General features: G+C 34.3%; 3 protein-coding genes across 6 annotated transcripts; 2 read left to right on the forward strand and 1 right to left on the reverse strand.

Annotated features, from left to right (window-relative positions):
• Positions 1–8,372: 8,372 nt before the first annotated feature.
• LOC136220328 (pentatricopeptide repeat-containing protein At2g46050, mitochondrial) lies at positions 8,373–11,885 on the forward strand. Of its 2 annotated transcripts, none has more exons than XM_066008138.1 (4): positions 8,373–10,443; positions 10,589–10,677; positions 10,785–11,170; positions 11,572–11,885. In XM_066008138.1, the coding sequence occupies exon 1, from the start codon at positions 8,413–8,415 to the stop codon at positions 10,339–10,341; it is 1,929 nt and encodes a 642-aa protein (XP_065864210.1). In that variant the 5' UTR covers positions 8,373–8,412; the 3' UTR covers positions 10,342–10,443; positions 10,589–10,677; positions 10,785–11,170; positions 11,572–11,885. The 2 variants fall into 2 exon arrangements, with proteins under 2 accessions (XP_065864210.1, XP_065864211.1); XM_066008139.1 differs by having other exon boundaries at positions 10,815–11,170.
• A 24,538-nt stretch (positions 11,886–36,423) lies between these two features.
• Positions 36,424–43,484, forward strand: LOC136217015 (calmodulin-binding receptor-like cytoplasmic kinase 2). The gene is made up of 6 exons (XM_066003582.1): positions 36,424–36,741; positions 37,970–38,211; positions 38,701–38,869; positions 38,958–39,047; positions 40,847–41,148; positions 42,841–43,484. Exons 1-6 carry the CDS (start codon positions 36,495–36,497, stop codon positions 43,096–43,098), a joined length of 1,308 nt encoding a protein of 435 aa, XP_065859654.1. The 5' UTR covers positions 36,424–36,494; the 3' UTR covers positions 43,099–43,484.
• Positions 43,485–44,794: 1,310 nt separating this feature from the next.
• On the reverse strand, positions 44,795–57,634 carry LOC136217016 (uncharacterized). 3 transcript variants are annotated; one of them, XM_066003584.1, is made up of 15 exons: positions 57,266–57,388; positions 56,890–56,941; positions 56,371–56,429; positions 55,939–56,047; positions 55,513–55,613; positions 55,263–55,331; positions 54,145–54,747; positions 51,923–52,452; positions 51,661–51,725; positions 51,076–51,155; positions 47,452–47,556; positions 46,832–46,971; positions 46,606–46,731; positions 45,501–45,653; positions 44,795–45,408 (listed from the first exon to the last, which is right to left on the reverse strand). In XM_066003584.1, the coding sequence occupies exons 3-15, from the start codon at positions 56,401–56,403 to the stop codon at positions 45,267–45,269; spliced, it is 2,256 nt and encodes a 751-aa protein (XP_065859656.1). In that variant the 5' UTR covers positions 56,404–56,429; positions 56,890–56,941; positions 57,266–57,388; the 3' UTR covers positions 44,795–45,266. The 3 variants fall into 3 exon arrangements, with proteins under 3 accessions (XP_065859656.1, XP_065859655.1, XP_065859657.1); XM_066003583.1 differs by lacking the exon at positions 56,890–56,941 and having other exon boundaries at positions 57,266–57,634; XM_066003585.1 differs by lacking the exon at positions 56,890–56,941 and having other exon boundaries at positions 56,357–56,429; positions 57,266–57,330.
• Positions 57,635–72,089: the final 14,455 nt, after the last annotated feature.

A 72,089-nucleotide genomic window follows, 5' to 3' on the forward strand; every position in this document is an offset into this window, starting at 1 on the left:
CCTGAAATCTTATTGTATTCTGCAGCATCTAACGCACAGTGAAGCATATTTATAGCTGAAACATTATTTTGTAATTTTCTGAGGTCATCCTCTGTCCACTCAGCCTCACTTTTAACAATTTTCTCATTGTTAACAGTTTTGTATGGTACATGTGGACCTTGAACAATTGCAAGCCATGCACTCATGTTTGTGGCTTGTATAAAGTTCTTCATCCTATTCTTCCAGAATGTATAGTTTGACCCAAATAATAGGGGAGGTCTGGTGATTGATAATCCCTCTGGGAGTATCTGTGTTGTTTGGTTTCCTGGAAGAAACCGAGTGCTATTCTCACCCATTTTAAGGGATCAGCTCAAGATTGTTAGATCTTTGAGTAGAGAGCTTAGGCTCTGATACCACTTGTTGGTCCCTAGTAATTAGTCCCAAGGGGGGGTTAGGAACTAATATAACTTTTTCGCGTTTTAATTAAGCTGACTTGAAGTTATTTTGAGAGTTTGCTAACTCAGCTTTTGGTCAGCTTGGTGAGATGTGTTTTAAGACATCTTTAGTCAGGTGTTGACTAAAGTTATTTTCTTGTAAGTTAGGAATTGACACTCTTGGAGGTCAGCTTCTAACTCAGCACAACTTATTTACTCAAGGTCAGCTTTGGCAATTTATATGGTAAGTAGATAAAGCAAACAACACATGCAATATGAGAGAGTTTAGAGATTACTCAGTATCACTTATCCTAGTTCGGCCTCTCTGCCTACGTCCAGTCCCCAGAGTCCTCCGGGCTTTTTGAATCCAATACTGAGCTCTTTAACGGTAGAGCACAAACCAATTACAAGGCAGTTGAATATGCAAGAGTACCTTCCTCTATTCGTCTACTCAACTCCTACTAAGTGCTACAACCTAGCACTTAGATTTCTCTACCACTGAATGCTTACAATCAAGCACTCAGCTTAACACTCTCAATATTCCTATTGATCACAGACTTGTTCTTTTTCAACTAAAGAACACTTTAGATGATTACAAAACAATCAATCTAGCATTTACACAGAGAATAGAAAAGTTGGTGTAAGATCTTTTTGTATTTGAGTGCTTTCAAGATTTTCTCTCTTTGTATTTTTCTCTTGATGCTTCGGTGTTTATCCAAGGTTCTTCATTTTCCTTTTATAGAAGGAAAACTGCAGATTTGGATCATTTGAATTGTTGTTACCGTTAACACCAAAACGGCTCTTTTGGGGGACAAATTCTGGTCAGCTTCAGTCTGTTCTGCCATTCCCTTCCTCTGTTTTCTTCAGGCGTCAGGTTTTGTCTTATTGCACCAGACTTGTCTTTTTGCGCCAGTTGTCTTTTACCAATAATCCAATGTCCCATGTTTCTTGGAATTAGTCTTTTGTGTGTCTTCGAGGTTCCAATTATTGGTGCAGAGGATTGGCAGACTTTGTCTTGTAGTGAACGGATCCTTCATGCTGTCCTGACTGTCACCCAGCTTTATTCGTTATCTTCGGATGTTCAACTTCTAAGCTGAGTTCCTACTTGGTCAGCTCCGTTCTGTTTAAACGCTTCTGAAGAAGTCTCCAAATTTAGTTAGCTTCATTTTGCTTCTGAGTTCTACTTCACTCAGCTTCATTTCTGTCATGCTGAGTTCCGTTCTACTCAGCTTTGCTTGTGCTGACTTTTGTCCTGTTTTTACTTTATATATATTTTTGCACTCAATATTGAACAAACACATTAGTACAATTAAATCAAAGAATTTAAATTTAATTGCCTCTTAATCATGGATGATTTTGTCAAATCAAAATCTTGTGGAAAGGTGTTTCAACACATTTGTCTTTTTCCGGAGAAGTGAAAGCTTCTTTAGCATTTCTAGGTTCCGCGTCATCATTTGGAGTTACTAAAAGAGTTGTGCCTTCGATACCAAATCGTCGACTATCAACTCTTTGCCTTTTAGTACGGCGCGGTTCTGAGTTTTGATAAACTTCTCTCATGTATTCATTATAACCCGGAATCCTATCTCTTAGACTTTGTCCCAAATTCTCACAAGAATCAGGAATCAAACTCCCACTTAAATAAGGATCTATCACATTCGAAACGTTTTGAGGTTCAGAACTTTGACCTTGTTCTTGTTCCTAGTAGTGATCAGTATCATTACCTTGATCCTCAAAATTCCTCCCACTCGAATGGAGAGGTCCTTTTGAATCTAGTTCCTCAAATAGAGTGAGATCAGTGTCAACTTCTCCTAGCTTAGGAAACTCATTTTCTAAGAAGACGACGTCTCGTGATTCAAATTCTGTCACTCGGCCTTCACTATTTTCTCCCATTAGGACATATCCCTTTGATACATCAAGGTATCTTATAAAGACACACTTTCTACCTCTTGGGCCTAATTTCCCAAATTTGCTAGAGGTATCATGGGCAAAAACAGTACAACCCCAAGGTCTGAGCATACTCAAATCGGGTTTTCTACCAGTCCACAGCTCATAAGGAGTGGAAGTGACAGACTTGGAGGGCACTCGGTTTAGAACATATGTAGCTATTAGCAAAGCATCTCCCCAATAGGAAATAGGCAAGTTTGCTTCAACCATCATAAATCGAACCATATCAAGGAGAGTTCTATTTCTCCTCTCAGCAACACCATTTTGCTGCGGAGTGTATAGGATAGACAACTGATGCTCTATCCCTTTCTCATCATATAAAGCTTTGAATTCATCTGAAAGATATTGTCGACCTCAATCAGTTCTCAAAACTTTGATCTTCTTATCTAGTTGATTTTCAACAAAGTTCATAAACTTTCTGAAACAACTCAAAGCTTCAGACTTGTGAGACATGAAGTAGATATGACCATACCTTGTATAGTCATCTATGAAGGTGATGAAGTAGTAGGCCCCATGCCTAGCCCTCACATTCATTGGGCCACAGACATCAGAATAAATTAATTGCAAAGGAAATTCTGCCCTAGTACCCTTCCCGAATGATTTTCTATGCATTTTTCCTTTAAGACATGGTTTGCATGGAGGTAATTCAACTTTTCTTAAACTACCTAGCAAGCCCTCTTTGGCTAAACGATTCATGTGATCTTGGCCAATGTGATTTAACCTAGCATGCCATAAACTAACATCTTTATCCACAGAAGAAGAAGTAGTAACAGAAAAAATTATTGGATTCATATAATTCAATATCCAAAATAGTCAAACCATTCAGTACATATCCTGAACCATAAAATTCATTATCCAAACTTAAATGCAAACTGTTATTAGCAAAAAGAAAGGCAAATCCAATTCTTAACAAAGAGTTCACAGAAATAAGGTTTCTCTGAATATTCGGAGCATAGAGAACATCTTGTAGGAGGAGAGTTTGACCACCACGTAGACTCAATCTACATGTGCCAATCCATTCGACTGCAACTCTCGAGTTGTCTCCCACATAGATCCATCTTGAACCGACTAGAATTCATCGGAACTCGACAAAGGTCTCTCTTTCCTTCGTCACATGGTCCGTTGCACCTGAATCAACAACCCACAAAGGATCATGTTCAGCTATAAGAACAGTGCTAGATACATTTATTTCACTCACACATGAGTTAGTGTAGTGTACCTTAGGAACTTTGCAATCATTTGCATAGTGTACTTTTTCTTGGCAGTTGAAACATTTCACACGTGAAAGCTTCGGTTTCTTTCTGTTCTTTGTTCTCTTTCCCTTTCTATTTTCTGTATTCACATGCTCTTTGGCTTGCTCTTTGCCCTGGCCATAGAAGCGCTTACGCTTTTGCCTTGGAGGATTGGAACACCTCCCACTTGAGTGGGCTCCCACATAATGGGCTTCAACATTGATCTTAATCGATGCCAGACGATCCTCCTCTAGCTCAAGATGGCGACAAACAACATCGAAGGTTTGAATTGCTTCGGTGTGGGTTAGGTGCACCTTCATGTGCTCCCAACTGTTTGGCAAAGAACGGATAACAGCTTGCACTTTCTGCTTATTGGTCAACTGATGACCTGCTTCATTTAGCTCACTGATCATGTTGGACATTTCTCTTAAATGCTTTTTCATTGTATGATCAGGCCTCTTCTTGTAAGTGTCAAACTTAATTGTCAATGAGCGGAGCCTAGTTAGAGACACACCTCCGAATTTCTCCTTCAAGGCATCCCATAGGCCATTGGCTGACTCAATCTTACAGAATTGCCTAGTGAACTCATCATCCATGGCACTCAGCATGATGATGCGGGCAGTGGAATCCTTTTTCTTCCATGCCGTATAATCTCGGCGAAGCTGAGCAGTTGCACCATCCTCAGGTTCGGCCATAACCGTATCCAAGTGAGCAAGCACATCTTGCTATTCAAGCACATACTTTATTTTTATTGACCAAACCTCATAGTTATCCCCATTTAATCTCAGGTCTTTGTTGAGTTCAGCAACTATAGACTTTCTAGCTGCTGCCATTGATGACTGATCTACAATGGTATTGCACGACTTAGTAAGAAGTTATTAAAGGTTCAATACACACATTAATTCTCTAGACAACTTATATCTAATCAATCAAATTTTCATTCTAAATTTCGATTCGAAAATGAGACCGAAGAAGCTCAAATTACCCTTTACACTTTAGTATTAGATCCAACTAATTAGATATATTAATGCTTAGAAAATTTTGTTACTCACAAGTAACGATTTTACAACTTATTACAAAAATATGGTTGTTATAAGGAATTAAGATGACTTTTGATTTATTATTTCGATCTTAATGTTGACTAATCTTAACTACTAAGGTCGAAGATAATCATTAAATCAATAATAACTAATCACTGATTTAATAAATCGAAATTAAATGCTCACATAAAATTATTCAAGCTCATCAATTCCAATCCAACATACCAAAAATTATCCAATCAAAATCGAATAATAATTAAATTAGGATCCCAATGGTTATCCAAACATATTTGAATAATCACACCATAAATAAAAAATTATCCAAACATATTTGAATTTTTTTTTTATTAAAAATCAATTAGAAAACAAAAATTTCAATAGAAATCCTAACAAAAATTATAACACTGGAATAATAAACCCCAAAGAAAAAATTTGTTCCAAAAATTAAATCCACAACCACACCAAAAACAAAAATGGTTCATTTAACCAACATAAAAATCTTCCATCTCTTCCATGTAGGGAATTTCTCCTACACGGAACGGGCGAGGGAAGGAACGAATCACAGATCTCCTTAAATCTGATTTAAAATCATTTATAACACATAAACAATTTTATAAAATACTTTTAGAGAGTTTATAAAACATTTACAACACATTTAAAATATTTAATACACCCTAATTAAAAGAGATTGTATAAACTTCCCATCCAAAAATTTTGAAAAAATACCCAAAAAATCAAAAAAATTCAGAAACGCGTTTCTGTAAAAAATGGAAAAAAATTGGTTACGGGAAGAGGCCCCACGCGCCCACACGCGTGTAGAGGGCCTCTCCCACGTGGCGCGCGCTGGTTGGTCCAGCTGGCGCCAGCGCGGCATCGGCTGGCCAACCAGCGCCTGCCGCGTGGCGGGCTGGGGGAGACACGCGTTTTCTCCCCCTCAGGTGGCGCGTGAAGGCCACGCACCGCCTTCCCGGCCGATTCCGGCGACGAAAAATATATGGAACCTAGGGTTTTTGGGGTCTCTGGACTCGATGGTGTGGTCGGTTTTTCGATTTGACGAGCGGAACGGAAAATCAGAAGGTAACAGAAACCTAAAACGGGTTTAATTGAGTAAAAAACGTTTAAATCGAACCCAAATTCAATTTAATCACGCAATCAATCAATTCCAGTGTATAATCATAAAAAAAATAACAATGAATTATTTTTAATCTTTCAAAAAAGATTCAAACGCAAACGGATTCACGGTAAAGACGGAATACTAGATCCAATGGCTTTGATACCAATGTTGGGAAAAACATATATTCACAACATATATATTTATCCAAATAAGTAAACGGGTTTACGGGTTATCTCTTGTAGCGCAGATCCCGTTCTTGATTTGCAGCGGAAGGATTTCGGATCAATCACCCGATCTAGTATCACCGGTCAAGCCTTCAACCACGCCAATAAAATTGGGAGAGGAAGACAATTGGTTCACGAACTAAAGCGACGACGAATCCCAAAAATAGAGAGAGGGGCGGCGGCTTAGGGAAAAAGAGGAGAGAAAAAATTCTCTGTAGATCATGTATCTCAAAACCTAATTTCTGGCTCTCTTCTAATTCTCTTAGAATTATGATAGATTAATGTTTCTATTTATACTGAATAAATAGATCACCTAACCCTAATTCTTATTGAGTTTGAGTCGTTCCATTTCGGGCGGGCCTAATTGGATCCATATCCAATTAATTCCAACACCTTAATTGTGATTTTTATCATAATAAAAAAAACTTAACACAAATTGTATTTCAACAATTTTAATGGAAAAATTATATTATATCTTCTGCATAACACCTCATTTATGTATCGAATTAATAATTTAATGTTTATTTTCATTTTAAGTGTGGAATTTTCATTCTCATTTTTGTTTTCATCGCTATCTAGGTGCAAAATTTTCATTCTAATCACTATCTTATGTATAAAATGGAAAAATATTCTCATCCGGTATCTTTAATTTACTAAATAAGACCAAAATATTTTCTTCATTTTTATTCATTTACTAAACTAGATCAAAATATTTTCTTCATTTTTTTATATTTTCTCTTATTGATTAACATGTTATTTTTAGTTTATTTATTTTTTTAAAGTAAATAAACACAAAAAAATTAATATATATATAATTTTTTTTATTAGAAAAAATATTAAACACTTATTTAATTTAAGTGCTTTTGATAATAATTATTTTGCCACCGCTTAAATTAGTAAATTAAGTTAAAAAAACACTTATTTTGGTAAGTCAAAATATTTAACTTAATATTTTAAATTAAACATTATTGACTAATATTTTTTATAATAATTATATCACTCAATATTTTTGGTACTTATAATATTCAACACTTAAAATTCGGGTTAAGGTGCAAAAATGTCCCTAACGTTTTGGGGCAAGAGCAATGTTACCCCTAACGTCTAAAATGATGCAATTTTACCCCTAATGTTGGAAGCCAAGAGCAACCCTAACGTTGATAAATTGGGTCAATTTGAGAAATAATTCATCAAACTGTCTTCTCGGTCATTAATCTTATCATCTACACTTTACACATGCGTTATTTTATCAGTAACAAATAACAAACATATGTTAGGATGTGAAAAAAATAAGAAAAAAAGATTAAAAATATACTGTCTTTTGTACGAATTAGACAAAAAAATCAAAAAATTCACTGAATTTATATATATTAATCTCTAATTTTATTATTAAATTACAAAAAAAAAACATAATATCATTTTTTTAGAATAAATTGATATGCAATTGGTGCAAAATAAAGAAAAAAAAGACTGTATTTTATAATAGTGTCCGAAATTGATCCAATTTATCAACGTTAGGAGTAAAATTGCTCTTGGCTACAAACATTAGGGGTAAAATTGCACCATTTTAGACGTTAGGAGAAAAATTGCTCATGACCCAAAACGTTAGGGGTATTTTTGCACCTTAACCCTTTAAAATTCAGTACTTATTTTTTCAGTACTAATTTTCAGTTTTATCAAACAACATCTAACTTTAAAAAATTTAAATCCCTTCTTCGAAAAAAAAGAAAAGAAAAAGTTAAATCCCAATGAATATATATATATATATATTTTTTTGGGTAATTAATTTATTAGTCCTTATATTTTGACAAAACACATTGTTTAGTCCTTGTATTTTCAAAAACACATGATAAGGTCCCTAACCTTTTTCTCAGTGAACTGTTTAGTCTTTCCGTCTGTTTGTTAGATTTTTTACCGTTTATGACTTCGGAAATGACTAAATTACCCTTTATTATTTACCTTCAAACTTTAGAAGAGGAAATCCAATTTAGAAGAAGAAGCTATTTGTATGGAGAACAAGAAAAAGAACATACCCAATGTTTACGAATTTGAACGATTAAGAAGAAAATCAAGAAGAAGAACACTCAAAGTTGATTTCAGATGCATTAGAATTTAAAGAAAAGGAAAAGAAGAACGCAAATCCAAATTGACTAACAAAATCTTCATGAAAGTCTAATGGCAGGGACTAAACAGTTAATCGAGAAAAACGTTAGGGACTAAATAGTTCACTGAGAAAAATGTTAGGGATCTTACCATATGTTTTTAAAAATACAGGGACTAAACAGTGTGTTTTGTCAAAAATAGGGACTAATAAATTAATTACCCTATTTTTTTTTATGAACCCCAATGAATAAAATTGGAGTAACCCTAACCGTCCACTTGAAATGTCAGTTAAGATTGCCGCCAAATCCTTTTTCAACTATATCTCCAGCAAATCAAATCAAGGAAATGTATTCCAAAACAAAAACGAGTTATCTCCCGAAAACCTTATCAATCATTCTCCAACATGCTCGACTCGTATCCTCAGCTTATAGTACTGGGCCAATCCATTTTAACGACCCTTGCTCTCTGCATTCTTTTTGCTCGAAAGCCCTGAAATTCTCTGCTAAAAGTAGGCTTATTGGGGAAGGGAAACAAATCCATGCACATCTAATGAAGTTAGGATTATACAATGTACTGTCTTTGCAAAATCAGCTTTTGAAGTTTTATCTCAATTGCAACGGATTTGATGATGCCCGTAGATTGTTCGACGAAATGAGTGTGAGAAATGTGGTGACATTGAATACAGTAATCTGTGGGCTTGTTGATTGTGGAAGTTATTGTAAGTCCAATCTCTTCATGATCTTTACTTATTTTAAGCGTATGTTGCTGGATAAGATGAATTTTGATTCTATAACTTTCAATGGTTTGCTTCGTGCCTGTCTTGAGCTAAATGATATTTGTAGTGGCAGACAATTGCACTGTTTCGTAGTGAAATTGGGTTTTGAGTCGAGTTGCTTTGTCAGCAGTGCTCTTGTTGATCTTTATGGGAAATGTGGATTTGTCACGGAGGCAAGGTGTGTTTTTGATAAAGTGGTGAGCAGAGATGTGGTTTTATGGAATGTGATGCTGTCTTGCTATGCATTCAATTGTTTGGAAGAAGAGGCTTTCAGAGTCTTTAACTTGATGCGGCTAGGAAATCTTATGGGGGATGGTTTTACATTTTCTAGCATGCTCAATTCGTGTGCGAATTTGGGTTCCTATGCTTTAGGGAGGCAAATTCATGGTCTTATTATCAAATTGTCTTTTAATTTAGATATTTTAGTGGCGACTGGACTTGTTGACATGTATGCAAAGAGTGAAACCATAGAAGATGCACGCAAGGTTTTCGATTATATGGATGCTAAAAATGTTGTGTCTTGGAACACGATGGTTGTGGCCTATGGGCAGCAGGGAGATGGGAAGGAGGCTATGAAACTTCTAGAGGAAATGTTGCGAAAAGAATTTTCTCCGGATGAACTTACTCTTGCTAGTGTATTTAGTTCAGCAAGTACTGCCTCAGCAAGTTATGAAGTTATGCAAGTGCATGCTTATGTGGTGAAAATTGGGGTTCAATCCTTTCTATCAATTGGAAATGCCATGATTAGTGCATACTCGAAGTGTGGCAGAACTGCTAGTGCACTTGAATGTTTTAACTCGATTCCAGAACCTAATCTTATTACATGGACCTCACTTATCAGTGCTTATGCATTCAGTAATCTTCCAGAACTTAGTATCAAGATATTCGAAACAATGTTATCTACTGGTGTAAGACCAGATCGAGTGTCTTTTCTTGGGGTTCTTTCTGCTTGTAGCCACGCTGGGTTTGTAAAGGAAGGTCTTCAATATTTTAAATTAATGATAAATTTTTATAAAATTTTCCCGGATGTAGAACACTGTGCTTGTCTTGTTGACCTTCTTGGTCGAGCTGGCCTTTTAGATGAGGCTTTTATTGTCTTGAGCTCAATGCCAGTTGAAATGGGATCAGACACCTTGAGAGCCTTCATTGGAGCGTGTAAATTACATGGACATATGAGATTTGCGAAGTGGGCTGCAGAAAAGCTTTCAGAGTTGGAGCCAAACATTCCAGTAAATTATGCTCTCATGTCTAACATTTATGCCTCTAGGGGTCAGTGGGATGGTGTGGCAAAAATACGCAAACTAATGAGAGACAGGTGTGACCACAAAATTCCTGGTTGCAGCTGGATGGAACTCAATGGTGTCTTGCACACATTCGTGTCAAGCGATAAATTCCACCCCCAAGCTTTAGAGATGTACTGCATGCTAGAATTATTACTTGAACTGATGAGGGATGAACATGCCATTTCCGAACTCCATTCCATGCCCGAAATATTCTAGATGAATCTCTATATTTCTCTAGCTGATATTCTACATTGGCTTGCGCCATGTTAACTAGTGATGTCTTTTGATGTAGGGATGAGTTTGCTTCCCAATCTCAAGGTATAGTGGTATATTGATATTATATTTTCTCTAGTCTTATAGCTAGCATTTCCACGCATAAATATTGACATAATCCTCCGATCTTCATTGTTAAGTAGGATATGTCTGTTATTTTGCAACTTGATATACTTCTTAACATTTGCAGTTTAGAGGTGAATGTCCAGTGGATTGAATGCAACTCTAAATTTTCATGAATTCTGATGTTCATGGTTTTACACACAATTGAGTAATGAGGTTATCTCTAAACCCTATCATATTACTGAAGTATATTTAGTTTGTCAACATATGTTCTCTCTACCTTGTAAGATTTATATAAGCTAATTAATTACCTTGATTAATAGAGCTCTGGATGCAAACTGACATTTTCTTAGAGTGATGCGATGCATGGTGAAGATGGAGCGGTGCACTCTATGTTGTGATCGGGATGGCTGAACTGATGTGATATTAGATTCTGCTGAAGTTTTTCAGGGCAGATTCATGTAACTGGAGTATTCTGATGTCAATTGGACAGTACATTCCAGCCATCCTCTCTCTGGTGCATTGAAGAAATGAATCGAAATCTCTGTCTGCTGGTTTAGAAGGACATGCTGGTTTAGGCGGTGAAGGACAATGGACGAGGGATTTTGAATGATTCACTAAGAAATATGAAGAACAAGTAATTTCAGCTAGTCTTCCGCAACGTTTCATTTCAGTATTGAAATTAACAAATGTATTTGTTGAATTGCAGGTACATTCTTGTTATGATTTGTGCCTGTTATGTACTATTTGTGAGTCAAAGTAAAATATGGGTATTAACACATTTGTGGTCTATCCCTAAACTATTTAACTGAGTAACTCTGCCAACCAGACAGGCAGATTGCTTTGAATGTCTTTGGCACGCCATTAAGACTGGCGGAGTGAACTAAAAACACTACAAAAAACGGTAGTTTCAAATCCACCACAACTAGAGAAATAGTTTAGGGATTGACCACAAATGTGTCAACATCCCAATAAATTATGATAGCGATTGAAATCTTTGTAATGAATTAGGTCGTTTTCAAACTTCAATACCTTATTATCAGCAGTAGAAGTGTCTTTTACATGTCATTTTTCTTTATTCCATTGACCTTGAATTTATTTTTGTCACAGAAATCCAAAGTAAAACAAACAACTGCTTCCTATGATTATGAAATAGACTATAATCATCCACATCTCCTCTAGTTACAGATGGTTGGTATCTTGAAACTTTGGCAACTTCAACAGGCTGCAAAGCTCTTTCAAGGGGCAGTTGATTGACTTGTAAACCAAGGGATATAAACTTCTGTTTCCTGCGAATCCAACATAATATTTTCTCTATCTTGCTGGTTCTCTGTCAATTCTGTAACAGGTAACTCTGTGAGTAGTTCAACCTTCTTTTTCCCTCCTCCTTTGCTTGTCTGCTTAATTTCTTATCTACTTTCTGTAACTACCTAGCTGATGCATACAAATGATCAAATCTGACTTATTTAAAACTATGAATATAATAATTTATAAAACTTGAGTGTAGTTTTTTTTTTTTTCCTTCCCCCCTTCCCTTCTAATTTTGATTTTGTTACATTAGTGCTGTCTCTTTCAGCCTAGTGTATATAAATCAACTTGAGAACGAGGTAAAAAAAAGCCATGCGATGCATCAAGAGTTGGGTAAAATACATTTATAACCCCTTAGCTATAGCGCTACTAACATTAATGACCCCATAAAAATTCTCGAACTTTTCATTTTGTAGCATTGAAGTCCAAATCAACAAAAATCCGTAAATAAATTTAATGAAATTATAGATTTGGACAAATTTGAGTATATCATTGACTTTTTTTTCATATCATCCAAAATTATGGTCAAATACTTATTTTACTCTCGTTATTTCGTTAATTAGATTTTTGTTAACTCCTTGACATAATGTAATGTTCAATTTTTTCTTATGTCAAAATATAATAGGAGTCATATAATATTAATAGCTCTATAATTTAAAAATTATTCTATGGTTTTTCTTTTGAAAGGAAAATTATTTGTATGGTATTATGGTGCCTTGAGTCATCAAGAAACCGAGTAATTAAGTGTCCATAGATGTGTTGGGGCCATATATAGTTATATAGATTTATGATAAATGTGGAGCCTTATGGGTCTAACAACCAGGATGTCGGTTTCCATTTTGAAGTGGTTTACAAGGATTTCTGCTTTCTTTTCTGCTCAACTAACAATGTTGTTTTCATGCTATGAATGTTATTTTTAGGCTTGTACTTTATGTTTTTAAGCTAAATACTATCCTAACATGATATTATATAAATTGATTCTTAAGTATTAGTTCTATGATATGATATTAGAATCTTTTAGATTATCTCATCAATGATCCGAATCCTTACAATCTCGTTTATTGATTTAATATGGTGTGTTGTACACGTGTCAAATTTGTAATCGCGTGCAATGATGTGTCAGATATTAATATGAATTGAGTTTTAACTATCAACTTAACATTATAATTAAATTGGTTCTATGTACTAAATAGTCGACAGTTCAAACTTTATCAACTTCATTATTAGTAAATGGAATTTCAATACATACTAAGATGAGTTTTAATTGTTAGGGCTAAGTAAGCAGTTGTAACTGCTTAGAGTTTATTTTTAATAAGTTCCTAAATTTTAGGAACCACTTCTAGTAGACTTCTTCTCCTTCTATTTCTCTGTTACGTAACTGACTCCATATTGTGTGGAGATTTTCTGAACGTTACTTTGAGATTACTTTCAGATTGTATTTTCTATGTCTATTTAAAAGCCTTTATTCCTTAATAATATTATCGAAGTATTCTTAGAATTACTTTAGAACAACAAAATTGGTATTAGAGCTCTCAAAGAAGCCTGACCTGTGTGTGAGAAAATAAGAACAAGTGCAAGCAGTCAAAGAGAAGATGGCAGAAGGGAACAACTTTGCGCAACCAAGCATTCCAAAGTTCGACGGAGATTATGACCATTGGAGTCTTATTATGGAAAATCTTCTGAGGTCGAAGGAGTACTGGAGTGTCGTACAAAATGGTTTTGTTGTACCAGAGTTTGAAGAAACGTTATCTACGGCTCAAAAGAAAGCTTTTGATGAAGCAAGTTTGAAAGATCTCAAAGCTAAGAACTACTTGTTCAACTCAATTGACAAAACTATTCTGAAAACAATCAGTCAGAAAGAGACATCCAAACAACTATGGGACTCCATGAAGACAAAATATCAAGGGAATGCTAGGGTACAACGTGCGCAGTTACAGACCCTAAGGAGAAACTTTGAATTGCTGGACATGAAGACAGGAGAATCAGTCACCGACTATTTTGGAAGAGTGATGGCGGTGGCCAACGATATGAGAAATTGTGGAGAAAGCATGCCTGACGTGAAGATAGTGGAGAAGATCCTAAGAACCCTCATTGAGAACTTCAATTACATCGTATGTTCTATTGAGGAATCTAAGGATATAGATACTCTTACTGTTGATGCTCTACAAAGTTCTTTGCTTGTGCATGAGCAAAAATTCAGGAAGAATACTGCTGGAATTGAAGAACAGGTGCTGAAAATCTCCCAAGACACAAAAGGAAGATGGCGAGGAGGCCGAGGAGGTGCTGCTCGAGGAAGAGGGAGAGGTCGAGGAAGAGTCATCAACAAAGCCATGTCTGAGTGTACCATTGTCATCAACTGGGACACTTTCAATATGAATGTCCCAACTGGGATAAGAAAGCAAATTATGTAGAACTTGATGATGAAGATGAAATGCTATTAATGGCATTTGTTGAAACAAACAATGCTAAGAAGGATGAGATATGGTTTCTGGATTCTGGATGCAGCAACCATATGTGTGGAGAGAAAGCCTGGTTTGTGTATCTTGATGAAACTTATAAGCAAACTGTGAAGCTCGGAAACAACAGTCGTATGCAGGTTATGGGAAAGGGGAGTGTACGACTATCAATTGAAGGAGTAACTCATACCGTTGCTGATGTCTACTTTGTACCAGAATTGAGAAGCAACTTGCTCAGTATTGGTCAACTTTAAGAACGTGGATTCTCTATTCTCATTCAACAAGGAGTCTGTAAAATTTTCCATGCAGTAAGGGGTCTAATCATACAAAGTTGGATGAGTACAAATAGAATGTTCGCCTTAATGGCCAAGGCTGAAGGAAATACAACGAATCAATCAAGGTGTCTACAAGTATCCAGAGAAGTTGAGACGCAGTTGTGGCATCAAAGGTATGGACATTTGAATTATAAAGGGTTGAGACTCTAAAATTCAGGAACATGGTGAAAGGACTGCCTGTATGGAATGGAGCACTGAAAACTTGCACAAGTTGTCTAGTGGGGAAGCAACACATGGAGCCTTTTCCAAAGAAAAGTCAGTGGTGTGCCTCAAAGAAATTGCAGTTGGTACACTCTGACTTATGCGGCCCAATCTCTCCAGACTCAAACAGCGGCAAGAAATATATCTTGATTTTCATCGATGACTATAGCAGAAAGGTTTGGATATATTTCTTGCAAGCCAAATCAGAGACCTTCACACACTTCGTGCAATTCAAGAATCAAGTAAAGAAGGAATCTGGTTCGGTTATATGTTGCCTACGTACCGACAGAGGGGGTGAGTTTAATTCAAATGAATTCAATTTATTCTGTAATGAAGCAGGAATCACTAGACAACTTACTGCAGCCTACACTCCGCAACAAAACGGAGTGGCGGAGAGAAAGAATCGAACAATAATGAATATGGTGCGATGTGTACTAGACGATAAAAAGGTCCCAAAGAAATTCTGGCCTGAAGCTGCAAGGTGGACAACACATGTGCTGAATAGAAGTCCAGTCTCTATTGAAAAAGAAAGGACGCCTGAAGAGATGTGGAGTGAGGTAAAACCTAATGTTAATTATTTTAGAGTTTTGGGGTGTTTAGCTCATGTACATGTCCCAGATCAAAGGCGAAAGAAGCTAGATGATAAAAGTATGAGTTGCATACTTCTTGGCGTCAGTGAACATTCCAAGGCGTATAGGTTATACAATCCAGTGACACAAAAATTGATAACCAGCCGTGATGTGGTGTTTGAAGAAGAAAAAGGATGGATATGGGAGAATGACAAAAATCAAGAAGATAAACTTGTTTGGGCAGATTGTGACAATGAGCCTGCTGAAAAAGGGGAGAATGAAGAAGATAAGACTTCAAGTGAAGAAGAAAATGAGGCTGAAGAGTATGATGAAGCTGAAACTGAAGAATCTGAAGAATCTGACACACCTCCAAGAGTTCGAAGGAAACCTGTCCACCTACAAGATTATGAGTCAGGAGAAGGACTCTCAGATGAAGAAGAGGAAAGAAGTAACTTTGCAATGTTTACTGCCTCTGAGGATCCAATTTTATTCGAAGAGTCAGTAAAAGATGAGAAGTGGAAGAAAGCCATGGCTTCCGAAATAGAAGCGATTGAAAACAAATAAAACTTGGCACTTAACAATTTTACCAGCAGGAGCAAAAAGAATTGGTGTAAGGTGGGTGTTCAAGACCAAGCTTAACGAACATGGAAAGGTGGACAAATACAAGGCACACCTAGTAGCCAAAGGATACGCACAACAACACGGTGTCGATTACAATGAAGTTTTTGCTCCGGTGGCGAGATGGGACACCATTAGGATGCTTCTTGCAGTAGCAGCACAAAGGGGCTGGTGTGTTTTTCAGTTAGATGTGAAGAGTGAATTTTTGCACGGAGAACTGAAGGAAGATGTATATGTTGATCAACCTCCAGGATATGTCAAACTAGGAGAAGAAAATAAAGTGTATAAGTTAGAAAATGCACTCTACGGTTTGAAACAAGTACCGTGTGCTTGGTATAGCAAAATTGAGGCCTATTTCATCAAGGAAGGATTCCTGAAATGCAACCATGAGCACACATTATTCGTCAAAATAGAAGGAGGTAACAAAGTTCTAATTGTCAGTCTTTATGTGGATGATCTTATTTTTACTGGAAATAATTCTAACATGATTGAAAAGTTTAAAGTTTCCATGAAAAGAGAATTTGATATGACTGATTTGGGGAATATGAAATATTTCTTGGGTGTGGAAGTCAGTCAGAAAGAAGAAGGGATTTTTATCACACAAAAGAAATATGCCGGAGAGTTGCTTGAAAGATTCAATCTTCATGAAGGAAATTTTGTCAAGAATCCTATAGTTCCGGGTGCTAAACTATCAAAGAATGATGGAGGAATCAAAGTGGATGGCACACTGTACAAACAACTCATTGGGAGTCTTATGTACATAACCGTTACAAGGCCTGATCTCATGTATGTTGTCTGCTTATTAAGCAGATTCATGGCTAATCCTTCAGAACAACATATGCGTGCAGCAAAAAGGGTTCTGCGTTACTTGAAGGGGACAAAGTCCTTTGGTCTATTCTACAAGAGAGGAGGAAATGATGAATTAATTGCATATACAGACAGTGATTATGCCGGTGATACTGATGACAGAAGAAGCACAAGTGGCTATGTATTCCTTTTGAGCAGCGGGGCAGTCTCATGGGCATCTAAGAAGCAGCCAGTAGTAACGCTCTCTACTACAGAAGCCGAGTTCATTGTTGCAGCTTATTGTGCATGTCAGAGTGTATGGATGAAGAGAATTCTGGAGCATTTTGAAGTTGTGCAACCTCAGCGTACAACAATCCTATGTGACAACAGCTCAACCATCAAATTATCTAAAAATCCAGTTCTTCATGGAAGAAGTAAGAATATTGATGTAAGGTTTCACTTCCTTAGAGATTTTTCTAAGGATGGAATTATTGAGCTTATTCATTGTAGAACTGAAAGGCAAATGGCAGACATCATGACTAAACCATTAAAGCTGGAAGTATTTGAGCGTCTGCGAGAAGAATTGGGAGTTCACGAAGAAGTAAACTGATTATTGACATGATCAGTTTAGGAGAGGCAATGTTAGGGCTAAGTAAGCAGTTGTAACTGCTTAGAGTTTATTTTTAATAAGTTCCTAAATTTTAGGAACCACTTCTAGTAGACTTCTTCTTCTTCTATTTCTCTGTTACGTAACTGACTCCATATTGTGTGGAGATTTTCTGAACGTTACTTTGAGATTACTTTCAGATTGTATTTTCTATGGCTATTTAAAAGCCTTTATTCCTTAATAATATTATCGAAGTATTCTTAGAATTACTTTAGAACAACATTAATAACATACTTCAAGTTCAAAGAAAGTTCAAGTGTGGAAATATGTTAAAGACGGATGGAATTTACTTTTAGTTTGTTATTCAAGATTTACTATTATTTTCTATTAATAAAAATAGAGATTACAAACAAACTTTACCTTAGAGATGAATATACAGATCACTACTTTTCTCTTCTCTTAACTATTTTGGGTGGTACCAAAGCTTGGTTATTCCAAGTAGAGAGAGTCATTATGGTCTCTTATTCTCCTATTATCATGCCTCAGATTATCTCCCAATTAAAGTTTTTTGCATACGTTAGGACTCAAATTCGAAATGTAACTTAAGCGACTTGAGATCCTTAACCACTTAGGTAAAACCTTAATTCTTATTTAAAACAAATCAATTGAAATTATTTAAGTTAACCTTAAAACAATAGGAAAGAATCTAAGTTAGCCTAAGAAAATATCTGATTTCATATCAAATGTTATGACCTAAAAATCCAAATTCATCAAATGTACTTTTGATATTTAATATTCTACTACTTAATAAAAACATGCATATAAGTCAAATTTCTAAATAAAAACAAACGACATATGTCGTTAGACATTACATGAAAGTTTGTTTTTGAATAAAAAAAAGTAAACTAGAGAAAGGGAAGAGTCAGAGAATTGTCATTTCCTCAATTAGAATTTGATTTGTTGACTAAGAGAAATAAATTTCATAGCAAAGTAAGTAAATAATTTTTTTTAAAGTAAGAAATCCAATATTTCCTCACCATTTATATTGCTAATCATCTTATTAATAATATTATTAACTTATAATATTAATAATCTAATATCTAATTAAAATTGAATTTGACAGGTTCAGTTAATTTGACAATTTTGCTAATCATTTATTAACGAGGATCTTAATAAAAAAAATTTACTTTTAACCATTTTAATCCTAAAAAATTATATTATTTGTTCTTTCTATTTCCAAAGATGAAACCCTAAACCTTTTGTTAAGAGAGGAGGAACCTTTACATTCCACCACAATTTCCTGTTAGACCTGGATGAATATTATAATTACATTTATACAACAACAACAATAACAACAACAAAACCTTAGTCCTGAAATGATTGGGGGTCGGCTAACATGAACCATCATATAAAACCGTGAAATCAAGTTGTGTCAGCGACACAAATTCGCTCCCTCCACTCTGTCCTATCCACTACCATATTTTCCTCAATTCCCAGTAAACTCATATCACTCTCTATCACCCTCCTCCAAGTTTGCTTAGGTCTTCCCCTACCCCTCACCACTACATCCCTTTGCCACTCTTCGGTTCTCCTAACCGGCGCATCAAGCGCTCTACGTCTCACATGACCAAACCACCTTAGTCGGTTTTCTCTCATTTTATTCTCAATAGATGTGACCCCTACTTTTGTCCTAATTATTTCATTACGCACCCGGTCATTTCTCGTATGACCACACATCCATCTCAACATACGCATCTCCGCCACCGACATCTTATGGATGTGGCAGTGTTTCACTGCCCAACACTCCATACCATATAACAATGCTGGTCTAATTGCCGTCTGGTAGAATTTTCCCTTCAATCTATTAGGCATGCCGGGATCACAAAGGAAACCCGTAGCACTCTTCCACTTCGACCAACCAGCTTTAATCCTATGAGCAACATCTTCATCTACTTCTCCATCCGTTTGGATAATAGATCCTAAATACCAGAAGCAATCCGAGGCCTGAACAACTCTCCCATCTAGGGTGATTGTCCCTGCCTCCCTACTCCTATGGCCGCTAAACTTACACTCTAAATATTCTGTCTTACTTCGACTCAACTTAAAACCTCTAGATTCTAGAGTTTGTCTCCATAGTTCCAACTTCCTCTCCACTCATTCTTTCGTCTCATCAACCAACACAATATCATCTGCAAACAGCATGCACCATGGTATACCATCTTGAAGTGAACTTGTTAGTTCATCCATAACGATGGCAAAAAGAAATGGGCTTAGTGAGGAACCTTGATGCACTCCAATCGTAATAGGAAACTCTTCAGTCTTCCCAACACTAGTACGTACACTCGTGCATACTCCCCCATACATGTCCTTTATGATGTCAATATATTTTCGCGAAATGCCTTTCCTTATCAGGGCCCACCAAAGTACTTCCCTTGGTACCTTATCATATGCTTTCCCCAAGTCAATGAAAACCATATGCAAGTCTTTCTTCTTATTTCGATAGTGCTCCATTAATTGTCTCATTAGATGGATGGCTTCCATAGTTGATCTTCCCGGTATAAAGCCAAACTGGTTTTTCGAGATCTTCATCGTCCTCCTTAGCCTTTGTTCGATCACTCGCTCCCAAAGTTTCATAGTGTGACTCATTAATTTGATTCCTCGATAGTTGGCACAATCTTGGACATCGCCTTTGTTCTTATACAAAGGGATTAAGATACTTTTCCTCCATTCTGATGGCATCTTATTGTTTCTCCAAATTTTGTTGAACAACGTCGTCAACCATTCGATTCCTCTTTCTCCTAAACATCTCCAAATCTCAATAGGGATGCCATCAGGTCCTACTGCTTTCTTCAACTTCATCTTACTTAATGCCATTTTGACTTCACCCTTTTGAATTCTCCGCAGGCATTCATGATTTATCATATCGTGATGGATACTTATATCTCCAACATCTTGTTGGCGATCTCCATTAAATAAGTCATCAAAATAGGACCTCCATCGTTCCTTGATATCCTTATCTCCAACTAGGACTTTCTGGTCCACATCCTTCACACATTTAACTTTTCCGAGATCTCGCGTCTTCCTATCTCTCATCCGAGCAATTCTATATATGTCTCTTTCCCCTTCTTTCGTATCCAATCTTGTATACAAATCCCGATTCACCTTTGCTCTAGCATCTCGTATGACCTTCTTTACTTCCCTTTTAGCCTCTTTGTATTTTTCGTAGTTCTCGTCACTCCTACATTTCCCCAATAGTTTATAGGATTCTCTCTTACTCTTTACTGCTTGTCATACTTCTTCTGTCCACCAAGATGTGTCCTTACCCGGTGGCATGCTACCTTTAGATTCCCCTAAAACTTCTTTCGTTACTTCCCTTATACTATGCTCCATCTTATTCCATATCGAATCTATATCTAAATCCATATTGCAAGTCCAAATATCTTTTTTGGTCATCTCATCCATAAATTTTTGTTGATTCTCCCCTTGCAATTTCCACCACTTAATCTTAGTCTCTACTTGTGGTGTTTGTTTTCTTATACATTTCCTACTTCGAAAATCTAGCACCACTACTCTATGTTCGGTTGTCGTACTCTCACCAGGGATCACCTTACAATCAATATAACTCTTTCTCCAAGCACTCCTTACTAAGAAAAAGTCAATTTGGCTCGCATTACCGCCACTCCGATAAGTCACTAAGTGGGATGTTCTCTTCATAAACCATGTGTTCATGATACTCAAGTCATAGGCTGATGCGAATTCCAAAATATCATTTCCTGCTTCATTCTTATCTCCAAAACCATACCCTCCATGAACACTCTCAAACCCATCTCGCCCAAAACCCACGTGTCCATTGAGATCACCCCCAGTACCATTTTTTCATCCCTAGGAACCTGTTGCACCACTTCCTCTAAGTCATCCCAAAAAGCTTGTCTTATATACACATCTAATCCTATTTGTGGCGCATATGCACTAATGACATTCACAACCTCATCCCCTATCACTAGCTTAACACTCATAATTCTATCGCTCTTCCTAGACACCGCTACTACATCATCAATATACTCCCTATCAATAAGAACACCTACTCCATTTCTACCCTTATCCTTTCCTGAGTACCAAAGCTTATAACCCCAAGGAGCTATCTCTCTAGCCTTTGCTCCAACCCACTTGGTTTCTTGTAGGCACAGTATATTTATTCTCCTCCTCTTCATAACATCTACAATTTCAGCTAATCTTCCTGTCAAAGAACCTATGTTCCATGTCCCAAAGCGTAACCTACTACCCTTACCCCTACCCCTACCATTACCGTGGACTAGCTTATTTACCCGCAACCCTTGCATATTTGACACCACCCCCGGGTCCTGGGGTGGCGCGCCGCTTCGGGGCGACGACCTAGCAACCCTTGCACATTTATCACTACACCCGGGTCTAGGAAGTGCAGCGCGTCGCTGAGTAGGGAACGCCCCAACGATATTTATATTATGGTTCATGTCATAAGATGTGGCTAAGTTTTACGCTGGCCGCCACAAACCTACAGCAACCCTCCTCCTTTGTCCGGGCTTGGGACCGGCTGTAAAGGCCACCAAGTGACCCTCACAGGCGGAGTTATTATAATTACATTTATAACAAAAAAAAAATTAATATATATATATATTAAAAAGAAAAATTTTAGGTTTTTTTTTATCTGAGTGAGCGCACTCTTAATCTATGCCAAGACCGGCCTTGACAATCATAAGGTTATGATCCTCTCGTATTATTGTTATTATTTTATTGTAAGAATATTTTATTTGTTTACATAAATAATTCTACAATTGTGTTTTAAGTCTAAATTACCCTCTTTTCAAAAAAAAAAAAAGAAAGTCTAATATATATATATATATATATAATTTGGTAACTTTTTGGGTTATAATGAAACAAAAGAATCTCTAATCTGGTAGAGATTGAATTGAGGCAGAGCCACAATATCAACATTATTGCAAAACCTTGACTTGGTTTGCTTCAATATCAAGTGGTTGTAATTTAAACCAATCTATACCATATACTTTTAATAATTATCAAATTATATAGGAATTATTAGAATAAAAAATGTTTTTTTTTTGGAAGAAGAATAATAAAGGTTAGTATAGAAAAATCATTTGAAAAAAAAAAGAAAACTCATAAATAAATTGAAATTGACTGTTCAAGTTGCACAAAGAACTGGTCTAGTATTACTATTTAATAGATCAAGATGTCGAATATCATGATAAATGTAAAAGATAATATTAATTTATATATAAAAGTAATAAAAAGAGATAGCCTAACCCAAAAGGAGATAATATTAGTTCAATTTTAAAATTGCAATTATTAGATATATAATTTTTTGAAGTTTGATAAAGTATCATAAATTTATAAATTAAGTTTGATAAACATATTATACTTTAGGAAAAAAATTTGCTACTCCTGTTGAGAGTCCTCCTTTCGTTCCTCCTCCGATACTCGTGAGTTTCTAGGGTTTCGCCCGCTTTCCCCTGATTCCGCCGTTCTCAATCCCGGCGTTCGTCTTTTCAGACAACTTGATTTATCTCGGTCTTTGAATGGAGGACCAGCTCAAGCAATTAACAATCATCGACGATGGTTTCGAATTCGGTGAGGAATCGGACGGCTCGACGGAGGTGAATTATGATCTCTGTTTAGTTGGATCCTTGGTTACAGATCGCAATTTCAACTTTGAAGTCTTCAAGCACCGGATGGCGAGCCTTTGGAGGCCGGGGAAAGGACTTTCCATCTCAGAACTTGGGGGTAAGCTCATCCTCTTCAGGTTCTATCACCAGTATGATCTCCGTTGGGTTGTAGACAACAGTCCGTGGACCTTTGAAAATAATCTTTTGATTCTATATGCCCTGAAGGAAGGCGAATCACCCGCAACGGCTCCTATGACTCATGCGAATTTTTGGGTTCAGGTTCATGGCCTAATCCCTTCTCTGTTTAATGAAGTTGTGGCACAGGCTCTAGGCAATTTCGTGGGTTCGTATGTGGCCTTTGATCCTAAAAATAAATGGTTACATGATCAGAGTTACCTTCGTATGCGAGTTAGTATTGACATCCGGAAACCTTTGCAGCGAGAGAAGAAGGTTAGAAGAGCGGGAGGGGAGTGGTTGACGGTTAAGTTCCGCTTTGAGAAACTACCCACGTTCTGCTTCGTATGTGGACTCATAGGTCACCTTGACAGGCACTGCGACATATACTTCCAGAGCAAAGAGGAAGAATTAACAAGGCTCTGGGACGTATCAGTTAGAGCCCCAGCGAGAAGGGCGAATCTATTAGGTGGGGAGCACTGGTTGAAGGAGGAAGAAAGCTCGGGTACAGGTAGGAATTCCAATTCAGATAATCTCTCTATTCTATAGAAGGGGTGAACTCAAGCCGAGGGGGGTCACAGGAAGAATTTACAGCATCTGACCCGCAATTTTGGAACCAGTATATTTGAAGGAGAGCCCAGCAAAGTTGTGCAGCAGACTGAAACTCTAGCTGAATTTGGGCTGGAAGTGATGGATGAGCGGAAAAGGAGAAGGGGAGGGAATGGTCCGGAGAGCCGAATGAAGGAAATTCAGATACAGGAAATGGAAGTGGACACGACCTCAACAGAGAGCCCAGGAAAGGAATTGAATGAGAAACCGGACAAAGAGCAAATCAACCCTAATGTTCACTCAGAACCTCAGCAGAATCAATCTCAACAGGCAGGCGCTAGCGTCTGCCCGTTTAAATGAAAATCCTCAGCTGGAACTGTCAAGGTCTAGGCAACGCCAAGGCAGTTCCTATCCTCTCTGAGCTGCTCAGAGCTCAGCAGCCCGACGTGGTGTTCCTCTTCGAAACTCTGGTCTGTCAGTCCCGTATTGAGTTTATCCGTAATAAGATTGTCTTTGAAGGTAGTTTCGCTGTTGATTGTGTGGGATGCAGTGGTGGTATTTGTGCTTTCTGGAGGAAAGCGAGTGTTTGTTCTTTGCTGTCCTTTTCTATAAACCATATTGATCTCAAAATTCACGATCTTGTGAAAGGGGACTGGCGCCTGACAGGGTTTTATGGGTGCCCGGAGAGAGCTAGACGAAAGGTTTCTTGGAGTATTTTGAGAAACCTTGCTGCCGCCTCTCTGCTCCCTTGGGCTGTTACTGGTGATTTCAATGACCTACTGTATCATAGCGATAAGAAAGGGTAGGTGGACCACCCCGAGTGGTGTTTCAGGGGCTTCAGAGACACCTTATCAGCTTGTGGTTTGCAGGATATCCCTCTAGAAGGTTTCCCGTATACGTGGATATGACACAAGGGGAAAGCTAATGAGGTTCAAGAGAAGTTGGATCGGTGTCTGTGTTCGGACCCGTGGGCAATGCTTTTCCCTAACTTCAGTAGCTTCAATTCTATTACGCCTTCATCTGATCATTCACCGATTTTTCTTCTTACCGAGTCGGACACACCGAGGGGCCATAAACAGTTTCGGTTTGAGCAAAAATGGATGAGAGAGGCTGATATCAGAGAAGTTGTGGGATCGACTTGGGTTGCGTCTGGTGGTGAGTCTGTTACTAGTAAATTACACCATTTGGCTGCGGAATTGGGTCAGTGGGGCAGAATTAAGAGAAGGGAAGAGAGGAGAGCTGTTGCTACACTCCAATCCCATCTAGAGAGGCTACGGGGCTGTACCGGAAGTAGGGAGGCTGATCTGTATGAAGCTACAAGATCAGAATTGGTGAGAGGGCTGCTGAAAGAGGAAGACTACTGGAGGCAGCGGTCAAAAGTCCTATGATTGCAAGAAGGGGACAGCAATACACGGTTCTATCATTCCTTTGCTAATGGCAGACGTAAGCAAAACTGTATCTATCGTCAGGTTAAAGGATGAAGCAGGGGACTGGAAGTATGACAGTGCCGACATTGGTGAAATAGCTCAAAACTATTTTTGTAAGCTGTTTTCGGACAGCAGCAGCGACTGGGGCCCTGTAGTGGATTGCACTTTAACCCGCGTTACTGGAGATGTCAACAGACAGTTGTTAAGATCGTTTAACAAAGAAGAGTTCATAAAGGCCTTATTTGAGATGCATCTCGAGAAAGCTCCTGGGCCGGACGGTTTTAATCCTAGATTTTATCAACAATTTTGGGATTTAATCGGGGATGATATCTTCAGAGCTGGGATTTCATGGCTTGACCAAGGTATGTTACCTCTTGGGCTAAACAACACCATTATTTCTCTAATCCCAAAATGCGAGAATCCTATTGACATGACTCATTTAAGACCAATTGTACTTTGCAATGTTATTTACAAGATCCTGGCTAAGGTTTTGGCTAATAGGTTGAAACCTACCTTACCATCTTTAATCTCTGATGTTCAATCTGCATTTGTCAAAGGTCGGTATATTCATGATAACGTGTTAATCGCGTTTGAAACAATTCATAGTATTACTAGTAACTGTGCTAAGAAGAAGGGTAATGTGGCTCTGAAAGTTGATATGTGCAAGGCTTATGATAGGGTAGACTGGAATTATCTTCAGGCTATAATGCGGAAAATAGGGTTTGATGACAAGTGGGTCAGTCTAATTATGATGTGCGTGAACTCTGTCGAATACATGGTCAAAGTTAACGATAGGTTGGTTGGTCCTATCACTCCTAAGAGGGGACTGAGACAAGGAGACCCGCTGTCCCCCTATCTCTTCCTGATCTGTGTGGAAGGGTTGACGACCCTGTTAAATAGCGCTGAAAGTAGAGGCGAGCTCCACGGGTGTAGAGTCACCAGAGGGGCACCGTCTGTGTCGCACTTATTATTTGCTGATGACGCCCTACTTTTCTATCAAGCTTCTATCTCGGAAGCTCGGATTCTAAAAGACTTGCTCCATACGTATGAAAAAGCTTCTAGTCAAGCAATGAACTTTGAAAAGTCTGGTATTTTGTTTAGTAGAAATGTCGCCCACGAACTGGCTGAGGGAATCTCAGCGATTCTTAGGGTGAATAAGCCTCTGAATACTAGTAAATACTTGGGGCTGCCTTCTCTGGTTGGTAGGACAAAAAAGTAATTTTTGCACATTTTAAAGACAGACTTTGGACACGTCTACAACGTTGGAGGGGGAAAGGCATTTCAAAGGCTGGGAAAGCCACTCTGATTAGAGCAGCAGGTCAGGCTATACCTATGTATTTCATGAGCGTGTTTCTTCTTCCTGTCTCTACTGCTGACGAATTGCAGAAAATGCTGAACTCTTTCTGGTGGGGAAATAAGAAGTCAGGCGAGAGAGGTCTGAACTGGATGTCTTGGGAGAGATTATGCGCACCTAAGTTGTTTGGAGGTCTCAGTTTCAGAAATTTCACGGCATTTAATCTTGCAATGTTGGGAAAACAGGGTTGGCGGTTATTCTCTAATCCATCTTCGCTGGTCAGTAAAATTTACAAAGCCAAATATTATCCTAAAGGGGATTTTCTGGGAGCCGCGTTAGGGCATTCACCCAGCTTCATATGGCGAAGTTTGTGGAGTTCACAATTAGTGATTAGAGAAGGCGTTAGGTGGAAAGTGGGAGATGGTACCCAAATTAATGTCTGGAATGACAGGTGGTTGCGAGAAAGGTCGAATGGCTTTATCCAAACACCGAGGATTGAGGGTCTGGAGAATCTGAAAGTTTGTGAGCTGTTTATTCCAAATTCATGAGATTGGGATATTGAGTTGTTGGAGGAATTATTTGAAAACAGTGATATAAAGGCGATGAACAGTCTTCCCCCACGCTTTGCTAGTGCTAAGGACTGTATCTTATGGCAAGCTCACCCTTCGGGGAGATATACAGTTAAAAGCGCATACCGAGTGGCGGTTGGGATGGAAGGCGGGGAAAGACATCATGTGGAGGGGGCGTGGAAAGTGTTATGGACGGCTGATGTACCGTTTAAAGTCAGATACTTCGACTGGTAGGTTGCTCGGGGCTGTTTGCCGTCTCGTGTGAACCTTCAAAGACGAGGGATGCAGGTTCAGACGGAATGTGTGGTCTGTAACGGACAATGGGAAGATGATTGGCACCTCTTTATTGAGTGTTGAGATGCGAGGAGGGTTTGGCAGCTTGCGGGCTGGTTGGAGAAAATTATGGAGGTAGCGGATTCTTCATCTAATCTAGTTGATTGGTTTTGCAGGTACCTGTTATCTCAATCTAGTTCAGTGGCGGAAGGCTTTCTGGTTCGCCTTTGGAGCCTTTGGCGGGCTAGGAACGCCCGTCTATGGGAATACGAGACATCCACGGCGGATCAGGTTACTACTGATGCTGTCAATTGCCTGGGGGACTAGAAAAGAGCCCAGCTGATATGCCGGGAAGCAGGGAACTCAGCGGGAGAGCCCCGTGCTTGCACTCAATGGCACAGACCGAACCTTGGCAGGTTCTCCTGCTGTACTGATGCAGCGATATTTGAAGACAGCAGAACGGCAGGCATCGAAGCGGCGGTACGGGACTCGGAAGGGCGCTTTACTTATGGATGAGCAGAGGCCTTGAACTGCAATCCGCAGATCAAGGAATGTGAAGCTGTCGCCTTATTAAATGCGATGAAATGGCTCGGCGAACAGGAACTACAAGGTGTTACGTTCGAAACAGACACAAAAAATGTAGTCGACGCGATCAATTCGGCTGCCCCGGACGATTCGGAATTTGGAGACTTAATTGCACAATGTCGTGCAATCCTGATTACAAATGACACTTACTCTGTCAAGTGGATACAGAGACAAGCTAACGGGTTGGCTCATGCAATTGCAAGGTCTTATCGCTTCATGACTTGTCCCTCATTCTTTCATTCTTTACCGAGTTTTGCTTCTATTGATTTGTTGAACTATTGACGTATGTCGGCTTATTAATTCATTCATTCTTTATTGGTTCAAAAAAAACATTATTTAATTTATAAATATAGTTTTGAAATTTCTCAATTTGAAAAGATAAATATCTTTTTCTCAAAAAAAAAAAGGATAAATATTTTCAATGAGACCCCTTTATAAACAAAAGAAATTTGAGTTTATTTTAGGATTAATACATCATTTGCTCCCTGAACTTGTATAAAAAGCTTGATTGGCCCCTTAAACTTTCAAAGTGTCCCGATAACCCCCTGAACTTACATAAAATGTTCAGTTAGCCCCTTGAACTTGTGTAAAATGTAATCAATTGATCATTTGGTGGTGAAAAATTAAGTTAAATGCGGAAAATGTATTGCACGCGTTTTCAAAAAAAGTAAACAATCAAGATCAGAGTATTGTGGTTGTAATATTAGAGAATACAAGGTTTAAAGTTGAGCAAGTAATAACATCATTTTTACTCTATACTTGAATTATGTAATAACATTCTAAGACTCGTGGAATACATCTTCCACATTTAACTTACTTTTTTTACAACCGAGTGATAAATTGATTATATTTTACGCAAATTTAGGCGGCTAACTGAACATTTTATGCAAGTTCATGGAGTTATCAGAACACTTTAAAAGTTCGGGGGGCCAATCAAACTTTTTGTACAAGATCAATATGCAAATGATGTATTATGCCTTTATTTTATTTAGTTTTTCTGTTTTAATGATTTTAATGGACTTGATTGGATTTTTGAATTTGAATACTTTGTAGTTTTAGTGAAAAAATATGTTTTTAGAGAAAACTCAAACTCACAATTACAAACTTTTAAAGCATATAAATGTTTTTGCAAGTATATACAACCACATAATTGTTTGGTTTAAAGGACTATTAAACACCCTCTCTTATCTAAAATATCAAGTTTTTTTTTTTTTTTTTTTTGTCTTCCTCCTCGTTTATTATTTGGTAATATTTGAGTCTTTGGGAATGGAAGGAGCAAGAAGCCGGAGCATTTAGAGTATCTCCAATAGAGGGTGCCCAAAAGAGTGCCAAAACTTTGACACATAATTTCAAAATATAATATTTTATTATCTCTTTCATCCACACCACTTTTGGCAACCTTTATTTAAAAAATGCTCCAATAGAGGTTGCTTGAAAAGTTGCCATTATAATCCTATAAATTATTATTTTATTAAAAATATTAAAATAAAAAGCTACAGATTTTATTATTTCTAGGAGAGGAACCACATATTTCATATTAAAAAATAATAAACAAGGTTGCCAAGAGGTTGCCAAAAATTGGCAACTTTCCTTGGCATCCACAATCACTCCAATAGTGGGCACCCTTTAAAAGTTGCCAAAGCTGATGCCACATCAGTCGTCACTCTTTTGGGCACCCTCTATTGGAGATGCTCTTACTATACTATACTGACAGTGGAAAAGTGTCATCTGCTTTCCTAAAAGCAAGTCTACAAGTGAATATGAAACTCAATTTGGAATGGGAATGCCACCCCTATACGAGAGTGAAACCGCAGCTAGCTAGCCAAAGCCAAAGCCAAATCTTCGGAGCAAACAAGCATTGTCTTTGTACTATGCGATTTATTATTTAAGAACATCTACCTCTCCACTTATCAAAATTTATGAATTTTCAACCAATATGAATACTAGATAAAAATTTAACAGTTCCGTTAAAATTTATAGATCCGATTTTATTAGATAGGTTACAGTTTTATTTTGTTTTGAATGAATTAACTTATTTCACATATTTATTTTATGAGCCCGTTTGGTTTATATGCTATTGAAAAAAACTGTTTTTCCAAAAATCAGAGTAAACAGTAGATGTGTAACCAAACACCTAAAACTCTTCATTTTGAAGTGGAAATGCAAATATGAAAAGAAAAATAAATAATATAACTAAATATTTTTAAGCAGTATTTGCTATTAAAATATTTGTCAAATTTTCATTGATGTATTGTTACATGTATTATTCAACGTGTTAGGGCATGGGGGGATGTTAGGTGTTTCTACCCTTTCCGTTCCTCCTTCTTTTCTGTTACCTTCTCTTCTTGAGGATATGATTGGGGTCAGTCTTCCTAGACTGATCCCGGGTTAGGTTTTTGTTTGTTTGTTTTTTCTTCCCTTCTTACAAAAAAAAAAAATTCAACGTGTTAAAAAAAGCCTTTATATATATCTGCGTGGCCTGGATAGAAAAGCAAGCCCTCATGAGGCTCAAGCATATAGGTAGGTGACTATGTCAAACTTTTTTCTGCGCTAATGGTATGGGGATGAATCTTTGTTGTCGCACCATTTCTGTCTTCTTCAAGGCTTGTCTGGTCGTAGTAGCATATCCGTGGGTGGGCAGTGCGCTATGTCCGTCTTTGGTCAGTAAAACAATAACTCCGTTCAAAAAGGTACTAGTTAATGGTTCTGAATAAAGCAACAAATAAAATAATTATTTTATATTTTAATAAAAAAAATATTTTATTGAATCCAGTAAGGATCCGGTAAAATCATCTTGAATGATCCACTATGTAGATAAGAGAGATCTATGAAACTAGATTCGAAATTCAATCTCTAAATCTATAAAAAGTAAGTAATTATTTTAGAAACTATATTATAATAGAATATTAAAATTAAATAAAATTTAATAAATATTAAATTAAATAAATTATTATATTATTAATTAGAAAATTAGAATTTGAAATTCGGATTATCGTATTATATTAAATTATTCTAATCAAGCTCGTTAATTTTAATGGAACGGTTAACTCACCGTGACATTTATTGATATCTATACTATATATAATTACAGAAGCAGAGAGAAATGAGAAGAAGTGTTTTAGAGGTCTTTTTGATGAGTTGTCAACGTAGTAAAAAAATCAGATTAAAAATATTTAATTAATTAAAAATAAATATTTAATTAATTAAAAATAACAAATTTATATTTATAATATATTAAATAATTATTTTTGATGAGTTGTCAATGTAGTAAAAAAATCAGATTAAAAATATTTAATTAATTAAAAATAAATATTTAATTAATTAAAAATAACAAATTTATATTTATAATATATTAAATAATTATTAGCCTATTAATTAAAACAATAAAAGAAAGCAAGAGTTACGGGAAGATGAAAAAACACAAAGCAAAGGAAATCCAAAAGTCACAAATAAACTTCTATATAAAGCATGATAGATAATATTCCACCATTATATTCATTGGTCACGATAGATAGTATTATATTTCTGAAGGTAAATATTCGATTTTTTTCATATGTTGTAGTTATTTTGTTCTCAATTATATTGTTGTTTTATTTTTATTAAACAATAGTTGTTATAGTTTCATCTTTCAGATTCATTTCTGTTATTACCCAGGTTCTATACCTCTCGCTATCTTATCAATGTTTTCTTTTTTATTTGTCTTTTTTTTCCAAACTGATAGCTTCAATTGAAGAAATCCGACAGAAATAGAAGATGCATGAACAACTAAAACCAGAAAACACAAAAATGTCAAAAATTACAAGAAATTCTTATGTTTCTCAAGGTAATTATTCGATTTTTTTTCTTCATATGTTGTAGTTATTTTTGTTCTCAATTGTGTTGTTGTTTTCTTTTTATTGAACAATAGTTGTTATAGTTTCATTTTTCAGAGATGAAATTCCATTTCTGTCGTTACCCAGGTTCCATACCTCTTACTACCTTATCCATGTTTTTTTTATTTGTCTTTTTTTTTCAAAATGACTAAAATAAAGATTTTGTAAATTTGTATTCTTTTTTAGTATATGTTGCTAGGTGTTATCGTTTCGATTGCTAACTCATAACTAAAATTTAGATTTTTGGCTTTATATGAACTCAATTTTTGCCTTTCTCAATTGTGCTGTTGTTTTATTTTTATTAAACAATTGTTGTTATAGTTTCATCTTTCAGAGATGGAATTCCATTTCTGTCGTTATCCAGATTCCATACCTCTCGCTACCTTATCCATGTTTTCTTTTTTATTTATTTATTTTTCAAAATGACTAAAATAAAGATTTTGTATATTTGCATTCTTTTTTAGTATATGTTCTTAGGTGTTATCGTTTTGATTGTTAACTCTAACTAAAATTTAGATTTTCGGCTTTTTATGAACTCAATTTTTAGTTTTAATTGAAGTTAGATTAATTTTTCTAATTCGGAACATGTTGAAATCCACTCATTTTTTTAGTTTGAGTTTAGCTAATTGATATGGATTGTATTTTTTATTTTTATGCATTTTGGTACAAATAGATATAAAGTTTCACACGATAGTTGTTCATTGAAGTTTGAGACATATTAAATAAAATATTAAAGAGATATTGGAATATTATACTTACAATGAAGTTTATTTCAATATAAATTATGTTATATTATTATTATTATTATTATTATTATCAAGAAGTTATTTTTTTCCAATTTTCTAGACAAGGAGATTGTAAGCGTCTAATACGCTTGATAAGATGTTTATTCTTGAAGAATGTGGATTATGCTAGATACGAATTCAAAATCAAGGTAAATAAAAATAAATTTTGATGCTCAAAATCCTAAAAATATACATTAATTATGGATATTGAGATAATTGCTTTTGCAACATTGGCTTGTATAATTTTTAACTATTATATTATGGTTCGTACAAAATTGTTAGTATTTCAAGAGTTTTTAACAGATTAAAATGAAATATGATCATAGGACAAATTATTGAAAAATATTAATTAAGAAAATATTATTATTTGAATCTCTTCAAATTCTCAAATGTTGAGCATAATGATTCTAATTAATATAATTAATTTCACATATTAATTATAAAACGTTTTTTTTCGTACTGAGTGGTTACAATTGCGATTTAATTCTATTTAACTAAAATTAATTTATGGACTTAATACTTTACTAAGAAAAAATAAAATGTTTAATTAATGGGCAAAAAATATTTTCACTCTCCTCTTTATACGCTTGTGTCTTTCTCTCTTATTTTCAAAAAAAAACCTGAGAGGAAGATGGTTCTCTCCTAATTATCTTTTTCGTCCCTTCATTTTTTTCAATTCTTTTGTTTGTTTTTCTTACTTACAAAATTCAAGAATATATAATTATTAGAAATATTAGTGAAGTCAAATAAGTGATATATGCGAGTATGGCTGATATTCTATATAGTGAAAGAATGAAGAACAAATTGATCGAATGTCTTGATGAGATATTACGAGATGAAAATAGGAGAAATCATCATCTTAAACTGATTCAATTAGATATATTGGGTTATTGTAGCAGAATGAATAATTGAATTCAAATACTTGATGATCATGAAATTCCATCAACCAAAATAATTATCGTCAAGATGAATTTGTAACTAATTCTTACAAATTTTATTTTTTTATATGTAACATATTGAATTGATAAAGTTTCTTCATATGCAACTGTTGGCCCAAAATAAAATAAATTTTATTTTATGTATATAGAATGCTTGGGTTTTGATTTTAGGATATAGTTTATATTTTATCTAGAAAATAATAATGGTAAAATAAAAATAAAAATACATTCGTAAACTCACCTCAAGTACGCGAGGCGTGCATTTCTATACGCGGGGCGTATACCACACATCCGAAGACGTTCCACTTCAGAGACTCCACCATGCGGGGCGTGCCTTCCTTTATGCCACGCGTAAAACGCATCAACAAGGCGCTCCAGGATCAGAAGCACAAACACGCGGGGTATGCCTTCCTATACGCGGAGTGTATACCAGCCATCCGAAGACGTTCCACTTCAGAGGCTCCACTACGCGGGGCGTACCTTCCTTTACGCCATGCGTAAAACGCATCAACAAGACGCATCAGGTTCAGAGGCTCCATTACGCGGGACGTAACCAGACTTACACGGGGCGTGTTCTTTGTCTCGGCAAGCTAGAGGCTAGTTCTCGCCCAGAGCCCGTTTTCGGTCACCGACTTCTCCAAACGCGCCCGGACACAACTACGAGCTCACCCCCACACCTAGGCCCAAGCTTTGAGAATCTCTCCAACCACAAGGTAGTGGAGTGATGTGGCATAGTAGTTAGTGGTGGTTTGTGGAAGTTGAGGAAGTGGGGTGATGTGGCAAGGTAGTGGGCAAGGTTAGAGAGAAAAATAAGGGGCAGTTGATGATTAATTACCAAAATGCCATAATTAATTACCAAAATTTCATTCCAAAAAACTATGAATAGACCCTCCATTCTTCATAAAAAAGACACACACTCATTCACACACAAAACCCCCTCTCAAAGCTCCAATGCTTAATCTCTAGTTCCTTTTGTTCTTAGTTCTTCAAGTTCTTCCTTTCGTTCTTCATTTTTATTAGCTTCAATTCCTTCTTTAGCTCTCCTTTAGCCTCAATTCAAGTACCAATAGCCTCTTTCCAAGTTTTTTCAATTCAATTTAGCATTTCCAAGCTTTTAATTTGTTCAATCCTTAGCTAGAATTCTGTTTTCAAATTAATTTTCCAGATTCGTCCAAGTATTTTCAAAACCCGATTTCGTTCATTTAAATTCATTTTTAGCTTTCGATCCCTTCAACAAAGTTGTTCCTGACGTCTTGAATTTCAATCTAGTATATTTATTTTCCCAATTCCGTGCTCAGAAACTATAGTTACAAGCCAATATTTACAGTCCAAATTCTTTTAGCTAGTCTGTTTCCAGAATTTTCCAGATTCGTCCAGTTATTTTCAAAACTCAATTTCGTCTATTTAGAGTCCGTTTTAGCCTTCGATCCCTTATAGAAGTTTGTTCATGACCTCCCGAAGTTAAATTTAGCCTATTTACTCGTCCAATTCCGTGTTCTTAAGCACTCAAACGAGCCCACCGAAGTCAAAGGTTAAATCTGCCCCATTTGCCTACCATACGTTTTGACATTGCCAAGATCATATACCATACGGGCCCGACCGACCGCATTGCTCCAAGAACTTCAAGCCGACATCAAAATTCAACATCCAGCCGAGATAGCTATTGTGGCTCCGAGTTTGTCGTTGAATTTCAATTTTATTTTAATTGCACTTCAATTCTTTGTATTGATTTGTCTTTTCCCAATTCAATTGATTATCTATATGTTTAGTATAGAAATTTTTCAATTGTAATTCATTATCCAATTTCATGCTTGTTGAACATATCAAATCAATAAAATACCAATTTTTTCACCAAATCTTGTGTCAATTTCGTACTTTCAATTTCTTTATTTTACCCGTCTTCAATTCATACGCTTAGCTTAAATAAAATAATTAATCTAGCAAAGTTTTTATACTGGCGCTAGAGACCCAAGAGGGACTTTTTCAATCCTTGCGTCCCTCGCCAATCGTTTCGATTTGAATTCATGTTTTCGGCGCACAATTTCACAAACTTAACCGTCTTTCATAATTGAGAAATAATTTCTCTGGCACGCCCGCACCCTAACCATACGTGACAAGGTTGAAATTAGCATATTTCAAAAATATCGCTAACAGCAACATTAGAAAAGTATTGATTGTAATAGTTTATAGAATAATATATTGATGTTGCTTCCATTTTAACATAGATTGTAATTCTTTTGTATCGTAGATATAATATTTAATTTTAATTGTAGTTTAATTCAATTTTTGTTTAACCTATATTGTAATTCTTTTGTATCGTAAATATAATATTTAATTTTAATTTTAGTTTAATTCAATTTTTAGTTTTTTATTATATTCTAATATATTTCTTAATTAATCTGTTATTTTATTATTATTGTTTCACATAATATTTGGAATATGAAAATGTATTAAAATTTCTAAAAAGTACAAATCATTGAATTTTGTAAAAATAAATAAATCATTCGTCTTTAGTTAAAATTCTATAAAAAAAAAGTAGTCAATTATTTTTAAAATTAATTTAATTTGAATTATCATTAAAAAATATATATTAATTTCAAATATACATAATATAAACTTTCTTTCATAGCATAATATAAAATTATTTAAAAGTAAATATGTCAATTTATTTATTTATCTAAATTATATAAAAGTTTCATACCCCGTGCATCGCACGGGTTTTCGACTAGTTTTAATAATTTTAATATATCAAAAACCAAATTTGTGGACAAATGGCAAATATTACTTTAAAACAATTTGTTTTTGCACTTTATTGACGAAGTAAGCTGCAATAAAACGAGGATGGCTCCATCTCATGAACTGGTGGTGCCCGCTACGCTAATAAATAACTGTAACAGCGCACGTTAGCCTTTCACCTACCTTTTAAAAATCAAAGTCTCCTTTTTAAGTTTAAGTGTTTATTTCTCCGCTATGTTCCGCCAATAACTAACCCGCCATTTCTAGTTCGCATTTTCTGTCGCTCTAATTATGAAAAGTCCTCACTCCGTCTACGGTCGTCGGAATTCCAGGTCAGGTGCATGGTCCACGCCCGACCTCCACCATAACTCACCGAGCTCCTCATACTCCGACGCCTCAACCGCCAAGAAACAGAACTTACTCGGCTCCGCTGCAAAATCAGTAGTTGGAGTGTTCGTGGCTTGCTTCACCCCGCCGGAGTCGGAGACAACCGGCTCTAGAAAGTTTGTAGACTCGGAAGAGTTCAAGCCTTCCTCTGGTAAATCACTTTAGCGTTACTAATTGTTTGACTTAATGCACGGGTCGTTTCTGTAATCTCGTCTGCTTTCATGTTTATTTGATCTTGCAAGGCGAGCTCTGTAGATTTTGTTTGGTAGCTGAATTTAAAATTAGGAAGTTTTCATAAAAGAGCTTAATCGACGACAGATTTTGTTTTTGTCGTTTTTAATCTGGACAGTAATTGTTATTCTTCCTGCATTCCCTTTCTAAACAGATAGCTGGATCTGATCCTTGTAGTTTCTGAATTACATCAGAAGTTTTTCTTCTTTAATCAAGTAATTAGCTACAACCTAGTTAATTTCCCAATTCCTTTAGTTGCATAGCATCTGGTGCATCAGGAACAAGCAGGGACAGAAGAAGTTCATGTTTATTTTATCTTGAGATTTTGTTTGGTAGCTGAATTTAAAATTGGGAAATTTTCATATAAGAGCTTGATCCGACGACAGATTTTGTTTTTGTTGTTTTTAATCTGGACAGTAGTTGTTATTCTTCCTGCATTCCCTTTCTAAACAGGTAGCTGGATCTGATCCTTGTAGTTTCTGAATTACATCAGAAGTTTTTCATCTTTAATAAGTAATTAGCAACAACCTAATTAACTTCCCCATTCCTTTAGTTGCATTTGGTGCATCAGGAACAAGCAGGGAGAGAAGAAGAAGTTCATGTTTATTTTTTCTTGAGATTTTGTTTGGTAGCTGAATTTAAAATTGGGAAATTTTCATATAAGAGCTTGATCAACGACAGATTTTGTTTTTGTTGTTTTTAATCTGGACAGTAATTGTTATTCTTCCTGCATTCTCTTTCTAAACAGGTAGCTGGATCTGATCCTTCTAGTTTCTGAATTACATCAGAAGTTTTTCTTCTTTAATCAAGTAATTAGCTACAACCTAATTAATTTCCCAATTCCTTTAGTTGCATCTGGTGCATCAGGAACAACCAGCGACAGAAGAAGAAGAAGTTCATGTTTATTTTATCTTGAGATTTTGTTTGGTAGCTGAATTTAAAATTAGCAAGTTTCATATGATCGTGGATAGATTTTTTTTTTTTTTTTTTTGTCGTTTTTAATCTGGACAGTAATTTTGGTTCTTCCTACATTCCCTTTCTAATCAGATAGCTGGATCTGATACTTGTAGTTTCTGAATTACATTTGAAGTTTTTCTTCTGAAATCAAGTAATCAGCTAGAAACTAATTAATTTCCCAATTTCTTTAGTCGCATCTGGCAGTAGCAGAGACAGAAGAAGAAGTTCAGGTCGAGGTATCTATGGAAGTTCTAGTCCACATAATTTGAGGTATGGAATCGAACCTGGGAATAAAAAATTCAGCATGGAGGAAATCTTCAAAATCACAATGAACTTTTCTCCATCCTTCAAGATTGGACAAGGCGGTTATGGGACAGTGTATCGAGGGCGACTTGAGGATGGAACCTTCGTTGCAATCAAACGTGCCAAGAAGGTTAGTTTTTCTCATGTAAAATCACTGCGACTTTGTTTTTCTTATTTTCTTTCTCAAATTACAAAGCTTTTAATACCTATGTTGGACGAAAACTTTTATTTTAAAGCATTTCATCCTTGATGAAAAACCGAAATTCTTGGAAATTTGTAATAAACTAATCATAATATTTAGAAGTGGATTAATGTTAATTACATATTCAGTAAAATCTTAATTATATTTTCTACATCATCTTTTATAAACTTTTAAAATGAAAAATCTGTTTTTTTTTTTACTTTGTATGTAATCTTTTTAAAGTATAAATATATTCTTATAATTTTAAAAATGGATAAATATATATCCATGTATTTTTACACATTTTTACCATTCCAAATCTCATATACTTCTTTTCACCGATATCATTATCGATTTCTGTTTCTACTTTGGTTTTTGAATATGTTTACGTTTCAATATAACATAGTGTGGTGTATTTACTAAGCTTTTTCTTCACAGAGTGTATATGATAAGCATTTAGGTGTAGAATTTCAAAGTGAAATTCAAACACTAGCACAAGTAGAGCACTTGAATCTAGTGAAGCTCTATGGGTTCTTGGAACAGGGAGATGAAAGAATTGTTATTGTGGAATATGTTGCAAATGGAACTCTTAGAGAACATTTGGATTGTGAGTTCTTTTTCTGCAACATTCTTGTCTGTTTTTTTGTGCCTTTCTTTTCCTATCATTTTCTGACTCGAGCACCAAACGAATGTAGGTGTTCATGGAACCGTTCTTAATCTTGCTTTGCGTCTAGATATTGCAATTGATGTGGCTCATGCAGTCACCTATCTTCACACTTACACAGGTGCGGTGCTCTACTCTTTTTTTAGTATTTTAATCCTATTCAATCTTTCATATTCCTTAATTAGAAACATGACTATTTAAATATATGAGATAATCCTCTCATTTTGAAGTATTTTTCATGGGTAAGTTAGACATTTGTTTACATAATTAATAACAATTATTACAGGTCCTTTTGGTTTATCTGGTATTTGTTGTTGCTGTTTGTAACGCTGTTACAGTTTGCTATTTAAAAAGACTTTTTTTTTAAAAAAAACAGAGATTCCTGCTATTATAAAAAGTTGCTTTTCAGGAAATGTTCAATCGACTACCTAAAACTCTCAATTTTAAAGTAGGCAAACAGGATGAGAAAAAAGAGTAACCAAACACTCCCATAATGTCCAATAAAATTAGCATCATCTACCTAAAGCCTCTTATTTAGAAGGGCCTCTAATATGAAATTGATTATGATTACAACATAATACTTTTCTCAATGGATAAAAGATAATTTCATATAAATAATTATTATTCCGTATTTAAATTTAATAATATATATATAACAAGAATATAGTTATGGAACCGAAAATTGACAACAAATAGTTATAATATATTTTTTTTAAGTATATACTGCATTTTTTTTAATCGACTTCTCTCAATAACAATAGCACAATAGTAGGTCTCCACAATTTATTTCATCTCTCAGCAACAACGGTAAAATACAAAACAAAAACCTTATGGCTTGTCCAATTGCTAAGCTTAAAAACTTACAAATGAAAGTATGTGGTTTTGTAGTTTGCATTTAAAGGCTTGTGAGTCAATTTTTCGATTAGATAATTTGCAAATTCGGACTTTTTAATTATTTCAAATCGCTCCCATCCCTATTGGGGTAAATTACGATAATATTTTTTTTGATGGAATGATTGGATTTACAAACTCTAACCATAATTTTGTTTTTCACTTTACCCTAACAATAATATAGCTGCTAATGCAAATTATTCCAAAGATTTGATATTTATTTGGTTTTTCTTGACCTAGTAAAAAATTAATTAAATTTATATCAGGAAAAGTACAAAAATAAGCACAGCCCTCATGACTATTTCCCTTTAAAAGGAAACTATTTGGAGCAATTAAAAAAACTGACTTTGCAAATTATCGAAAATACATATTCCAACTTTGCAAATTAACTAATCTACAATTATTGTTGGGCCAAAAAAATAACTCACATATCCTTTAACTCCAAAATTCACAAAATACGGACCAATGTTTGCCAACTTTTAAACTGTCTTTGCAAATCGACCAAACCACAAAATTTATTTTTGTACTGTTCCGTTTTATATTTATTAAATTTTATTTTACCAAAGAATAACAATATGAATGTTTCACATAAAGTCTCTAAAATTTTGGAGCCGCTCCTAGGCTTCACGCTCCAAATAAATCAGACGTGAGTAGGTATGTTAAATATCATATACGTGTGTTTTTTGTATATATATCCTAAACAATTCTCATCCTTTAAGCTATCTTTTGGATGGCTTTAGATATTTGTTTATATTACATCGTACCATGGTTTAATATCCACTAATATTAGTTTCATATTCCACATGAATTGGACATGAAAGAAATTTGCATATTTCATATTGCTAAAGCTTAATTAGGAAGTTGAACAATCCTCCATCTTTCAAATACTTTTAGGATTGTTTACAAATTCGATTAATCTGTTCGCGACTACATTCCCAATAAAGATTTGCCTAATTCACTTTCATCAAAATGAAGTTATACAAACTCTGATGTGATAACTAGATTATTCGTTTGGGTGTTTTTTCGCAGATCACCCAATTATTCACAGGGATATAAAGTCATCCAACATTCTCCTGACTGAAACTTTTCGAGCAAAAGTAACTGATTTTGGTTTTGCAAGACTAGCAGCTGACACCGAGTCAGGTGCTACCCATGTGTCTACTCAGGTTAAGGGAACTGCTGGCTACTTGGACCCAGAATACCTCAAGACCTATCAACTGACTGAGAAGAGTGATGTTTATTCATTTGGCGTGTTACTTGTTGAATTAGTAACAGGCAGGCGACCAATTGAAGTAAGAAGGGAACACAAGGAGCGCATAACTACAAGATGGGTATGCTTCCTTTTCTCTTCTTTGCTCCATGGATATAAACTGCTAATTCATCATGTCTTATGACAACTTTAAATTTTAGTCTAGATTATATTCATAGTATCTAAATTATGGGGTTATTAACATTATAACTCCTAAATTTCTTTTCTTTTTTATATAAAAATATTTGAAATTTACATTATTTCTCTAAAAAATTAAATGAAGTACTAATTTGAATAATTTCAATATGACTTGTTTTTTATCAATACCACTGTATATTTTGGTCAAAGTACCTATTTTTTACCTTTATATATTATATAAGACCTCTATATAGGAATACCCTTGAAACTGAGTTATTTATAAAACAATTTGGAGGTTATTACTAAATAGAGTTTGGTATAATAAAATTTCTCAACACATAAAATTTTAAATTTTTAACAATAACAAGAACTCTCTAATTATTATTATTCAGAAAATATTTATGTAAAGTTGTTTGACACATTGATTTAGTTTTTATATTTACTACTAAATCTTTGAACTTGCGAGTACTTAGTAACTCATTTGCATGAACACCTTCTTGTTGAATCCAAAATGTTTCTAACCTTTTAAGAATATTGAAAGCTTCTTGGCATATAACCTTTTCTATTTCTACACTAAATATTTATAATTTCAAGTTGTAGTTTGTGTTTCCAACTCATAGATAATTTCAATAGTTTTTATTTTAATATTTTATAATTTAGTTTGAATTCTTAATATATATATAATTATTACTATATAGAGGCATAGTTTCTAAAGGTGGGACTTGAAAAGTGTATAACAAATAACGTTTGAGAGGTTATTCCTATTTATAACTGGCCCAAGTTGGGACCGAGTTTTTTTATAACAAAATAGAAGTTATTCCTATATAGAGTATTCTTATATAGAGGTTTTACTGTAAAGACTGAGTAAAGAAAAAAAATCCAAGGCATCACTTCGTTAATCTTTTAAGCATATTTTGGTTGATTTATACTTAATTTTTTAAGTAGATTTTTGTTGATTTATATGCTAATGTTGTAATATAAAGTTTAATGGTTTTTTTTTATGTTAAATGAATAGGAATTATTATGTTAATAGAGCTATAGTCCAAGGGCTATGGATTTATTTTACTCATAAAATTTAGGCGTAATAGATTAGAATCCTTGAAGTTGGTCTAAAAAAATGATTGTCTCCCTAAATTTTGTAGATATAATGATCTATTCACATTTGAAATTGTTTAGGAAAACCTAGTAATCTCCTAAACTTGCTTAAAATGATATGTGATTCAACTTATCCAAATCCTCTATTACTCTGTTATGTGGGGGTTAATCATGTTGTTTTAAACAAGTTCAAGAGTTGTCAAAATCTCTTCTTCCTTTGTCGCATAATACTTAGAGATTAATCATATCACCTTGACCAAGTTCAAAAAGTTAACGAGACATCTCCACAATCCAGAGAATCAATCAATTCTTGACAAAATTCAGGGAGCCCTTGACGCACGAAGCCTAAAATTTATGTTCTAAATTTATCCAGGAGGAAGATTATCAATCTTTGTAGGTCATAGCATCTATTACTTACTGACATTTTCACTTGTTCAATTCATATTCTAATTTAAAGAACCAGAAAACTTACATAATATTGAAGTTTTTCCTATCATTATGATTTATCTTCTGACTTGGGCTGCTATAAAATTACGAACAGGCAATGAAAAAGTTTGCTGGGGGAGAGGCTCTTACAGTATTAGACCCAAAGCTGGAACACAGTGCTGCAAACAACTTGCTCCTTGAGAAGATACTTGAATTATCCTTACAGTGTTTGGCACCCCGCAGACATAACCGGCCTAGCATGAAGGAATGTGTAGAGATACTTTGGGGCATTCGTAAGGATTACAAAGATCTATTGGATTCGGATTTTTCACTTTCCTCAAACTCGAGGAGCATTTTAGTGAGGGAAGAATAAGGCATTGGCTAGGTAAGAGCTAAAACTTCAAACTGCACGCTCTGAAGTCAAGCTAACCGGAAAGGTTAAAGTTAAAGTTGCAGTTGTGCAGATTCAGGATGAAGAGCCAAAATATTACATAGAAGGACCTTATATAGGAGCTTGAATAAAGATTCTGTCATAAGCTTCTACGACGTCGGAATATATTATCATGTTATGTTATGTGATCTATATATTCTACATTATTATATTTGATATAAATGATACAAAGCCGTATCAAACTAATTGTCTATGTAAATTGTAGTGTCTCATTAAACAGTATTGTATAGGTATTGTATATAGGAATTAGATAAGTCTGGAGAAATTCCTAGCTTCCACCTGATTTTATGTTCCATTATATTTTTTAATCTCTTGATTCTTCTTCCTCTTTAACCTTGTGAAATATTCTTGATATTGGAGAATAAATGCTATCTCTAGCTCTGTCCATGGGCCGGGCCAGTCGGGGTTTTAAGTAAAAATGCTCAGCCCAAGCCCAGCCCAGCCCAGCCCAGCCCACAATTAATTTAGGCGGGCTCGGGCCGGGCTGGGCTCGGGCTTAAAAATCAAATCCCGAGCCCAACCCATATAAGCCCACCTAAATATATATATATAATTGTTAATTATAAAAAAATAAATATTATACTTAAAAATAAATATTTAATATATAAATATATATTTATTAATTAATATTAATAAGCGGGCCGGGCTGGGCCGGCCCGTGTTATTTTTATTAATCCCAAGCCCGCCCAAAAAATAGGCGGGCTTTGGCGGGCCTGGGCCGACGAACAATTTTTATTGTCCAAGCCCGGTCCAAGAGACACGGACCTGGGCGGGCCGGCGGGTACCCGGGCCCGTGGACAGGTCTAAGCTCAACCAATGATGTGGATTTAGTAGTATATGATAATCTTTTGCTGCCTATTAAACCCATATTTACCTGTAATTCGGTAGTTTGCAGCAGAACTAGATGAGTTCTAAGTATTCCAATGGACATGAAGCAATAGCACCTTTTCTGCGATAGGTGAAAATGTCATCGTTTTCTATCTCCGACTCCGACGGTGAAAGGATAAGAAATACGGCTTACCAAATATCAACAACCCAAGAACAGAGAAGTATCTTCTTTCTCATAGCAAGAGAAAAACCATTCTATGAATCTATCCAATGAACAATAAAATTAAACATGGAATCACAAGAGAAAGAGATTTACGTGGTTCGGCTATTTTTGTTTACATCCATATGCGAGAAGCATATAATTCATTATTAATCAGCAAGTTGGAACAACAATATGAGACCCAATTACACCAAAAACGTACACCAGGGGCGGAACCAGGGGCGTTGGGGGGCTCGAGCCCCGGCCGCCCGCCCAAGAATTGAGAAAAAAAAAATCTAGTAATAGTGTCCGATAATATTTTGGAGAGAATTATATTGACTATATGTAGTATTATTTCAATGTTTAAAGGTAGATGAGATCGTTAAGGATGCTTACTTTTACCTTAACAATATGTATACATATGAATGGATTGCCACATATTTTACGTTTAGCTTCATCATCAATCTGAAGCAAGTATAACAAAGAACTGGGGGAAAAAATAAAGCTTTACAATTAAAGCAATATGTATAAATATGAATGGATTGCCATATAGACTTCACATTTAGTTGCTTTACCTAACTGAAGCAACTATAACAAAGAACTAGGGAAAATAATAATAATAATAAAGCTTTACAAAATAAAGCAACTATCCGAGAAGCAACTTAAATGAAAAACAAAAAAAATAATAATTCTAATTAATTAACAAAACCTTTAAAATGATGAGACCTCTTATTGTTATATCCAGCTCTACTTCCCCTGCTAAACCTTTCAGGCAAAATTATATACTCTCTCTACAAAATCTATCTAACTTCTTCCGTACAGAAAATTTGCACAAGGCGGACAAAAAATCCTAGATTAAGAAATGGGAATGTAGAACTGAAAGAATGTGTTGCCAACTAGAAAACTTTTCTTCTTTTGTGAGAGCTACTTTGGTTGATTGCATCGAATGAATCTAAGTCGGGTAGGGTAATAAAGGCTATTTGTTTCTATATACCTTGAAAATTGAAGACTTCCCTACAAGATTCAAAGCTAAACTTCAGTTCATAAAAATCCCTTTCCCCTGCTATTCACCCCTGGAAAATGAATCCCGCCTAGTTAGCTCATAATTTGCAGCTGGGGCTGGTATTTCATCCGCGGTATTCACAGCATCAACTTTTGAACAAAGGAAGAAGAAGGAAGATGTATATATGCTCACATGCCAAATGCTGAAAAAACCATTTGGATACCAAATATTGGTCTCGGATAGAAAAGTAATAAGAAAGAAAGAGGAAGTAACAAACGAAATTCTCCATCATACCTGTGCCAAATCCAGTAGCTTTCACTACTTTCCAGGTTCCAGCTTATAGCTGCCATGGCCAGTGCAGCAAACCCCGCAAGTACAAAACCCCATCGAAATCTTCTCCAAAGTGTCTTGAGTAAATTTTTGAACCATTGTCTGATGTTTTGCCATCTATATCAATAAACATTCTCAGTTTTCTTTGAAGAGAAAATCAGAAATGTTGTTCTGTATAAACGCATGCATTATTTATAGGTCAAGAATTCAAGTAGATATTACCGTACAATATATGATTCAAAATAACAAACTACTTTACGGAAAGCCGATTAGTGCCTTCCTTGGTGACGGATTTTACCAAATATGCTGTATTAAGCCGCAATTACCAATTCAATATAGGCTTTATGTAGCAACAATATAGTTTGCTTCAATGGGTAATACCAGTTTTACATATTAAGAGCTACACAAGTTATTGATGGACCTTAACATGGACTTATCTCCTACAACTGCCCTGTACTTGTCAAAGATAAAGCCATTCCTCGTGCCCTTTCAGAAAAACTAGCTTAGCGATAAATAAATAATTTGTTGATGGGTACAGTACAACCTATGATTTCTAAAACACCATAAGCAAGCACATCTCTGTCCTCAATGAGCATTATAGGGTGGCATTCAAGCAAGAAAATAGAAGGCTTAGATGATAAGTATGAATTCAGTCTATTGTCTTGTGTGCTTGTAATGTATCGAGAATTTTATTTGATAGCAACCTTAGATGACTGAATTTGCAGTTAGTTTCCTAAAACAAATCAGACATATTATTTTAAAGGAAATAAAAAGATTCCAGAAGGAATTAGACGCAATCTCAAGAGACAAAAAGAACCATTAATTTGAAGCCAAGCAATTGAGAATTATTTGTATCATATGATATAATACAATATGCTTTAGTTAATCGTTATATGATGCCTGTTATAATAATATAATGTAATTTATTCACAAAATTATGAGGTGCCTAAGCACGTGTCAAAAAACTTGATGCATAAATCAGTTACATGTCGTTTGCCTTGTATTCCATATTAGAGATCAAACAGATAACATAAATCAAACGTCATCAGGTATTTAGAGAAATACTCACCTGGAAGACATATTTAAAAGGTTCATTGAGAAGGAATATGACCGAAAGTTGGTGGAGAACTCTATTAACCATCCAACAAGAAGACCAATTCCTCCGATTGCCATCACAAGAATAATATTGGAAGACCTGCAGAATTTATCGTGGTTAAATACTTAAATCCCGGATCTGTTCACTAGAAGGAAACATGCTTTGCTTGAGTTAGTATACTATATTATTTTTTTTGTACCTGGTAGCCTTTGTTATGGCCATGAGGGCTGTAAGGATGGCAACCACTGTTTGAATTGTCCTTTTATAAACTTCATCAATAGCAGTCATATATACAAAAGTGCTCACCACAGCCATAAATGAGAGCCAAAAGTCCATGAACTGAAATATTCAGTTGACAAATAGATAGTATATATTAAATCAGTTGAAAAGCTGTCTGTTCCAAAATAAAAAGAAAGCATAAAAGGTAAAAATACTGATATATTGAACATGATTGTCTTATTGGGTACGTGAAACTATGGAAAGAGACGTGAAGTTTTCTTACGAGAGTAATTCAACAATGTCCTTAAATGGGTTTCCAGGTTTTTTTCATTGTTTTTAGCATTTCTTAAGGTTCAGACAGCGCCTGGTGCACTTGATATGACGGTATTTGCTTTAAATCTAGTTACTACAGAAAAAAATTATTTTTATGGATCTGAAAGAATGCAATTCCCACATAAACCTTATATATGAAATCATGGAGTAACCAAGTGGGTTTAGCTCAATCGGTGTACTTGCAGCAAATGTAGGTGATGGATCTGGGATACCATATCCAGTCCCGTAAAACCCCAAAAAAGAAAAACATAGAGGATTAACTCATACCTGTAAAACATTAAATGATAATGCACACCAGGCGCCTACATCACATGCATGATATAATCCACTTGAAATACCACTAGATGTAAAGAGAACCCATTCCGAAAATGCCTGCATAAAGCAACAAATGTCCTATGATAATGGAAAAAAATAGTAAGAGATCCAAAAATCACATAACTTGCTTTTAAGTCAACAATTTTCTCTTACTGTTTTTTCTTGCTAGTCAAACGGTATAGACATTGTAAACTAAACCAAAATTGAGCAAATTGAAACTGAAACCTATGGATCTGTTCCTTTGAACTGATATTTATATTAGGTACAAAAGATTTTCTGTCAAGCAATTAACTAATTCTACCAAAAGCTTACAGCTACAACTAAAACCCCAGACATTAATATACTTTGTAATCAAAGTTGATTAAATACACAAACACAAGAAATCACATCTTAACAATAAAAAAGTAATATTAAAATAAAATGGCAGGCAAAGTGTCAAATCTCAATACTCCTCCTTGGCACTTTTTCTGCCAAATCAAAGTTCCTCCCTTAGCTGCTCATATCTCTTAGTTGGCAAAGCTTTAGTGAATATGTCAGCCATCTGAAATTCAGAGTTTCAATGCACCAAAGTAACTATCCCACCACTCTCAGCTTCTTTCATAAATTGAATATTGATCTTTATATGCTTTGTCGTCCCATGAAAAACTGGATCTTTTGCAATTGCCCCATGGTGCACCGAAACTCTTTGTCACTAGCGTTTCCGCGTTTCGTGTCTGTTTCCGTTTCTATTACCATTTCCTAGCTATATTTTTTTAAAATAACGTTTCCCGGTGTCCGTTTCCTTGTAAGTTTCTGTTTCCATGCAACATAGCAATTGCCATTTCAGATTTTGATCATCGCAAAAAAAAAAAAAAATCATGGTTTCATCTTAAATCTCCAATAACTTTCAGAGAAAAATTGCTTAACAGCAGCTGAATTAGCAATGTAGTCTGCTTTAGTTCATTGAGCAACAGTACTTTGCTTTTGTGAGCTCCAGCTGAAAATGCCACTTCTAAATGTGAAAGCATATGTGGACCTCAAATCAAAGCTAGAACCTGCCTAATCACTATCAGATTCAGAGAACCCAAAAAAACTTAGCAATGGCTCCCCTCATTTATAAAACACCAAATTCTGCAATTCCTATGACATATTAATGAAGTCTTTTAGCAAATGCTTAGGTGAATTTGACTTGGAGTTTGCATAAATCTTGATAATGAACTCGAAACATAATTAATATTTGGTCTAGCAGCTATAAGGTACAAGAGACATCCAACCATACTTCTATACGAAGTGGGATGAACCCACCATCCATACAAAACCTTTTACCTTTAACTAGAGGCTTGCTCACTGGTTTACACTTATCCAATCCAAATTTCTGTAGGGTTTCCTAGCATGCTTCTTTTGGCATATCAATATCCCTTGTTGGGTTTGGGATATTTCCATGTGCCAATCTCAAATTTTTCATCTCATATATATTTTGCATCTCATTTTTGAATTGGTCAACCTGATTCTTGCTATTTGTCGCGAAAATATCCCACAAAGAGAGAAACTATCAACAGTCCTCTACTTGCTTCACATACAAAGGTGATTCACCAAGTCTTTTCTTGAACCCAAAATTTAGCAAATATTCATCTACTTTGATGTACCATGCTCTAGAACCTGCTTCAGCCATACAAGGCTTTCTTTAGCAAGCAAACTTTATCTTCACTCCCTATAACAATAAAACCTTTTGGTTGCTGTATGTAGGTCTATTCGTTTATACAACCATAGAAAAAGCTGACTTCACATCATTTGGTAAATTTTCCACCTAAGTTGAGCTGCAAGTGAAGTCAATCATTTGATTCCTCATAAGCTTTAAGAGCAAAGAGTTCACCAACTCATAAGGAAATTTTGCTGAGGTCGATGGAGTCTTCAAGTGAAGAAAATTTAGCTTTAAATTTCCCTAGAAGACTTACAAGAACTTTCTCTACAACTCTTGTATCAGGTAAGTCTTCTCCTAGTAATCTCATTTGATTAACAGTCTTAGATAGTTTCCACCTTTCATTTTCATGTTCTCCAACTCCCTTCGTAAGTTGAGAACTTGAATTTGATTGGTTTCTCACTCCCTTGAAACTCAACCCTCAATCTATCCCAAGCTTCCACTAGGACACAAGCCATAATTCTTGTAAACACAACAACATCTGTTATAGTAGAGTGAGTAGCAAACAAGGCTTTGAACTTTTTTGTAACCTCCTCATGACAGCTTTCACCGCAAAATGGCAGGGGTAGAGGCTGACTAGCCATTTAAAAATAACTCACACAAATTTGGTTTAGTGAAAGGATCCTTGCTTTTTTTCTCTCACCCGACTCATATTCACTCACAGTTGCATCAAATCAGAAGCTCTGATACAATATGTAAATCAAGAGGTTAGAGCAAATTGAAACTGAAAGCTAAGCATTCATATTAGTCGCAAAAGATTTATGGTCAAGCAATTACTAAGCCTACCAAAAAGCTTACAACTACAACTAAAACCCCATGTTAGCCATTGTCAGGATTAGGGATTTCTGACAGTAAGATTAGGGCAGAAAAGATCTTAGGAGAAGAGAAGAATAGAGAAAGAAGAGAGAAGGTTAGAGAGAGATCGAGATAATCAGAGAAAAGAGAGAATAGAGAGAGAATTCAGAAGAAAGAAATAAAGATTTCATTAATCAATTTGCATAATGAATTGGTACAGTACAATTCTCTTAAATAGGAAAAGTGGGAAAAGGAAAGTATACTAGTCTTCCTAAATTCATGGCCCTAATTAATCTAACTTACCTTAAATCACCATATTAATTCTAACCTACCTTAAATAATAATAGGAAATATAACCTACCTTAAATAAGCATAGGAAATATAGCGATTCACTCTAAATAGGCCTAATAACAGCCACAGCTGTAAACATTCCTAAATAACATCTATTAAGGCTAAATACCACTTAATGTAAAAACAATTAACCACCTAATAATACCTAGATAATCCCTATCTATAATTGTGACAGCCATACTAAGCTGATTAACTACAAAAACTCAAGAAAATACATGCTTAACAGTAAAAAGTGATATTAAACTAAAATAACTTTACAAACATTACCCATATTTGTAAGATTTATCAGTGGTTATTTTGAAATCTTTGAGTTATCAATTGATATTTAAGCAAATTAGTCTAACAATAAAGCTAAAATAATTACAATGAGAGGTATATTATCTTGCAAGCGATATAGCAATATTAACCTCATGAAAGACCAGCATACTTTAACAAACCCCTTTGAAAGACTCTGTTCTGCATTCATGTTCAAACTTCGAAACTAGTTCTTCAAAGTATTTCTTTTAAATGTTATAATAGAAGTTTAAAACTGTCATTCACCTATCCTGGAGATCTTTTTCTTGAGAGAAAAACACATTGATATACCTTTAAAGCAAGTTGATGGCTTTAAATTAATATATTCAAAATGATACTTTGCTTGACATAGTTACAACAACAATGCCAAACAGACAACATAATGGGGAACCTAAAAGATTACCAGCAATATATTATAATATTGTTAATCTTACTGATTAAAAAATGTAAAGCGGTACCTTCTGCCTAATAGCCCAATACGCAGGAAGCACAGCTGCCACATTTGATGCAATAAGAGCAATTGATTGTCGTACATGACCTGCATTAGTTAAAAGAACTACACTGCTATCATGTCCTGACATTTGAATAAGCATTCAATTCCAATGCAAACTGGATTTCTTACAGGAAGAACCACTGCCCTGAAAATCTTCTGACAGAATACTTAACTCATAAATTAAGTGCAGTAACATTCATTGGAACAATATTAAACTCAAATTTACTAATTTCACTCATAGGTCAAAGCTTCATTGACTTTGTAAGATAATTTATTTCCAAGAAGTACTGCCAAACTCTGGAACTACATGTCAAGCCTTAATGACCAAAAGTATATGATAAAGTGTCAAAGATGGAGAAAATGAAATTAATTCAGCCATCCTTTTACATGTGTGGCTCAGATTCACAAGTTCTCAAGCAACCTCTTACAGTTCCTCTTTGAAGGCAAGTACTTAAAAGATTAAAAAAAACTGGAGGGGTTAATTACATACATACACATTGGGCATGATTCATGAACCTCAGACAAAACAGGAAAAAGAAAAACCGATTACCTTGATGTGATACAATTTCGATGCTACAGTCAAAGCCTCCGTGAGTTCGATCACAGGAGCAAAAGCTGAAAAGAAAAAGGAAAATGTGTAACAACAGAAGTTATCAAGGCAAACAACATATGCTGTCTTAAGCCTGGATATCATAAGCTACAATCCTCACAGGTAAAACATTTATCAAGGAGTGGATGGTATGCATCTCAATCACTACATACTGGCCACCAAAACAGAAAAGATAGAAAACATATGATGGCAGTGACTCAACCTGTATGATGTCAATCCAGTAGCATCCAAAGCAACTTTGCAGTCTCCATGAGAGGAGCATTTTCTTGGACATCTCTCTACTGAAACAGACATGATGTCATTGGATGTACGATTGATGGTATTTAAATGCCTCAATCCAAAAGTCCAAGTTCCTTCTTGACTATATAGGATGTAAAAGTCAACCTTTCCTTCGCTCGAATCATACAGCTTGAAGAACGGGGAGCCATCACTACTTCTTGTCTTGTTTGCATAATAATAATCCCAATTGTCAAGAGATGGGAAGCCACCTACTCTAGCATATATTTCATAATTTATCTTCATATCTGATGTTAGTCGGACATGGATGTTTCCTCCAGCTGCACCACGAGGAATGTTCAAGAGAAAATAAGTCCAAGGACTATCTAATTCCCCACCATATGAGGCATTGCTTGAAAGGGGATCCAGTGGAAAATTAGCTGAATCTGGAACTACTTTTCCAGTAACTGGCAAATAATAGGATTCAAAAGGGGAGGAGTCTCTCCTCAGAACTGTCTGCAGATAACCATATAAGATTGTAAATGAAATCATACATATGCATATGGATAATTTACTTAAATTCTATCATTAACAGATTGAAAGGATTCCATGAAACAAGCAGTAGAAAGGGGGAAAAAACGAAAAAGAATATAACTTACTCGGAGCAAGAAAACACTTAATTGTGTTTTCTAGTTCATATAATAAATCTACATATTTAAACACAGAAGTTTCTATAGTAAGTATTCCTAAACATGCAAGGATTTACATTCACGAATTTCATTTGATGAATCAATTTAGTTGCTAAAAAACTATCCACATTTGTAAAACTAACCATTGTTTTTCCAAACTTAGATCTTTCATTTCAAATGTTCATCTATCTAAATGGAAGTTAACTGAATTAGAAGCAATCAAGATGAGCCATCATGTCAATTTCACATATACCGAAGTATACAACAATTCCTTATAAAAGAAGAAACTCACGAAAGTAGCTGTGTACAGTTTAGGTGAAAGCAAAAATTGATATGATGCCCAGATAACTCAACTCAGTTTTACTAAGACCAATGCTGCTTTATTATTATTATTATTATCATCATCATCTTGGTGCCAAAGAGAATCTCTTCAATTGGCATTAAGATTTGGGTTTATTATATGCATCAAAACCATTATCTGCCTTAAATTCTAAGACCATAAAATCTGTCATGAAACCGATTTAACTAAAAGCTCGAGCTTATAGTTAAGACCCAATCATATATCTTATATTAATCTCCGACACACCCCCACACGCAAATGCCTCTTGGGCTTGCAGCGTGCACAACACAGGCCCATCCCGCCTTGTGTTTTTAATTCCACAAATTAATGAGGTTGTCGGGACTCGAACCCTCGACCGTTTGGTCGACGAGGCTCTGATACCATGTCATGGAACCAATTGAACTAAAAGCTGGAGCTTATAGTTAAAACGGTTCCATGACATGGTATCAGAGCCACTATGACCAAACGGTCGAGGGTTCGAGTCCCGGCAACCTCATTAATTTGTGGAATTAATAAAAACACATGGCGGGATGAACACATGGCGGGATGGGCCTGTGTTGTGCACGTTGCAAGCCCAATGGGCATTTGCGTGTGGGGGTGTGTCGGAGATTAATATAAGATATATGATTGGGCCTTAACTATCAGCTTGAGCTTTTAGTTAAATCGGTTTCATGACAGATTTTATGGTCTTAGAATTTAAGGCAGATAATGGTTTTGATGCATATAATAAACCCAAATCTTAATGCCAATTGAAGAGATTCTCTTTGGCACCAAGATGATGATGATAATAATAATAATAATAATAAAGCAGCATTGGTCTTAGTAAAACTGAGTTGAGTTATCTGGGCATCATATCAATTTTTGCTTTCACCTAAACTGTACATACGCCCTTCATAAAAACAATTGTTTAGTTAATATCAATTATCGTTTTCAATTAAGAAGAGTTAGTGGTTAGTAAATGTAAATTGTAAATTGAAGCTTCGGCTTATATGCTGCCAAAGATATGAATATCATCTGAAAATAAATCTCTTCACTCTAAAAATACATTTTCTTTCAAAACGGAACCAGTTTAAGGAAAGGTGGGATGCTTCAACAAGAGAATTAAAGTGTCAAGTTTGAATGCCAACTTAGGCTATTATTATCAAGATACTGGCACAAACATTTCTCTGATAATCTTACCTCAAGCACGTATCTTTCAGAGGTGCAATTAAATCCAGCCTTCCCAAGTGGACATTGGCGCAATTGCCCTGTAATGGAATAACAAATTTGTGTACTACTGTTCTGATTCCTTCCAATTGCTTTTGAAAGAGAAGGTAATACAGAAATGAGCCACCGTCCAACTTTTGGTGCGCGAATAACTAAAGGAGCTTTATTTAGGTCACCAGAAAAATCATGGTCCGCCACTGAAGGCATTGCACCATATCGAACAAAATATGTTAAATTAACTCCACTAACATCAATAGTGTTATTTGTCCAGGTTGCACCAGAACTGGCATTTACTGCCATAATAGTTAATTCTTCTGCCACTTCCAGAACCTCCAAAAAATAGACTTTCACCTCACCATCTCCATGGCATGAAATCTCAAAAATTTTGCAAGATACCATGTTTCCATTTGGTGGGAAATTAGCATTAGAAATGTTTTCTCCAGGAATGTAGCTGTCAGATGGGGAGCATGAAAGTGAGTCAACTGTCTGGTTGCAGTACTGACCCCACAGTGTTGAAGTTGTGCATCCTTCCACACTGACATTGGCACTAAATGAGAACGATGGGCTGCGAACAATCTGCAATACAAGAGGATTGACTATAATTTCAATTTTTAAATAGTCAGAGGTTTGAGATTTGCATCAAACACCTCATAGAAGGCAAGGAAGTAAAACCTGAAGAACACTGGAATCAATACTGAGAGAACAAATACCATATCATGTAGAGAGCTGTACAGGTAAACTAGAGAACTTTCTGAATAAGTTTGCCATTTCTAAATGTCAGCTATACTATTTCAATTATAAGGAATGAGAATAAGCCTTCAATTGTCCGATGTTAACTACTTAACATCATCTTTAACCAACCCAGTAATCCATGAGCGTTCATTGTTACCAGCAATTCTGGTTGAAGAAAACATTTCCCCTGGTCAACAACAAAGCTATTTCAAAAAAAACAAAGGGCTCCTACTCTCTATTTTCTTCTGAATCAATTGGAGATGAGACTAGCTACTAAGCATAAATTTAGTGATACAATTGAACTTACTAGAACAAGAAATCCTGAAGCAATTACTCATTTAAAGTTTTAGTGGTAGTACCATTTTTGATTGTGTCCTTGTGGATCCAATGCCATTGAAAAGACCAAGATACCATACACCTGGAGATATCTGCAAGTAGAAAAACCATGTAAGTTGAACTCTATTGACTGCTACAAGCATGCAGAAAAGGAATCTAACCCAAATACTCAAAGCATTCCCAAAAAAATATGCCTGCACTATCCGATCTTGAAGATCTGTTGTCCACAATCAGTCTAACTCTAAACACAAACAAGAAAAATACACAACAAACCTGTTCATTTGTCAACTTCACTACCATATTTCTCTGAATTGGATAGCACTGGACGTTCTGAGGACCACGTGGAACATTGAATGAACCATTGTAAATAGAAACTAGCACAAAACCAGTAAAAACTGCTGAGATATTATTCAATTTGGTTGGATAAATGCAACAGAAAATGTAGTTAAAAAAATGGATTCAGACCAAAACTAAAAGGGAGATGGAAAAGGATTATACAGATTGATTTCTTGGAAGTTTTAGTTTGAGACAAAAAAATTCATAAATAACTCAGCGTGAAGAGAAATGTCAGGCTATTTTAGTTTAAAATGCCAAAAAGGGAAACGACTTTTTTGAGGAACTCCAAATATGAAAAGTTAATTTTATTAAACTAAATGTTCAGGATGATAAACAAGGATGTGCGAATTATATACATCTTACCCAATGCTACAAGGGAACTGTTTAAGACATCTGGCAGAGGTGGGCTGCCATCTCTGAAGCAGATCATTGGCAGCATGGTTTTAGGTATCTTTGATATGCTTTTTGCATCCTACAAAAAATCTTGAACCATAAGCTAATGGTTTAAAAACAATATCACTATAAATAAAATTTGAAATCAAATTGGACCCAATTTCAATCATTATGAAGGCAATTTTTGAATATTTTGATACCAACAACACATTCTGATACAGTTATTACATCTGAATATTGCAGAAAATTTAAACTAGAGAAAGAAAAGCAGAATAAAAATTGTGAATCCAAGTAAATAGTATGAAGATTATAGCAGAAATGGGAAAAACTCAGCAATGATAGGCAAGTGAAATTGATTCAAACTCCATAAATATTTATGTATACTTACACATGCATACTTACAAGGTCCACATCTGAATCCACTGCTATGGACATAGAAGAGAACCACGGAGGCAAATCAACTGAAAAAAGCACAGCATTAGAACCTCTAAAGACAGATATTGCCAAATAAAATCACCTACCCACTACTTATGTTAGTGAATAAAAGATCAAATCATCTAAAATCACCATCTCAAATAGCTCAAAGAATCCATTCCCCATATAACAAAAGTAAGTTTCCCCAAGAGCTACTTCGAGCATAATATACAGTAGACATCAGAGTCAATATAATAACAACAAAAAGAAAATCGAAAGATAAAACTCATCGTTTATTGTTTGTGAAAGTAAATTCGAAGATTCTATTTGCTCGATAGATTAAGCGGGTCACAGCACCAACTGTACAAAAGAACATCGAATTCCCTATGACGCCATTCTTTGATCATCCAAAAGAAATAAAAATAAAATTACTGGTATGAATTGGGCAGTATTCTAATAACGAGCTAAAAAAATAAAATAAAAAAGAGAAAGAGTACTTCAGCTCACTTATACTTGTACAGAGTTAACAGAGGTTCGAATTAAACAGTATCCATTGACCCTGCCAAGTGCCGAGTTGAGTCAATCACCTCATTACGAAACCAGAACAAAAGATGAAGAGAATCGTCTTTACTGAGAGTCTAAGAGCAGTCGCTCGATGAGTAAACATGATACTCAATCAACTCACCAAAACTTCATGATCATAAAATTAATGTCGAACAAAACAAAACATACATAATAATCTCAGAGTTCAATACGCATAATCAACCAAACAAGCAACACGCTGTTCGATTCAGTTGAAAAAGTTACTCACACGAGCTAAGAGCTTGAGGAAACCATAGCACTTATCTTTCAAAAACAAAAAAAGCATAACTGAGTTACGCACCTCTAATATAACGCAAATCGTATGGCCTGACCACAGATTTAGGGTATCGGAAGCTGGAAACAATGAACGTATTGGAAGCATTCAGTTCATTAATTGCATGAGAAGAGGCGAAAAGACACGATAGTAGCAGAAAAAGACACATAAATTTATGAGGAGAGGAAGACATAATTGAATTATCTGCCATTATTTTTTCCTTAACAAAGAAAAATCTGAGAGAGAGAGATGAGATGAGTGAATTTAAAAGGGATTAAGCATTCGCTAATAGAAATTGATTAGAAAAGAAAAAGTTGATTGCGGAGTTTGGTTTAGATATGATGACTACTAGAGTTGAGCAAAAGAGCAATTACTTAGCACAGCCGGTTGACTTGTGCTTTGTGAAGTCTATGGGTTGTTGAACACTACCCGTAACGTAACTACCCCTCGAGGAAGTGGTGCGTTTGGCAACGTGAATAACACTGTTGTTTGTTTGGTTGGAAATCCTAGTTTCTCACTTCTCTCAATAAAATAAAATAAAGGGTAAAGTTCAAATAAAACCTGTGTGGTTTCACTAATTTTCAGATAGGTTTTCAATTTTAGCAAAATAAGGACTTTTTCGATTGATTCTATTAAAATCACCCTTAACAACTTCAAAAATGATATATTTTAAGAATTACTAATATTCTAAGCAACTTTAATTCTTTAACTTTTTTATTTCGAGATTATTTAGATGATGTTTGGTAAAGAGAGAGAAAGTTAATGTTTAGAGAGAGAAAGTTCCAAAAAAGATGATTTTCTAAAATCGAAAATGTAGTTTCATAGAAAATATGACATTGAACAACTTTAATTCTTGAAAATTTTCATTTTCAGGTCGTTAAAGATAGTTTTAATAGCATTATTAAAAGTGCGAAACCTCAGTCCTCGTTTTGACAAAAAGTAAACCACAGTCCTTTATCTAAAAATTAGTGAAACCACAGGGGTTTTATTTGAACTTTCTCCTAAAATAAACATTAGTACCTCCTTTTCATATTACATGTTTTTTATTTCATTATACATATCATTTTATATAATCAGTACAAGTTAAGTTATATCTTTTCCTACTATAAAACGTGAATTTATGAAAATTAATTAGAATAATGAAGTTATTATAGAATAAATAAATAGTAGAATCAATAAATAAGGAATGATAATGTATTTTCTCTAATATCCTTAATTTTTGTGTAACTCTCTAAAACGATATGCAATATGAAACGGAGGAAATATTAGAATAAATAAATAGTGGAATCAATATCGTGGTGAAGCTCTTAGCCTAGTGGTTGAGAGCTTACCTATGCCTTGGGAGGTCATGGGTTCGAATCACATTCGGGTCTCGTGAGGATTTTTCTTTCTTCTTTTAATGTAAGTGCATTGCGCAAATTTTTAAAAAAAAAAAAAAGTGGAATCAATAAATAAGAGATAATAATATATTTTCTCTAATATCCTTAATTTCTACGTAACTCTAAAAAACGATATGTAATATGAAATGGAGGAAATATTAGATTGAGAAACTAAATGAGAATGACAAGAAAAAAATAGTTTAATAAAAACTTGGTAATGTTTGTTTTGCTGGATTGAAAGAAGGATAGATATAATGTTTGACAATTAGTGAGGCTTACACTATTTTTGTTAAGGGCTAATTATAAATCTAGCCTAATTAAAAGGGTTCATTTACATATCTAACTTACTTTACTTCCATCTCATCAAATTGGGCACTTTCATCCATTTTGGACAAGAATACTCTTATTTCAATTCACCTTCTTCCTCATACTCTCAATGTCTTCTTCACCATCCCAAACCGACGAAAAGACGGTGGTTTATAGAGAGAAGAGATTATGTTTCGTTCAATCTTTGAAGAATTAGTGTCTGTGGAAGAGGATTAGGATGGAAAGCTCAAAAAATGAAAAAGAAAAAATACAACAATTGAACTGCTGCGATGTCGCATTTGTGACGAATTTGTCACAAATGCGACAAGAGTTGTCGCATTTGCGACAAAATGCGACCAATTTCATCACAAATGCGACGACAATGGAGGAAAATGGTGGAAAATAGAGGAAATTGAAACGATACCATTATAGATGAAGAAAGAGGCAAGACCTATGAGAAAAGCAGGCGTATGAGCTAAAAACATACCATTTTTACGGGAAATTGAACATAATACGTCAATAATCTCAAAAATCGCTAACGATTGGTATCAGAAATTGAAGAAGAAAAAGAAGAAGAAGAAGCAGATCGATCGAATAGAACTAATGGTAATTTTGTCCAAAGTGGTTGAAAGTGCCTAATTTGGTGAGATGGAAGTAAAGTGGGTTAGATATGTAAATGACCCTTTTAGTTGCGTTAGATTTGTAATTAGCCCTTTTATTAAATGGTAGGTATGAATTGCTAAGGTAAATTGATTGGTTGAAAAATGTAGATTTTTTCTTAAAATTGAAGAATTTTCATGGTAATTCAATTTTATATTACTGCTAGGCATCGGGGCCTGTTGGGTAATTCGTATTCGAATTGGAGAACTCCCATTCAATTATCTTGATGTTGCACTCTTTTAGGAGTACCTAAGGCTCAACATTTTAAGAAAATTGCAAATAAGGTAATAGCTAATTTCGTTAGGTGAAAAGGTAGTTCGATATCTATGGTCAACCGTCTCACTTTGATAAATGCAGTCATTACGAGCTCTTTAATTCATTCATTCATTCATTCATTTATATTGTATAAATAGCCATCCGGTCTTCAAATTGCTTACTCGGAGTATCAGAAACTTTATATGGGCTAGCTCTGTAATGGGTAGAAAACTCATTTCGGTCCCTTGGAAACTCTGCGCACGGCCAATTCAGGAAGATGGTATTGTTGTTAAACAGTTGAACATTCTTAATCTAACTCTATCTGGGACAATAGGGCAGGGGCTGCTCACTGCAAGGTCCCTTCGTTTCAACCTACTACTGTCTCGTTTCTTAAGGTTTCGAGCCTACCGAGGAACATGATTTCCAACTCCTCAATTTGGTCTTCCGTGAAATGGGTTTACTTATGCCTTCGGGATGAAAGATAATGCATCATATGTAAATAAAAAATTTATGTCTGTGGTATTTTCACGATAAAATGTCATGACAACTTAGGAATTTTATGAAATAAAAATTATGCATGATGCGCGTGGGAAATTGGAAATATAATTCGTGCACGATGACTCATGCACATGGAAATTTGTAAAATTTAGGGATAGAAATTATGCATGATGACTTGTGCACGTTTATTTATTTATGTAAAGTCAACCCAAGTTCAGGGGTGCGGGCAACTTGTCCGTCCCACGAGAATGGTTTGCTCTACTGAATGACTAGGCGAAGGCGCGAATGGTTTCCACATGGATGCGCCATTTAGTTGAGCTTACAAGTGATTTCACTCCTCGAACTATTCGAGAGGCAAGGACCGCACTGGTTGAGAGATGGCCCGACTCCACACACACCTTTCATTTGCCTATCGGGTATAGGGGTGCACACGGTCGGTTAACCGATCCATTAAAGTAAATTTGGTCGGTTAATCATTTTTTCGGTTTTCAATAAATATTAACCATACACCAGTATATTAAATTCGATTAACCACTAATCTATTAACCGGTTAACTTTATATTTCAGATTTTAACCATTACTAAATAGCCCGTAAAAAAAATTCAAATTCAAATTCTTAATTTTCAATATATTTTTCCAATTCTATATTATGTCCTTATCCATTAAAGTTTTAAGGGATAAGATGTAAAAATGTCTTATTAGAGTCAAGAACAATTTTAATCATAACGTCTAAAATGTGCAATTTTAACATTGGCAGCTAATAGCAATTTTACCTCTAATGTTGTCAAGTTTGGTCAATTTGAAAAATAATTCATCAAAATGTCTTCTCGATCATGAATATTGTCATCGACATTTCACATGTAAGTCATTTTATTACTTCTCAGTAACATATCACAAACATATGATTAGACGTGAAAAGATTTAAAAAAATAAATTAAAAAATAAATTGTCTATTGTAAGAGTTGGACAAAAATATTTCAAAATATTTCACCGAATTTATAAATATTAATCTCCAATTCTATTATTAAATCACACAAATTATGAAATCCTTTTTTCAAATGAACTGATATGCAATTAGTGTAGAATAAAAAAAACAAAATATATGTATTTTATAATAAAGTTTAAAATTGATCCAACTTATCAATGTTAGGGGTAAAATTGTTCTTGGCTGGCAATGTTAAAAGTAAAATTGTACCATTTTAGATATTAAGGATAAAATTGCTCTTGACTATAAATGTTGAGGGTATTTTTACACCACATCCCAAGTTTTAAATAAGAAAAATGCAACTTTCTACATAATAGACATTGGAAAGTTACAAATAGTTGCAAATTTCAAATATACAGTCACACAACCTGTCACCCTAGCATTTTCAACAAAATTAAATCATATCACATCACATGGAGTGAGGAATTAAGAGCATCTCCAATGCAAACACCATTTAAACTTGTCAAAATTTAACACATCAACATAAAATATATTATTTTATCTTCTCTCATCTACATCACTTTTGACAACCTTTTTAAAAAATATTTCAATGCTAAGCAACTCTAAAAATTACTACCATAGTCTCACAAATCATTATTTTATATAAAATTTATTTTAATTATAAATATTGTTATAAAATCCACCGATAGTAGCCAACTAAATCATTCTTTTATATTAAAAAATAAAAAAGAAAAAGTAAGGGTGCTAAAGGGGTGCCAAAAATTGGCAACATTTGTTACTCCAATATAAGGCACTCTTTTAAGCACCCTCCATCTCATCAAGCACCCTTTTAAGCACATTGCATTGGAGATGTTCTAACATCTACTTAGTCAAAATTTAGTCCTTATTGGTAGGTGATATGTATCCTTATCAAGATTTGTGGTTTGTCATGACTTTAGGAGTGGATAGACCTACCCTTACCTAAACTTTTTGTAATAAAAAAATTCCACTGACAAGAAAATCCAAGTTCATTGTTCACAATATCATGACCATCTCATCTCAATCAAATTCTGGCAGATTGTATAAAATTAGCAAGCATGATTCCAAGTTGTAGCTTTCACTTTGTTCGTAGAGAAGCCAATAAAGTCACTGATGAAGTGGAAAGATTGGGTTTTAATACTTCCTCTTTGATTATAACCTCTATTGTGCCCGCTCTATTATAAACCTGGTGGCTGATTATTAAATTTATTCAATCACTCTTTAATTCAAAAAAATCAAATTCATGAGTCTAGAAACGCTTATTGTCACACCCGACCCTAAATGACCTCAATCAGCATCAGGCGTGAAATAGAAAGATCATAATCAATACTTAGAAGTCTCCAATTTATCCAAATATCATTATATTACAATTGCAATACCAAAGTTCTAACCATAATTCTAACAATAAGTAACAACTTCCGATCCTTGCCTAATCGGTCGGTAACCTTCTCTCTATCATGTACTTTCTCACCTAAAAACATTAAAACAGTTAAAAACGTGAGATAAAAATCTCAGTAAGAAACTATCAGCTATAAAACCCAACTTTACTTAACATAGCTACATATATACATTTATAAAGGGATTTAATCAAAACTTTATAAAATATACTCAAAACTTAAATTCATAATATAGTCAAAGTAGTAAACCAAAACCATAAAAATATATAATCTCGTATCCCTTCTTGAGTTCAAAACCTTATAAAATATTGTAATCAAATAAGTGTTTTATCAAACCAACTCGTATTTAATCAAACGTAAAACCTTATATCAAAATCAATCATAACCGAAAACATAATCCAAATGAACTTAAAACATTGTATCCATCCTCGAGTTTCTCCCCTTAAGTATCAATCCATAACCACATATATAGTCGAGACGTCTCTTAACATTGCCTATCCCATATGATCTTACCCAACACTTCTCTGTCATACCCAATAGGTCTTCAGACTGTGTACACAGGCCATGTCCCTCACTGAACATGGTCTTCAAATATAAAACCACCGATCCGGAGAACTCTCGATGGATATAAAATCGTAAAATCACAACGTGCTCAAATTTCCTTTCACAATCAAATTCCAAACTATTTCATAACCATAAATCATTTGGCTTCAATTGGCCCTTTTGTATCATAAAAATCATATTTGGACTTCAATCCAAAATAATAACAATAACCGCAACAGATTTCTCAATCCAAAAACAATTCGTAAGAAACCATCAAATTCAATTTGTTCAATATAGATATATATTGAAACCAAAAACATATAATCAACCAAATTAAGCCTTAAATCAACATAATCAAGTAAAATCTGAAATTCACATAGAAGCATAGTCAATAGCTTCATTTGAACCATAATTTCACAATAAAAGCAAGATCGTAAAAAACCCCAATTTTACAAAATTCTTGCATAACCTTAAAATATCACTTTCTCAAAATTCTTTGATTATATATATATCTATATACATAAAACTCAAAATACTCAAAATATAGTTGATAGTTACTTACCTCGGCTATTAATTGAAGAAAATACAACCGTTCAATTCGCCTCTAAACTCTATCTAAGACGTTTCCCTCCAAACACTGCCGAAACTTAAAATCTCTTCGATTAGGACTTGGATCTATACATAAGGATGCTATGTTTTAAATTTCGAGTAATTCGGACGGTCGAATCTTCGTAAATCAAAGAAACGGTGGAGAAACGGTTCAAGAACGATAAAAATGACGAAGAAGATAAAAGAAAAAGAAAGAGAAATGAAAAAGAAGAAAAATAAATAAATCATCATCCTCATCTCCCATCTCTTCACCTCTTCTCGCAGATATATATTCCAAATCTGGTAAATATCCAGTTTGGTCCTCTATCTTTAAACTTAAGTTTTGAGTATATTTTATAAGGTTTTGATGATTATATTATAAACTTAAGTTTTGAGTATATTTTATAAGGTTTTGATGATTATATTATAAACTTAAGTTTTGAGTACATTTTATAAGGTTTTGATTAAATCCCTTTATAAACGTATATATGTAGCTATGTTAAGTAAAGTTTTTATAGCTGATAGTTTCTTACTGAGATTTTGGTCCTCTATCTTGACTTTTATGGGTATCAGAATGATCTATATGGATTTTTCTTATTGTAAGGATTTGATTATAGAATTTTTACGAAAATAAATAAGCCAATGTGATATTCATAGAGGAAATATGTTATCGATATAAGGTTTATATTTGATTGATGAAGATAACTTGGAGTTCATATTCATCATGATTGGAGTGAAAAATTATAGATACAAGTATTGTTATTATGATGAAATAAGATTATATATTGATGCAAATCAGTAATCGAATTATTTGAAGTTTAAGAAAAATATAATATCGTACATATTAGCGGTTCAAAAGTGATATTTTTGAAGTTTATAGAACTTGGAGATAGGTGAAATATATTTGATATATATGCAATTGCTGGAACCGATTGTGATTTCGCTTTAAATTAAAGTGAGATTTGGTGTATGTTAGGAAAATACGAATATAAAGTGTATCATATCATATAAAATTGAATATCTGATATTTGAAGTTTTATTGTGGATTTATTGGTGATGGAATTGACTAGGTTGAAGTTTAAAGTTACTAAAAGTTATATTTAAAGGATTATTATAAGGATGTCGATATAGATAAATGATGAAGTTAATGGAAGGAAACATTAGAATTTGTGGTCTTATGATGATTATGAGGAATTTTGATAATGTGAAATAATTTTGTGATCTTTGAGATTATTTGAGGAAGAAAATTTAGATTAGAGAACCCGGACGTGACACTTATAATTTTAAATATATAATAATAATAAAGTATTTATAACATATATTGTTCAAAATGAAAAAAAACATTATGATATTGTCTTCTGTCTTCAAAGCCTGGTATTTCAAAGTTAAATCTACGTATAAAATTAAGAATCAAAACCGCCAAAGTTATATAGAAAAAAATTAATAGGCAAAAAGCATCCTGAGGCCCCTGATCTTTCATTGTCTGGTGCATTAACCCTCGATCTTTTATTTAGACACATTGAGCCCCTGATCTTTCACCATTTGGTGCATTAAGCCCTCGATCTTTCATTTAGACACATTGAGCCCTTGATCTTTCATATATGGGTGTATTGTCCTTCCATAAATCAATTAATATATAGGTTTATTAAGGGCATGTTTGGTTAGGTTTATATAACTGCAGCATTTCGCATTTTCTCTGGACACTGCAACATTTTGGAGCTTTTCACGAAAAGCTCTTTTCATGAACAATTGTTTGTAGTTACTTGTTATTGATAAAATTACCCTTCTTATTACCACAAAATGTGCTTCAATTTTAACATTATTTTTATTTTTAGAACATAATTATCGAAAAACAAGGTTTTATTGTGTTCAATAAAAATTTTTATTTTTTATTTAAATTATTTTTATTAATTTGTATAATATATTTTTTTTATTTTAGAATTTGTTATTTTTAGAACATCATTTGTTGTCACACCAAACATGCCCTTAATAAACCTATATATTAATTGATTTATGGAAGGACCTAATACATCCATATATGAAAGATCAAGGGCTCAATGTGTCTAAATGAAAGATCGAGGGCTTAATGCACCAAATTGTGAAAGATCAGGGGCTCAATGTGTCTAAATAAAAGATCGAAGGCTTAATGCACCAAACAATGAAAGATCAGGGGCCTCATGATGCTTTTTGCCAAATTAATATATCAAAAGTTCTTGAACTTGTTTCAAAAGCTTGATTCACCTCATAAACCTATAAAAGCATCTCAAATAAAGGTTATTATAAAAATTGTTCAAAATTAACACATCATACTAAAATATAATATTTTATTTTCTAACTCATCCATATTACTTTTGGCAACTTTTGTTAAAAACACTTTAATGGTAAGTAACTTTAAAAGTTGTCACAATGATCCCACAAACTATTACTCTATATATCATTTATTTTCATCCTAAATGTTGTCATGGAAATGGATCAACAGTGGATAACTAAATGTTTTTTTATATTAAAAAAAAGTTAAGCACCCTTGCTAGAAGGTTGCCAAAAAGTGGTAACCATGCTTGAAAATTTCAAGTACTCACCATCATTACAATAAATGACACTTTTCAAAAGTTGCCAAAGTCATTGTCATATCACTAAACACTTTCGATTGGATATGCTCTAATGTGTCTCTTTAATTTCTTCAACTTGCTTAAAATAACATATTTACCACTTTGAAATTTTTAAAGTGACCTATTGGCCCCTTGGACTTTCTTACAGTGATTAATTTGCCTCGTGTATACATTTCAAATTGTCTAAATTTATAAAAAAAATTCAAAACTTAAAAAATAAAGATCTAGTTTGTGATTCTAAATTATTAAAACAAATTAACTTTCTATTTTCTATACCTTTATGACATTTTTATAAGTTTAGAGACTTAATCATCACATTTTAAGTAAGTTTAGAGGGGACTAATTAGACAACATGTAAGTTCAGAGGGTCAATCAAGCTTCTTGGACAAATTCAAGTGACAACTGATGTATTAAGCTAAAAAACCATAAATCTTGTAAAACCCCTCAAAGTATCACCAAATTTGAAGAAGCAATTTGACATTAATTTCGATTAGTGAATTATCAATCTCAATTAGTTATAACTAATCACTACAGCCTTTGCATATCAATTTAATAATCTGGAAGAGAAATCACAGCTATGAAACTACGAGTATGAAAGCAATTTGCAAAAGAAAGCACATAATGACACTATTATCTGTGTAGCCAATTGTGGACTTTCCGTCATCCAAATCACCACCCTAATCGGCGTCGGAGTATGCGTTTGACTTTCCAATGATCAATAGTGGGTTGGTGCATGAATTGACTCACCTTATTTACCGCAAAGGATACATCATGCCTTGTAATCGCAATTTATTGGAGTCCTCCCACAACACTTCAGTAAAGACTAGTATCATTGAAGGGTTCACCAATTGCTTGACTCAATATGGCAGTAGTACAAGCTCGGGTGGAAATTGCTTTCGCATCAAACATGTTAGACCTGATTAAGAGATCATTAATGTATTTGTACTATTTTTCAATATCGATATATGTCGATATCACATACAATATCGACATTTAACGTCCAAAGTTCCAAATAATATACGTTAACCATAAGATTCAAGCACTAAGAACAATATCTTTAATATCATACTAAAAAAAAGTACATAAAACATTAAAAACGTACAAAACACAAACAAAAAAGGTGCACAAACATTAAAAGCACAAACACAAAACACATACGAAAAAAAGTACATAAACATTAAAAACAAAAATATATAAACTAAACATTTAGATATTCAAGACCTAAAAGGGTGTCAGCGTAGTCCCTCTTGGACTTCTCCAACTGCCTTTTTAGGTGCTTAACCTTCTTCCTCAGCATCATGTTGTCTTCCTCAACTGACTCCAGATGGTCAGTCAAGGATTTTGCAGCGAAAGACATGGCTTTCGCCATGCCTCTCACGAAGCAGATGATTTCGTCCGTGTCCCCATCACGGAACGAACTGCTGAATGAAGATATAAGTGTGTCGAATTCGGGCAGAGGAGGTGGTGGAGGTGGCGCTTGAGTACCAGAAGTTGATCCTCTCTCCATCTTTTGCTCTAGAGTGTTAAACTTTACTGGAATGAATAACAATGATAGACAACTCTTATATTTATAGGAGAAAGCACCGAAATGTTCATGGGGAATCTGAACAGCCAACGCTCATCTTTAATGATAGAGTGATATTCGAAAAAGATAAGTTTATCATATTAAAATATAATTTAATAAAGTAACTTACATTAAATGGATATATTTAGGATAAGGTACCAAAATAGGCTTATGGTTTTTGGAGAAGTGTCAATTTAGGCTTCACGTACAAAATAGCATCAATATAGGTTTAATGTTTAAAAAATGGTATCAATTTAGACCTTGATAACGGAACGAGAAACGTTATTTATATAACTCCGTTAAGTTATGACAATTGTATATGGAGGGAGAAATCAGAACTTAATGGTGTGATAGGAATGATGTGTCCAATCTGTTATCGAGACTTAAATTGATACCATTTCTTAAACGTTAAGTCTATATTGGTATTATTTTGTACGTGGAGCCTAAATTGATACTTCCCCAAAAATCATAAGCCTATTTCGATCCATATATTTATGGTTACAAATTTTAGGGTAAATAATTATTTTATGTAACGCATTTTAGTCCCCTATTTTGAGAAATGCATTATAAGGTCTCTATCTTTTGTCACATTTAACCATTTGACCCTTTGTGCCTATTTTGAGAAATGCATTATAATGCCCCTATCTTTATGCTGAATAAATTATTTAACCTAAATTTTAATAAAAACAATATTTTGAATGGGATCATTTCATAATTTACAATTGCAAACAAGGATATTGCTAAGTATCACCAATAACAGAAATGGAAGCTATCACTACAAGAAATCTATGTATAGATGACAATAATTTCATTGTCACCAAAATAGTTGTAACAAAAATTTTATTATTTGTTACAATAAATATTTAATTATCACACAAAGTAATTTTGTGACTATTTTAATAAAATTATCACAAATAAATAAATGATTTTGTAACAAGAATTTATTAGTTGTAACTAAATTTTAATGTGATAATTAAAATTGTAACGATAAATATAAAATATGTTACAACACATTTAGAATGGTCACAAAAACTAATTTTGTGACAGTTTAAAAGAAAATGTCACAAATTATTTATTTTAGTTGTGACAACAAAATTTTATTGTAACCGAAATATTTTTGTTACAGTTAATAGTTGTAGCTAAAAATTTAAAATACATGACAATATATTTAAAGTTGTCATAAAATTTAATTATGTGACAATCATAAAACAATGTAACAAAAATATTAATAATTTGTGACAACACGTTTTATTTGTAACTAAAATATTTTAGTTACAATTAATAGTTGTGACTATAAGTTTAAAATATGTGACAATACGTTTATAATTGTCACCAAAATAGTTTTCACATAAGTTTTGATTTTATGATAATTGAAATTTATCATAATATTTCATGAGATTTTTTTATTTTTAACTAATATTTAATTTTAATGAAAATTATACGTAAAAACAAATAGAATTATCACATCAATTTTTAATTATCTAGACGTTTTATTTAGATTTACTATTTTTCTAATTTCTTTTTTTGTTTAGATTTTGGGATAAGGATGAATTTTGACCGTAATTTTTTTAAGACGTACAAATTTAACCTTAACGTTTTCAAGTAAGATCAATTTTAGGTCATATGTTATTGAAATTTTAAAAAAATTGGTTTGACTCTTACTTCGATGTCATATCAGTCAATCCAAACAAGTTTGTCGATAAATTGAAACAGGTTCATACGTTTTTTTTGCTATTTGTAACTATATTATCAACGCATTAAACATTTTAGACACTTTAATAAAAAAAATTATGATTAGTAATTTTAAATAAAATTACAAAATGTAATAATATATTTATAGCTGTAAAAAATTATTTTTATGATAGTTAAACTTTTTCATTGTAAGCATTTTGTTAAATATTTTAATTGTGGCTGATATTTTTAATTTTATAAAATTATACCTAGAAATAAACAAAATTATCCATAAACTTTCAATCTTTTAGTTTTAATTTAATTTTTACTTAATCTTTTTTCTCCTTTTCCATTTGAGATACATAAAAAAAATCAAATTGAAACATGTACCAGTTTTCATTCCATGACAAATTAAAAGATTATTAAAAAAATAAAGTGGAGATATATGGAGGGAGCAGAAGCGGGAAAAATTCATTTCCCCCCTTTATTGTTTACAACCGTGAAACCGTCTAAGCACTACACCCACGTCTTACCTTTACTCCTTCTCCAGCCACCAACCTACTCTTGCTGCATTGTTCTTTTCTATTTTTCATTTGCTTTCTATACTCATCTCTATGAATTTTAATTCTAGAGCCACAACTTTTCTCTAAACCCACCATTGTAGCTCCATCAACATCATTGTAGTTTGCTTGCTCCTTAGTATGATTGACTTTCAGGTTAGTTAATTTAAACTTTTTGGGCATTAATTGGGTATTTATAAATTAAGGGTGTTTATTTACTATACTATGATATGGGCTTGGTCATCCATGATTACGAGGGTAAGGTTATGGGTCAGTGGAATTCACTGATTGTGAGGGCTATAAGTGTGTTTTCATGAATCTCGTTTGTAACATGCAGTTTCCTATTGTGTGTTGTAACTAAAAATGAAGCCAGAAACCTTAACACCAACACTTGCGATTTTCATTTATGAATTTTAGGTAATTGGGTTGGAGAGATGTGGAAGGTTTACATGCTTCAATTGTCAAGAGGATATTAAAGGAAAACAACATATTTCATTATCATAAAGGTACAATTTCCAATTATTGTTATGATTTTACTTAAATTGCTATAATGTTTCATTTGCATTGATTTTTCTAATTTCAGTTGCTAAGTGAAATGAAAAAAAGACTTTGAAATTTGTATCTCTATGCAGGTGAGAATTTGGGAAGGTTTAGGAGAGTCACAATTGGAGAAAGAGAGTCACAATTGGAGGAATGAAACTGATTGAAGGAAGATCTACAAGCGCTTTATCAACAACATCATGACATGTAGCTTCTTTTTAATTTCTAGGAATAAATTTCTCTTTAAAATTTCTATTTTTCTTTTTCCATTGTATCCTGTATCAACCAAATATCTTTAGTGTTGTTCCTTTCTATCCAAACATTAAATGTAATACATTATTTATTCATTTAATTTTTTAAAATTAATTTTTGTCAATATTCTATCGCGAACCTCGTTTGATAGCATCTCATACTGGTTTTATCAGCATGTAAATTACATCAAAACATCTCTGTCAAAATTTCTTTGTGATGAGCTGGTTATCGACGAATTCAATCTATATATCCACTGATTACCGATGAAAAATTCCATCGGTATTCAACTAATTTGTAGTATTGAAATATATATTGTGATAACCCAAAAAAATGGCAATTGATGTACAATTGTTACGATAAAAATATGGTTCCGAGTTTAAATATGTGACAATAAAAATTGTCACAAAGATTTATTTTAGTGACAATAAAAAAAGTTGTCACATGATTGTAGTTTAATTTAAAAGATAATATGTGACAACATATTATATTTGTGATAATTTTTTTATTTTTCAATTACAATAAAAGTTGTAACAATTAAACTAGAGTGACAATATATTTATTATCACAAATAATAATAATTTTTGTGACAATATTTTATTGTCACATTTGTCAAAAACTTTTAGCAATGGAGTTTTACGTGACAACTCTCGTAACAACTAATTATTGTCACATAAAATTTTATGTGACAACTTTTAATGATTATGTGACAATATATATTGTCACAAATAATCTGATTTCTTGTAGTGTATATCAAGGAAGCTAATTAATGAATGAACATTCTAATAGAATATTGAAATCCTCTTGCTTATTTATCCTATCTTAATCATAAACAGTCTAGGAAACGCATGAGTATAATCAAAATGGGGAAAAAGAGAAGAAGAATAAAAAAACAGGAAAAAGAGAAGAAGAAAAAAACTAACCTTTTCCACGCCTTCAAGTCTGATCAGGGAAGATAGAAGAACTCAATCGTTTATGAAAGAGAAAGGTGAGACTGAGAAGGTATGTCTTTTGGAATTCATGCAACAATTACTAATCATATAAAAGTCATTAACACACCAGGGGGTT

The sequence above is a fragment of the Euphorbia lathyris genome, chromosome 2 (assembly GCF_963576675.1).
Source record: "Euphorbia lathyris chromosome 2, ddEupLath1.1, whole genome shotgun sequence".
Classification (NCBI taxonomy): Eukaryota; Viridiplantae; Streptophyta; class Magnoliopsida; order Malpighiales; family Euphorbiaceae; genus Euphorbia; species Euphorbia lathyris.

Bases quoted from the DNA above. Each gene is read 5' to 3' on its own strand.
- LOC136217015 (XM_066003582.1), top strand. From the start codon at position 36,495: ATGAAAAGTCCTCACTCCGTCTACGGTCGTCGGAATTCCAGGTCAGGT. The intron at 38,212-38,700 runs GTTAGTTTTTCT...TTTTCTTCACAG, and splicing joins CAATCAAACGTGCCAAGAAG to AGTGTATATGATAAGCATTT. The intron at 38,870-38,957 runs GTGAGTTCTTTT...AAACGAATGTAG, and splicing joins TCTTAGAGAACATTTGGATT to GTGTTCATGGAACCGTTCTT.
- LOC136220328 (XM_066008138.1), top strand. From the start codon at position 8,413: ATGTATTCCAAAACAAAAACGAGTTATCTCCCGAAAACCTTATCAATC.
- LOC136217016 (XM_066003583.1), bottom strand. From the start codon at position 57,449: ATGGCAGATAATTCAATTATGTCTTCCTCTCCTCATAAATTTATGTGT. The intron at 56,048-56,370 runs GTAAGTATGCAT...GATTTTTTGTAG, and splicing joins TGGATTCAGATGTGGACCTT to GATGCAAAAAGCATATCAAA. The intron at 51,726-51,922 runs GTTGAGTCACTG...TTTTCTTTTCAG, and splicing joins ACTGGATTGACATCATACAG to CTTTTGCTCCTGTGATCGAA.